At 47.3% G+C, this 69,354-nt stretch overlaps 4 protein-coding genes and 1 long non-coding RNA gene across 5 annotated transcripts in view; 2 read left to right on the top strand and 3 right to left on the bottom strand.

Annotated features, from left to right (window-relative positions):
- LOC129063669 (pepsin B) overlaps positions 1-7,844 on the bottom strand; it is an 8,360-nt gene extending 516 nt beyond the window's left edge. The window contains exons 1-8 of the mRNA XM_054564724.1: positions 7,789-7,844; positions 7,040-7,196; positions 5,816-5,933; positions 5,194-5,312; positions 4,326-4,525; positions 2,878-3,000; positions 908-1,055; positions 1-85 (exon numbers count right to left, since the gene is read on the bottom strand). The exon at positions 1-85 is cut by the window's left edge and continues 14 nt beyond it. Coding sequence (XP_054420699.1) covers positions 1-85; positions 908-1,055; positions 2,878-3,000; positions 4,326-4,525; positions 5,194-5,312; positions 5,816-5,933; positions 7,040-7,196; positions 7,789-7,844 — 1,006 coding nt within the window. The remainder of the gene's footprint in view (positions 86-907; positions 1,056-2,877; positions 3,001-4,325; positions 4,526-5,193; positions 5,313-5,815; positions 5,934-7,039; positions 7,197-7,788) is intronic.
- A 4,701-nt stretch (positions 7,845-12,545) lies between these two features.
- OVGP1 (oviductal glycoprotein 1) lies at positions 12,546-22,274 on the bottom strand. Its single transcript, XM_054564790.1, has 11 exons — positions 22,250-22,274; positions 21,661-21,690; positions 21,036-21,240; positions 19,718-19,774; positions 18,134-18,299; positions 17,516-17,640; positions 16,200-16,308; positions 15,923-16,108; positions 14,406-14,522; positions 13,873-14,008; positions 12,546-12,901 (listed from the first exon to the last, which is right to left on the bottom strand). Exons 1-11 carry the CDS (start codon positions 22,272-22,274, stop codon positions 12,546-12,548), a joined length of 1,512 nt encoding a protein of 503 aa, XP_054420765.1.
- A 5,993-nt stretch (positions 22,275-28,267) lies between these two features.
- Positions 28,268-35,099, bottom strand: WDR77 (WD repeat domain 77). Its single transcript, XM_054564980.1, has 10 exons — positions 34,821-35,099; positions 34,390-34,575; positions 33,261-33,402; positions 33,023-33,072; positions 31,699-31,769; positions 31,507-31,561; positions 30,958-31,029; positions 30,142-30,250; positions 29,602-29,670; positions 28,268-29,034 (listed from the first exon to the last, which is right to left on the bottom strand). The coding sequence occupies exons 1-10, from the start codon at positions 34,933-34,935 to the stop codon at positions 28,878-28,880; spliced, it is 1,026 nt and encodes a 341-aa protein (XP_054420955.1). The 5' UTR covers positions 34,936-35,099; the 3' UTR covers positions 28,268-28,877.
- A 79-nt stretch (positions 35,100-35,178) lies between these two features.
- Positions 35,179-48,101, top strand: ATP5PB (ATP synthase peripheral stalk-membrane subunit b). The gene is made up of 7 exons (XM_054564981.1): positions 35,179-35,335; positions 35,612-35,648; positions 39,527-39,672; positions 41,810-41,973; positions 42,396-42,521; positions 46,227-46,406; positions 47,610-48,101. The coding sequence occupies exons 1-7, from the start codon at positions 35,296-35,298 to the stop codon at positions 47,685-47,687; spliced, it is 771 nt and encodes a 256-aa protein (XP_054420956.1). The 5' UTR covers positions 35,179-35,295; the 3' UTR covers positions 47,688-48,101.
- A 9,259-nt stretch (positions 48,102-57,360) lies between these two features.
- LOC129063690 (uncharacterized) lies at positions 57,361-64,582 on the top strand. Its single transcript, XR_008528400.1, has 6 exons — positions 57,361-57,426; positions 59,771-59,849; positions 60,599-60,659; positions 63,797-63,894; positions 64,184-64,233; positions 64,495-64,582. It is a non-coding gene; the product is annotated as an uncharacterized LOC129063690 (long non-coding RNA).
- The last annotated feature ends 4,772 nt before the right edge of the window (positions 64,583-69,354 follow it).

Below are 69,354 nucleotides of genomic sequence, written 5' to 3'. Positions count from 1 at the left end.
CAGAGGGAGGCAGAGGGAACTGGGACCCGCTGATGACGAAGGTGATGGTGGGCAAGCTCTGCACAGAGTTGCAGTCGACCACAAACTGGGAGACAGAGAGGCAAAGCTGTAGACGCCGGGGGCTGGAGCCCAGACGAAGCGCCCGAGGCCCCTTCCCGGTGAGGCTCTCTTCCTGACCTTCCCGCAGAGGGTTTTGCAGGGCATGAACAGCACGGCCAGACTCCAGGCACAGCGCTGACCATGTCCTCTGCTGCTTGAGCCCTCTCCTTACACACACCTCAGCTTGTAGCTTTTGATTGTATCAATATGGCCTTACGGAGTTAGGCTCATTCCAGAACACAATTTCTAATCTCCGAAAGTACAAGTTACAGAGAAAAGGCACAGATACACACTTATAGACACACACGCATGCACACCCGCCTCCCCCCCCCACGCACCAGGAGAACCAGGATTCAGCCTGGGCCCAGACTCTCTCATGCAGGGAGAAGCAGCTACTGATACGTGAACAAACGGAGGGAGGTGTCAGGGGACAGGGGACTTCTCACAGTAAAACTCAAAGGTGTATTCCTGGCAAAGACGGAAACTCAGGTGGAATGGAAAAAGGCACTGTGCCCGATGGCAGTGCCGTCCCGTGACAGTGGCCAGGCCAAGCTGGCCTGCGTTCCCGGGGCCTGCAGTGCACTGACAGCACCTCCTGACTCACAGGCTGCTCGTCCCCTTACTCTTCCTGGCGTGGAGGGTTCATGCCTGACATTCCATGCTGGGTCCCCACATGACCTGTCCTGCCAGGGGCTTGGGTGCCCACCCACCCCCTCCCCCTCCCCCTCATGAACCCCCCGCCAGAGTCCAGGCTCCCGTGTTGAGGCTGCTGGGTGGACAGAGGAGCCCACGGCGTCCCTTCACTCACATCGCCGTTCTGAGCCTGCTGGGCCCCTGTCGCTTGCAGGAAGGAGCCCATGTACTGCTGGGGAATGGCCAGCAGGAAGGTGCCCGTATCCACGATGGCCTGGCAGCCCTGGGAGCACCAGCCAGTGGCCTGGTTACCAATGACAAACCTGGGGGGGACACCAGAACAGGGAAAGTCAGGACCCTCTGCTGCCAACATGGTCCATGATCACCCTTCATACCCCCCAACCCCGCAGCTCCGACATCCTGACTGTTCCGGGAAGCCAGGCCACCCCTCTATACCCCTGCCCAGCTAATGCTCCCGCATGCTGTCATCGCTGGAGTGATGACTCAGTCCTGGTCTGGCAGGAAAAGAACTTGTCTTCTTTAACCATCTGTAGGTACCTGTATGGAGCGCAACACATGTGCCAAACACAACCAGGGCTTGGAGTCAATGAACAAATCCACTTGAGCACCTACCACGTGCCAGACATGCCTATAGGGATTAAGGTGATATAAAGGGGGGGGGTTAATGATACTCACTGTTTTTAAGGAGTTCATTGTAATATGGATGAGACAATGTAATACACTAAGCTGTGACTAACACCATGAGGGATGAGCGGATGAACTCCATGTTGTGGGACATAAAGTCCCATATGATTTGGTCCCTGGTTCCTTGTCCAGCTTTTTCTGCTGCTCTACCTTTCCTCTTCATTCCACATATATTTGTTTGGTGCTGTCCATGAGCCAAGGGACTTGGAGATACAACAGTGAGCAAGACAGATACCAAGTCTAGTAGAAGGACTAGACACTTAACAAGAACACACAAACGATGCAGCCCTGGGAAGGGCCAAGAAGGAAATGTTATGGGCCTGAGAAGAGGGGGGTTGATCTAGTTGGCGGGGGAGGGTCAGACAAGAATTTTTCTGTGCAAGTGATGCTTTAGAAAGGGTGAGTAAAGGACATCTCTATTCCAAGCACATTAAACTAGTCCCCAGAACTGCTAAACTCTTCTCTCTCTCTCTCTCTCTCTCTCTCTCTCTCTCTGTCTGTCTCTCTCTCACTGGGCCATTTCCCAGAGGCTTACCCAATGATTAGGACACGTGAACCGCGACAGGAACACAGGTCAATACTACAGGAGGGAGAGAGAGACAGGGAGACAGGGACGGGGGAGAGGTCACCAGGCTGGGCCAACTTTTTGGAGGAGATAGGAGTTAATCCAGCCTCTCAAGGATGTGCCCAAAATTCAAGTAGGCGCAGAGGAGAGGAGTCCCATGGCAGGTGGTCGATTCAAAAGAAAAGAAGCAAGGAAGTCACAGTAGAGGCACAAGGACTCTGAGAAGCCGGAGCCTCAGGTCAGGAAGTAGTGAGGTGGCCATGCTGACAGGTAGAGCCTTGCTTTTGTGTGGCCTTGAGCCCAGGTCCAAGGTGTGTTGTCTTTAATTCGCACGTGATGAAGAATTTTTAGGACCTTGACTGTAGGTGTGACTGATTCATGCTTGTGGGCTTTGGTATCAGATACACTTGCGCTCAGATTTTGACATTTGTGAAATGCGTGCCTTGTGGAAGTTACTTAACCTCTGAGCCTTGGATTCTTTATCTATGGAATAAAATATATTTATGCCCTCGTCGTGGCTAGGACATGCAGTCATATGTAAAATACTTAGCACAGCACCTGACACACAGAAAATAGCAGTGACAGCTGTCACTTTTACTGATGACGGCCAGGTTACAGACTGTGCTGACCGGGATAACGAAACTTCCAAAAAGGAAGACAGGGACTCACAGTGCCTGGGAATGGACCAGTCTGCTGGCGTGACAAGGCTCAGCAACCAGTTCAACACATTCACTGAAAAGTTGGACATCAGAGTCCATCTCAGCCTGAGGGTTTGGTGACACTGGTAAAGCCATGGCAGGAACAGGAAATATTGTCATGCTGGAGAAGCACCCTAGGAGTGTCCGTAATCCATAGGAACCGTCCTCTCTACTTACTCCTGAATGCCAATCTGCCAGTACAGCTCCTGGGTGACAGGGGCCCAGACGATCGGACCGGAGTAGAGTCGGGTGTCCACCCCTCCAAGGATGAGCTCCCCACCATACTGATAGGTTGGTTGGCTGAAAGGAAATGTCGACGATCATGAGTTTCCATAATGTGAGTGAGTTTCATTCCTCTAGCTCCTCTCACCCTTCTTCCCTCCCTCCCTCCTTCCCTCCAGCACAAAGTGAGAGCTACTCTCCGAGTTCACCTGACTCAAGACACAATGGAAAGGGGAACCCTCAGAGAAACACGCAAGGTATTAGAAAACTGGAAGCATGGACTGTCCATAGAGAAGATAGAATTGGAAACCAGGCACCTGAAAAGAAACTGTAAAAGGATCCCGGAGAAGCCCTGCCAGGGGCAAAGTGAGAAACCCCACTGAGAGCCCCTCAGAATGGGGCCTGACAGAGATCTCATGGGGCTATGACAGGGACACTTCTGTCACAGGCTGGTTGGTCACTAGATAATGTGAAGAGCATTGACGTCTGTTGGGTTCATTACCCTGCATCTGCCAGTCATAGGAGAGAGACATTTGGACCTCAGGTGCCCTAAGGATCATGTGTTTAGAGAAAAAAAAAGTCAGGGAGTAAAGTATGTCACAAAAGTTCAAGGCCAGATGGAGAAGGAAAAAGCACTGGATTTCAGATCGAGGTGCTTGTGTTTGAGTCTTGGCTTCACACCTACCAGCGGATGACCTTCCTCAACATTCGCCACCTGTTTGAGCTTCTGTTTCCTCATTGGCAAAATGAGGCTACTAACAGACATGTAAGATGTCATTTGAAGCCATTGCTCTAAGAACCCTTTACAAAGCCAGAGACGTCATTATAATCATCATCTCATTATTGCTCTCTTTGCTAGTGAATGTTCACACGACTCATTCTGTAGCTCTAGTGCTTTGCCATTCTCATACAGTGATCTCCAGGTTTACTAAGCAAATATTGAGGGACTACTGCTTATTTTTAAGAAAAGAGTCATCAACCTGGCTGGGTAGCTCAGTTGATTAGTGTCATCCCAATACGCCAAGTTGGCTGGTTAGATCCCTGGTTTGATTCAAGGCACATATAAAAATCAACCAAGGAATTCATAAATACGTGGAACGACAAATCAATGTTTCTCCCTGTCTCTCTTCCTTTCTCTCTCTCTAAAATCAATAAATACAAATTTTTTTAAAAAAAGAGTCATCGTATGGTTTATGGCCATAAGTAAAAATTGTTCCATCGCACTTAAAACTCCCCCCAAAAAATGTGATTATAAATTTTCAGAATTACATAGATTGTATATAGCATGTTATATTCATTGAGTCAGAAAACTTTATAACCCGAGCCCTGCCTGAGACTGGAGTTTCCCCCAAACCCTCACAGAACCTCGTTTGCTGAGCTCTTCCCAGGACATGGCTTCCTACCGAGAGAAGTAGAAGCTGAAGACAGGCTGGGTGAGCTGGCGCTGCTGCAGCATGCCCTGCATGACCGTTGGGGCATTGCCCACCGCCATGTTCGGGTAGGCCATCCCCAGGATCCCATCAAAGTCTGAATAGTAGAAAGGGTTGTTGGGCTCATTCTCGCTCAGGCCAAACTCCTGGTTATTGACGACGATGTTCTGAACCTGGAGCGAGCAGACAGGAGAGCTGAACAATTCACATGGACAAATCCTTCCTGGACGTAGGTGCCCCATGTCTGGAATCTAGAGCCTCTGCTGCGGAGAGAAGTTGGCTTCTTTCATGCTGAGCTCCCTCATGGGTGTGGATGTGGAAAGTGAAAGGGCAACAGCATCACCCAACCGGGCATGTTTTGGAAACAAAGAGCGTGGGTGCTGAGAAAGCAGACGAGGTGGTTTTCTGGAGTTCAAGTTTCCATTTCCACGGTCAGTGACTGGGTTGACACTGAATAATCCATGTGCAAGAATGATAGAGAAACTGTGAATGTTAGACATAAAAGCACAAGAACATAGTGAAAGAACAGGTCTTCAAATATCCACAGTGAAGTTGTGTGGAGGAGGAGGAGGCAGATTCTTCTATGTGGTTCCAGAGGGTAGAGCTAAGACCAGGGGACCAAGTCACAAGAAGACGCAACAGAAGAGGATTCTGCAGCCTGGACTGCTCTGGAAGCAATTCCTGGCTTGGGAGGAAGGTTGAATGAGATGGCCTTTGACGTCTTTCCTGACTCTCAGCTCCTGGGAAGGCTGGACCTAACTACTTATCATGGATTACTCTAAAGGCTCTAGAAATGGGAGCCAACATGCTGACCCTCAGGAACTATGCGAACAGCACTCACCATCACTGTGTCGTAACCGAGGACCACGCTCAGGCTGCCACTCCCATAGGACAGTGTGTAGGTTTGCCCATTGTTTCTGAAGGTGGAGGACAGGCTGGGGTTGAACCTGTGGTGATTGGCTGTGAAAAGACAGGATGAACTACTATCATCATGCACTGCTTCCCAAAATACTTGGAGGCAATTACCCTCCATGGCCTGGGATTCTCAGACCGAGTCTGGGATTGGCTCAGCCTCACATCCTTTGTGATATAGAAAAACCGTGTTAGTCCCAGAAAAGTCTGTCCCCTTGGGTAGCCAGCAGTGCCTGAATTCCTTCCAATCCATCATTCCCTGAGGGATGGGTCCCCTCAAAAGTGTCAGGAATTCTGGCCCACTGGAGAGAGCTGAGGGAAAAGGACAATGTAGAAAGAATTGGAAGTTTTAGTCTATTTCTGCTGTCTCTCTCCAGAATGGTCAGCACTTCTGAAATGTGGCCTGAGGGCCAGGTGGCTAGCTGCTCCTCATTTAAGAAGGACAAGATAATGGAGAGGCACCAAGAACTCTGGACTTGGCATTATAAGGCTGGGCCCAATCCTGACTCCACCCCACACTCCCTCCCTTGGGCAGGTGGTGATGTACTCACAGCAGGCCTGGCTCTGGCAGTAGGTGGAGGGCACCCATAGGTTGGAGGAGCCCGTGTCAAAGAGGACCAGGAAATTTTGGGGTGGCGTCCCAATGCTGATCTCCCCAAAGTAGAAAGCCTGCAAAGAAAGCTTGGTCACCCTCACTAAGCAGCTTAGCCTTGTCCTAAGGATGAGGAAGAAGTTGACCCACTGGAAGTCACATTTTGCCCAAATTATTTCCTTAGAGGAAGACGGGGCTTCTGCCACAACCTTTCCACCTCATGTGGAGCTAGCTCTTCTCAGTATTTTACTTCTTTGTTGCTGATTGCTAGCCTTTGAGTGGCTGAGACAGTCTTGCAAGCCAATATCTTCTAAATGTGTTTTCTCCTTTATAATAAGGTGATACCCCCATACATTTACCACATTATGCCAGAGCACACAACATTGGAAAAGCTATCACTTTGTTCTCCTTTGCTTCTCTCTCTCTCTCTCTCTCTCTCTCTCTCTCTCTCTCTTTCTCTCTCTCTCTCTCGTGCACACACTTCTCCCCTTCTCTTCCAGTGCTGGATACTTCCACCACTGTCCTCCTCCCTCCTGGTCACATACCAGCAAAGGGTGCCAGGATGTCTAGGATGAGAGGTCACATGGAAAGCCAGAAGATAATTTTCACGGAGCGGCAGTGTAAGCTCTAAGTGAATTTCTCATGTCACTTATCTGCCTCTCGTTCCTCCATCTCTAACCTGTGAGATCCCCGCAGTGTCTTCCAGCTCTGATGTCCTATGTGACATGTCGCTAAGAACAGTCCACAGGACACCAGGAAGTTGAGATGCCCTGAGCAGACACTGGACACGAGTGTATCCTTCCAGAGGGGGCGGCACACAGAGCCTGGAGGCACTGGGGAGCCCTCCCGGGGCCTTGCACAGTGTTCTCCTTCTTTCTCCTGCAGCTCATCGCTAGGACTTCCTTGGGATCTCTTGACTAAGTTGAACGTTCCCACTATGACTCTCTTAACCATGGAAGTGTGGCTTTGGAGAGATGGGCCAGTAATGAGAGGAAAGGGGGAAGGACAGGGAGCTACTATCCTCTCAGGAAGTACTAACTGATAATGTATTCAGATGCTTTCCATAGGAAAGTGAGACTTGGGTTTAGTGACTAACCCAAGTCAGAGCTCATGGCGGGTATACATAAGTATTTAAAAATGGTTATCAGCCAAGAGTTATGGACAGTCCTCTCCCTTCACCCACATCCATGTAGTTGGTGATGGGTTCATAAGCAACAGCGTCATTGTTGAAATGATATTTGACAGCGGGATCAGCCTTTGGGTGGCTCTTTAGGAATTCCTCCAGTACACCCTTCTCCTCCATCATCTGGCGGATAGACTTGCCCTTTTTCAGGATGATTCTGCGGAGACAGGGTAAAAAAGAAGAATGAGCTTCGCCGTGCCCCATTCAAGCCACTTCTTCAATGACCTGACCTAGAGTTTTCAAACCTCTCGGGTGCCCGACTCAAGAAGAGCCTGTCACAGGAAATCCTCCTGGATTTTGGCCAGTTCTGACCACTATAGTAATTCCAGGATTCCCAGCACAGAACCCCGAAGTATTATGCCGTGCATTTCTGTGCTGGCCCTAAGAACACAGAAATGCACGGCATAATACTTCGGGGTTCTGTGCTTCTATATTGTTTCCAAAGAGTAAATGTCTGTTTCTTCCCAGTCTGTCCTGTAAGCTTGAGGCAGGGATTGCCCATCCTTCTTAGCTAACAAAACACCCAACCCACCCTTATATGCACATTCCATCCCTCCCTCCCTCCCTCCATCCCTCCATCCCTTCATCCATTTCAAATCTTAGCCCCCAGCAGGCATTCAGTACGTGCCACCAAGAGACAACCTGACCCCTTCTCCACGAGATCTGCAGAGGAAGCCTTTCGTTCTTCCCTGCCTTGTCCTGCCCCCTTAGCGCTGGGACCCACAATGAGACTGAATCCCAACACACACCTTTCCACGCCCTCGGAGAGGTGTAGGAAGACCAAGGCCAAGACCAGGATCTTCATGGTGCTGATTTTCAACTGGCCGCCAACACACTGGACACAGAGACAGACCCGTGTTGGGACACACGGAGCGAGGTCGGGTCCCTCTCTTATACCCTGATCTCCCTGTCCATTTGATCTCGAGGCACGTGGGCTTTTCTGCCTTTGTACCAACCTGTTCCCCTACATATCCCTGGACTGTTTGCTTTTCCTTTTGGCAAGCATGAAGGTCTTTAATACCCACTCTGGTCTATTTAAAAAGCAGTTAATGGCTTTGCTGATGGAATCTGAAGATTAGGGTGTGATAACAAATGTAAAGTGTACGGGGGACAAAAGATCCTGGTGCCTGCGTCTACTGGGAAATGGACGTGGGAACTTCTGCCAGAACAACGGAACAGTTTGCTCTGTCCTCCAAAGGGCGTGCGCCCTTTTGAGATCTGCAGTCTATGCTCTGCTTCCTTCCTGCCTCTTCCTCTGACCAGCCTCACCCACAGCTCTCCATACGTGATCGTCACAGTCCAAAATGGTCTGCGCTCTCACATCAGCATCTCCATTCACGAATTAGCCAACGTTTATTCAATGCCTGCTCCATGCTCACCTCTGTACTAAGCTCTGGACGTGCAAAGGTAACTAAGAAATGGCCCTTGTCTGCAAATAGCTGTGTGCCTGCTAAAATGAGTGGCACATAATCGAACTGTGAGGCAACGTGACCACTCTAGGCATTCAAATGCGTGTTGAATGAAGTCTCCATAAAGCGAGCAGAGAGGGGGCGCGAGCTCCTGGTGGGACGGGGAAGGCCGCACAGAGGGGCCAACGGTTGCATCAGGGCCTTGCAGCCACTGGATGGGAAGTAAGGGAAGTGGAAAAGCCATGGGAGGCAGGAGGGCGACACCAGGGGTGGAACTGTGTGGTGAGTGCAGAGAACGTGGTGACTGCTGTGGCCAGAGGAGCCATTCTCCACACGCATCTGCCCCATTCTCACCCTGCTAATTGTAACTTTGAAAATTATTTTCTGCTCAGGACACCATTTGAAAAGGAAAGGACTGTAACGTTAAAATAGGAATACTCTTGAGTCTGTAATACTCTATGAAAGGAGCGGTATTTAGTATTTTAATGATTATTGCGCCAAATTCCTTACAACAAGCCTCTTAACTGATTACAACACACCACGGTTAGAATCCCTGGACCACAGTGTAACCAGATTGTAAGGCGGGCCCCCTACACGCCAGGCTAAGCAATACCGACTTTATTCTGTAATCAGTAAGGAGCCATTAAAGTTTTTTAAAATCCAGCAAATGACACACTTAATACCTTCCATATACCATTTATACTATGTGGTGTTTCAGAAGCATTAGTGGATGCTTCTAAAGCAAAAGACCAGTTATCAACATGACTCTCGACGTAAAATTGTAGCAACGTAAGAGAAGTTACTGGAACTTTATCATGAACCTACCCTCCAAGCCGCTGAGCTATGCACAGACTGAAAGAAGTTTCCAGTTTCATGTGTATGGTTTAATGTTTCTTTATATAAATTCTAAATGAATTCTTCAAAGGAAACTTAAGAGCTACTGCAGAGATGCTTCTAACAATAGCTCCCACTTACTGAACACGGTCGTTGTCTCAGGCACATATTCCATGCAGCCATGGCTGGTTCAGCTGCCCTGTGGTCACATGATCACGAAGCTACTCAAGGGCAGAGCTGGAACTTGACGTCTGGTTTGTCTGAACTCAACCTCTGCCTGACCACAACCTCCTCTTTTGAGCCCAGTGTGAACAAGTTCTATTTGCTTCAATATGCATGACACTAGATACTTTAACAATAATAAAGATACAGAAATGTATACTTTCCCCCTTTTTTTTTTTTGTAGAAAGGTATTCGAATTGCTTTTTCTGTACTCAGTTCTCATCCATCTGTATTAAAAAAAAATGTTGCCCTGTAGGCTGCTGCCACCTGGTGGCAGCATTCCTAACTTGCAAAACAGTTTGGGAAATTCAAGCGGAAGGTGAGAGGATTAGTCGAGGAACCCGGAGGAAGGACTGGTGGCCGTGGACAATGGGGTGGGGGATGACGGTGAGTGTGGGAGGTGGGCGGGGGGGAGGGGCAGTAATTGGAACAACTGTAAAACATACAATCAATCAATCGATCAACAAAAAGCAAGAAAAGCTCATAACATCTCCTCCACTCACCGCCCCGGATGTAGACAACCAGGCTCACTCACCAGTCACGCCCGCTGGAGCCTGTGCCCTGCCGCATCCCAGCCATGCCACTCAGCCAAACCGCCACCGTGCCGGTGGCCCCCGAGGCTTCTCCCATCCCACAAGTGTGCCTCTGCCTCTTGTTACTGCCTTAACACCCTAGATTCTTACTTCTACATTTATTACCTGATCGTCTGTTGTTAGGAGAAGCTGTCCCTCTTCCCCATTTGTTTATTCAATGATTCTTTGATAGCACATGGACTCATGGTATTTACTTTATTCGGCGGGTTGTAATCTATTATTAGCATTATTTTGTTGCTCAAACTGGTTCAATTTTGGCCATTGGGCGCTCCTTCAAGGTGGCTCTTGTGTCTCTCTGACATGGCCTTATTGTTTTTGAGTACTTCCTTAGTTTCTAGAGCGTAAGACAGTCCAGTCTTTTCCTAGACCTTCCCTGCTCCAGCCCAAGAATCAGTCATCTCTTCAAGGATCCCCAGTCCCTTTTCTTGGGAAACGGCATTTGGAAATCAAGATCTGGGCCTTACGTGGGCTTATTGCTTCCGAGGTGTCACTGGTTCTAGGCCCTCCCAGTGGTCCAAGTGAGGACTAGATTTATCTGCATGCCTGCTGTATTTCCATACCAACTTTTCTGTTGACCTATCTAAATCCTATCAGAACCGTGTTTTCATATTGAAATCTCCGATTCCAACACCACCAGGTTCATCCTAGGCTTTCCTTATCTACCTGACTTGTAAGTCACTACGTTTGGGGGTCGGTTTGTTATGCAGCTTCACTGATTTGTGATCTGTGCTGTAGCAGCATGTGCCTGTGGCCATGAACCCACACACATGTGGGTACATCCTTCGCCTGTCCCAGTCACTTTGCCCGGGGGCCTGGCCTCACAGGCATTTTAATTTGAGACTCTGCTCTTAGAGACTTGGAGGCTGCACTTCCAAAAGACAAGGGAACATCAGCCCTGGCCAGTGTGGCTCAGCTGGTTGGAGCATCATCCCATAGACCAAAGGGTCGCAGGTTTAATTCCCAGTCCAGGCATGTGCCTAAATTTGCGGGTTTGGTCCCTGGTCGGGGTGCAGGCAGGAGGCAACTGATCAATGTTTCTCTCCCTTACTTCTCTTTTGTAAGCATGTTCTCAGGTGAGGATTTAAAAAAGAAAAAAAGAAAACGTAACATCACTGATAGGTATGACAACCACTCCAAGCATCATTGTCTCCTAGAAGGCAAGGGCTAGAAATTGGTCCTGTTTCTACACTAACTTATGAGGGTCCATCATGGCCAGGAAGACCCCCTGTGGGTAGACTGCAGTGTGTATATGTGAGAACTGATGTGTCCAGAGGAGACCTAGGAGAAGCGTGCAGGTAACACACAAAAGGACTGTGTTTTGCTCTCCTCTCAATCACTTCTTATGGGAAGAGTGAGTGGGGAAGTTTTTTCAGAGACAATTAAGATTTTACCAAGCAGGAAATATAATGGGAAGATTCAACTTCTCCCTCCTTCTCCAAGCCTCCCTTGAGGATAATGGAAAATTCTAGAAGAGATCCTGGTTCTGACCAACAGTGACATGAGAGGTTGTTCATGGCAGAGAGAGGAGCACACAGTAGAAACCATCGTGCGGGGCGGACACAACTCTCTCTTCCCAAAATAGTGGTAAAGGAGAGTGGCCTTGAAAAGGAGAAGCTGAGATTGGGTTGTACAGGTCATTTCAAGAAAATAATGTCAGACTTGGGGTGGTGAACACACAACACAATATGCAGGTGATGTTTCATAGAATTGTACCCCCAAAACCTATATAATTTTATTAACCAATGTCACCCCAATCAATGGAAGGGAGGAAGGAAGGAAGGAAGGGAGGAAGGAAGGAAGGAAGGAAGGAAGGAAGGAAGGAAGGAAGGAAGGAAGGAAGGAAGGAAGGAAGGAAGGAAGGAAGAAAGAAAGAAAGAAAGAAAGAAAGAAAGAAAGAAAGAAAGAAAGAAAGAAAAGAAAGAAAGACTTCCGAGAACTCAGATGGATTCTTTGTTTCTAGTTTATTCAACAGAAAGAGATGAGCTCTCTGTGGCTCTGGGACCTGCTTCCCCCATGAATGGTGATGAATGGCTGGGCACAAGTGGCTACTGTCAGGTGACCCAGGAGAAAAGACAAGGGCTTTCCCCAGCATCTTCCACCAAGAGAGCTCAGGTTCCTTGATCCGCAGCAGACTTTTCTAGGTTTTCTTTCTTTAGAGAGAGAGAGGACCTGGAAGGGTCATCAGGTTGACAGAGTGGTTTCTGTCAACAGGAACTAAGAAGTTGTCAAAAGCCAGGGACGTGTGTCCTGGGGGCTGGATGACGGGCTGTAGGATATAATCCTGTTTTCAGCCTCCATCTAAAGACCAGAGTGAACTGCCAGGGGTCAGCGTCCCCCTCAGATGTCAAAGTCCTCCCATCGGGATGACCACCATCTTTGCGCTCCTTCCACGGACCACGACCTTCACTCCATTGGTCTCAGTCAGGAGACGCTCAGAGGCCAGAGTATCTACTCAGGGGTCCCAGGGGCCACGGTCTTCTCCCCAGGGGTCCCAGTCTTCCCTTGTAGAACTACAGGAGGCCTTACAAAGGGCACCGTTCCCCTGGCAGGGCTCACAGTCCCGCCCCTGGGGGGTGTGGTCATATGTTCAGTCTTTCTCTGTGTCTCAGTGGCCACGCCCTCTCCTCCTGGGAGCGAACCCCCCGAATCGGTGGTCAGCGCCTTGGTCACATTCACCCCTCCTGGGAGCAAACCCCCTGCATCAACGATCAGTGCCTTGGTCTCAGTCAGCCTTCCAGGGCCAGTTCTTGAAGAATTCACAGCAGATGAGAGCCAAAATTTTGGTGAATGAGTTGAGCTGGACTCTACAGAAAACCATCAGAACAGGATGAGAGTCCCACCTCTTCCTCCCCATCCCGTAATTCCCGGTGGGGCTGGCACCTCTCCGGCTAAAGTCCCTGCCCTCCAAACCCAGAGCTGGAGGATCGCATAGGGGCGCACTGGAGGGCATAGGTAAAATCCCCACACACAGAGGCCCTACCCCCCCCACCTCATCACGGGCACACGACCCCGGGGAACTGATGGCACCCACGGGCACTCCGTGGGCTTGCTGTGTTCCCAGTGAGTGGCCCCAAGAAGGAGCCCACCAGGTCTCTATCCCCAGGCGCTCGCTTTGGCCTCTCTGACGGCCCCTTCAGCCAGACCGGGCCCCCAGGGCCTAAGTCCTTATTTGTTGGATCCTCATGGAGAAACTGACCGTGTGCCCTGTTGTGGGAGACACTAGGGACAGAGTTGAGGCCGAGGAGGCTGCTCTGGACAGCGTGTCATACAGAATCAGGAGTCCTGTCTCCACCCTGACAGCTGCCTTCCCTTTCTGAGCCCCGTCTCCTCATCCGCACAATAAGCCTCATAAACTGTCGGCTCTCGCGTGCCAGGGTCCCGGTCCCGCCAGGGCAGTCTCTAGTATCCAGGAGCTATCAGAAGAAATCTAATTTCCCTCTCTGGCCCTTGGTCCATCAAGGCAGGAGGAAAAAACCCAGAGAAATACACTAGCATTTCCTGAGTGCTAACTCCGAGCTCGCAGTTTTCATTCCACATCCCTTTTGGTTGTTGTGTCATGTCCGGGGCCTAAGGATTGCTCCCATTTTTGACAGATACAGAAAACCAAGCTCCGAGTGGGCCAGTGGAGCGCACATCCAAACCAAGGCTACAATCGAAGCTTACTCTCTTCTCTCAGAGCCGCGTTGCCTCGCCAAAGCCTTTAGATCTAACAGGAGGGATGCACCCAGGGGCTGCTTAGGCTTCCGACCCCAGCTTCCACGTCACAGCTACTTACCAGCCTGCAGCAGGAGGCGCTTTAACACAGAGACGAGGGGGAAAGGGCCAGTGCCACAGAAAGCGCCCCTGACGTCATCCAGGTCCAAGGTCCACACCATGGCCCCGCCAAGGTGCTCTCTCTTTATGTACAATGCCTGAGGAGGGAGGAGGCAGTCAACCTGCTATACTGGCCATGCTCTAGACGGGACACGTGGCCCAAAACAGAAGACGGACTCCCAGGAGGCAATGCGGCAGGGGGGTCAGGAGGACAGCCTGTATCCGAGTCTAGCCTCTTCCACTGATCAGCTATGGGAGCTTGGCCAACCAAGATTTCTTCTCTTCAGAATAAGAGGATTGGACCAGATGGGATTAGGAGGCCTTATTCAGTTTGGGGATGCCTGAAACTCACACTCACCTTTTCCTCCTCCACTCTGTACACGCGCGCACGCACCTCCCCCGCACCCCCCTCCCCCCCCACCCCCGCACAGACCAGGGCCTCGTGGTAGCCAGAGGGAGACTACATGCTGGATCAAGAAAGAACCCAGGGCTCACCTTGTATCTGAAGCTGGTGGCGTCATCATAGCCAACCCACTCCTCCCCCTTGGAGGCATAAGGGACGTACTGATGATCAATCCACCACTTCTTCGCTCCCTGGAGAAAGGAGCAAATCTGCCGGGAGGATCCTGGGTCAGTTCTGCGAGGGGCCATGGGGACAAGTGGCAGCAGACACACTGTCCCTCGTCCAGGAGTACAGTCCAGAGTCCCTCACGGGGCGGCGAGAAGAAGGGGGACCAAAGCGGGAGAGGGGGAGCCTCTTGCAGAGGGCGTCCCGCTGTTCTGAATACAATCCTCCTATTCTGCACCCCTCCCTCCAATGTCCATGGTGGAAACGGCAAGCAAACCACGGGGCGGGTGGCTTCCTTAATGCCAAGAACGAAGTCCTCGCAGAAGCACACCCAACCCTTGGCCAAACCTGTATCTTTTCCAAAGACTTTTCATGAACAAATCTCTCTTCTGTCCAGCAGCAGTTGGTATAAACTGCCCCATCTAGGTAGTTATCAAGCTAGCTTTTGAATCTAACGAATTTAAAGTTCTCGAAGGCAAAGAAAAGCAGGTCATTGCAATCAATCAAGCACCTGAAGGCAGCGCCTCCCTGCAAACGGAAGCGTTCGAGCTGGGCTGCAGAAGTTAGTGTCTAAGTCTCTTTTTCTTTTTTTCTTTTTTTTTGTTTTTTGATTATTTAAAAGTTTCATCAAAATGTCTGTGACCCATAATGTCCTTCAAGAACATTATTGCGCCTGCTCTCATTCATCACTACGCATCACTGGGTTAGCAGGAAAACATGCCTTCAGGGCAGCACGGAGCAAAGATTGGAGAGGCACTGGCCCCTCCACCTGGCGCGCCCACACACCATGTACCTTGGTACCTACTGTCCTCTACCTGGACGGTCCTTCCCATCTTCTCTTTCCTGCCCATCAGGATTCTACCTGTACTTAAAGGTCTGCTCAAAATCTACCTGCTCCATAAGACCTTTCTAGACATACTCTGGGATTTTTATTGTCTTTTCATGGGTTTTACATTCCCTTGGTTCTTTGAGTCCTTCCTCCACAAAAATAGCAAGCTTCCTCGAGATTAGGATTAAGGAAGTAGAATTGGAGTAGAGGAGAAAGGCTCTGTAGTAGAGGATGTTTTGGAAATTGCTTCACAGTAATCTCGTAGTGGGGACGGAGAGAGTCAGGGAGTAGCGGTGAACCAAGAGGGGTCAGGAGAGGTGAGTGGACGGGGAGGTGAGTGGATGGAGCAGGGTGACGGGTGGCTGTGGCGGGGGGAAGAGGAGGTGATACTATTCTTTTACTCTTGCAAATGTTTAAAATTATATATATAGCAAAGAATAACGATTTTTATTTAGGCCAAATAGTAAGTCAGGATTGACTTATGTGACATTTAAGATTCTTTTAAGGGGTGAATATCTGTACCCCCTTCATTCAGATTCCACCTGGCCCCTCATCCCTTACAAAGGACTCAAATGACTTCCCCTGAAGAAAAAGGTGATATCCTGTTCCTGTCACCTCGTAATAAGCCAAGAAGCCAGGTTGCTTGGTGTACTTCCCCGGAGATGCCGGTCCCACCGCTTCAGCCTGTAGCCAGTTCTTAGAGGCTTGGAGGAGGCGAAACGTGCGTCCGTAGGTGGGGAACCCCAAGAGGAGCTTCTCCGAGGGGGCCCCTTGCCCTCGCCAGTAGTTCATGGCGTTTGCCTGCACATGGGAAGAACAAACCCTTCCTGTCACTGTGGCCTGGGCTTGGGGGCAGGCGTCCGGGCTGCCTCTGAGAGCTTCCTTCTCCTACCGAAGATTTGGGGTCTCCAGCCAGAGAGTACAGGGGGCTGTTGTGTCCTGTGAACTTTTCCCAGCTTCCATGTAAGTCGTAAGTCAGGACGTTGATGAAGTCGAGGAGTCTGTACAGGGCAGGAGGAGGAATATGTAGAAAGCTTGGGCTAGCTGGATTTGTAAGTCAGCTCATCACAGTGCTAATGTGCTGGCTAGCTGGCCAGCACATTAGCACTGTGATGAGCTGACTTACTAACTACCTGTGAACTGCGACCCGGGACCTACGCTATCCCTGAGAGTATCCACAGAAACAAGCAGGAGTCAGACAAGAACACCAAGGCCCTCAGGCCTGATACAAATGCTAACAGAGGTCTGCAAAAGTTGTCATAAGCAAAGCGGCACTGTTCCACAGCAGTCAAAGAGCTTCTGTCCGTCTGCCACTCAAGGGACCATGGAAACCCACATCATCCAGGAAGCTGTCATAGTGACGAAGTGCGCTTGAGCACTTTCCAGGTCGCTGGAACAAGGCCTTCCATGGATTACCCAACCGCATTTCAACCCAGCCAATACCCTAAGTACCCAGGCCGTCTCCATTTTAAAGATGAAGAAACCAAGTCTTAGCCGGGTTAGCGAACTGGCCTAAGCCCCCCACCCCCGCCCCACACTGGGTGAAGGTGGGACTCCCTTAGCCCCGCCCCGCTGGGTCTCTCCCGCCCCTGCTTACACTGAAACCACTCTCCCTGGTGTAGCCACACACAGAAGCGCCCTGTCCTGTCTTTGTTCTGCATCTGCCTCAGTTTCCCCATCTGTAAATACTTGATTCCTGAAATTTGAGCAAATCAGTCCAGAACTGGCCTGTCCAGAAAGAGTTGTGAGCTCTTCCTCGTCTGGCTTTGGAACTTTTGCATGAAGCCCTGTGCCCTGAAAACTGGGCCTGGCTGGGCACTCCTGTGCATGGTTGTGCACCAGCGGTTGGTGGTTCGGCTGCCTCTCGATGCCAGCCACCTGCCACACAGCCAATGTCCACAGGTGTACCCTGGGATGGCAGAGGCCAGGCCTGTGGGATCGCCTCCTGGGAGGCCTAGCAGTGGGCCAAACGGGAGACTCTACCCCGTATGACACTTTGGGGGCCGGTGCTACATCCCCTCCCCCTGACTCCTAAAGAGAGCCTGGGGCCTGAGGGAGCCCGATCTTGTCCCCACCCTCGCTCCTCAGCCCGTCCCCACAAGGTCAGCCACGCAGGAAGCTCAAGGCAGTGTCTGGGCGGCTCTGGGTTCTGAGCTGAAAGGCCTCCCGCCCTGCACGCTCCTGCCCTCCAAGGCAGCCCCCGCTCACCTTCCTAGGCGGGGCACATCATAAGCTGTTTGGATGACGTGTGGGTCCCCAGAGACGGCCGCGGACAGCAGCAGCCTCGGACGCACAGTGAGCTGCGCCTCCTTCTGGAAGGCCGACAGCAGCTCCTGGGGGTGGGGTGGGAGGCGAGAGGCAACCAGACAACACAGTCAGGGGAAGAGGGCGCCCTCCAGGAAACCTTTATTCGTGAGCCCCTTGAGCCAGGCTCTGGAAACGTACAGGTGAGTCAGACTCAGGCCCTGTCCGTGGGCCCTTTAGAAAGGCAGATGTGAGTCAACATGGTCAGCGATTTAATGGGGGTGGGGGGGAGGCAGGCTCGGGAGCACAGGGCACCAACCGCCTGCCTGCGGGTGTCCAGGAAGCTGCCCAGGGACAGCATCACTTAGCCAGAGGACTGGAGCAGGACCTGGATGCAACGGTGAAGAAGCCACCCCAGGACACCTGCTCAGCAGCTCTTTGGCCCAACAGCTCTAGGCCGATGGCCGGAAAAGGACATCATTACCGCTCTCTCCTGCTCTTGCCCTTGGCCTCCTGCCACGAGCTCGCACACAATAAAAGTAGAATCACTTCCAGATCCGGGAGCTGCCAGGCTAGGCTTACTTGAATTAAGAAGAGGAAATTCCACCGGTCATGCATGGGACTGCCTCTCAGTCCCGGGTACAGGAAGCAGAGGTCCAGACCATCGAAGCCGTGTGTCCTCAGGAGGGATATAACTGAGCCGATAAACCTCTCCCGGGTGGCGGCTGTGGCCAGCATGGCGGTGAACCTGCAGGGAGACGGGGGTCAGGCCAGGAGCCCTCCCTGTAGAACCATGACCTCCTGCAAGGTCCTCGGTGCCCGTCCCGTGAAGAGCACAGGGATGTGGCTGGAGGAGAGGAAGGCGGGTCTTTGAAACTCTCAGACCTTAAAATGCCCTCCCGGCACAAGGGGCTGGGCACCCAGGGATGGGGCATCCAGGCAGTAGGGAGGAGGCGCAAACCTCAGCCGGGCCGGGCGCTGGGCAGGAGGCACAGATAGGCACCAGCCTGGGGTGGAAAGCATCTCTGTCTCAATGGCTACAGAACACATGGTGCCTGCTGGCCAGGCGCTCAGCTCACACGGCCCCTTCCCCTTGTCCTGGCACCAATGCTCTGTCCCTGACCGAGCTAAGGGAGGGGACCCCAGCCAGGGGCCAGCATTTCCACAAAGACCTCTGAGTTAACCTGGGCCTCAGTTGCAGGACGTGGTCCTAGAGGCCCAGGGTCTGGTAGGGGACCCGGCCTCTTTGCTCTTTTGTTCATCGACTGTTTGATTTTTTTGTTGTTGTTTTTTCCTACATTATTGGAAAACTACTAATTTATTGGAGGCGAGCGTGAAGCAATTCTGGGCTAGTTCTGGGTGCAGTGATTAGACTCTCCCCCAGATTCAGAGTGAGGCAGGCCTGTGCCCCACGATCTGTCCGCCACCCCCTAGCCGGGTGATGCCTGAGGGACCCCTGCGTGCAACACGGCCAGGTCCTTAATACCTCTCACTCCTGCTCTCTTTTCTGCAAGTGTGGCATACAGACAAGCCCTCTGTGAGCCTCTTCGGCGACCTGGTGTGTGTGTGTGTAAGCCCTCAGGCTCCTATCTGCACAAAGCCCGGGTTCAGGGGCCCTGGAGGGGAGAGGCGGGGCCTGGGGTGGGCGGAGCCAGCTCCCACCCAGGGCCCCGTCTGTCCCTCCTCCCTCCACTGTCCCGCAGGGGTGCAGCGTGACACTCCCAGGCCGCCGTCTCCTGAAGCTCCTTCCTCTAGGGTGAGGTGGATATTTATATAAATACCCATTTATAAAGTAAGGAGACCCAGGACCTGTGAGGCCTGGTGTTTCTTCTTCTTGTCCTAAACAAAACCCCGACCTTCTATGAAGGGTTGAGGGGACAATAATGAGGACCCCATTTTGCCCCTCGTTTTCCCCCACGACTTTTCTCATCCTCCGCTGGAACTCCCCCGTCTCTCTCTCCCTCACCACAGAGGACGGGCCGGGGGCCCTTGAATCCAGGGCCAGGTCGAGAACAGGAAAGTGCCTGCACTAGCTTTGCAGCCCCGCCCCCCGCCCCCCACCAGCCTCCCTGCTCGGTCCTGACTTCCTTCCTGCCTGCCTGCTCCACCCTCCCACCTGCCCTCACCCCCAACCCCAGAGAGAAGGTGGGGACAGCACACTCTCACCTTGATGTGCCAAAGTTCCAGCCTCCGATGGACAGCAGAGTTTTCAGCTCCCGGTTCCTGTGATGTGGGAGAGAGTCTGCCTGCTGGGTCCACATTCCAGTGGGCAGCTGCAGGCACACTGATTGTGTCATTCATTCGGGGAACAATGGGAAGTAGGGGTGGGAGAGGAGGAGGAGAGTGGAGCACAGGAAAGGGGAGCAGAGGCGAACAGAGGAGAGTAATCAACCCACAGGCTTTGCCCCTGGGAAGCCCTAGGCTATCCAAAGTCCGCCCAACTTCCCCACCCCCATGGTGTCCCCATGAGAAGGAAAAGAAAAACATAGCTTGAAATGTTTCTCTTCACTTGTTTTCTTTTTTTTAAGATTTATATATATATTTTTTTAAGATTTATATATATATTATATATATATATATATATTTTTTTTTTTAAGCAAGAGGAAGGAAGGGAGAAAGAGAGGGAGAGAACATCAATGTGTGGCTGTCTCTCAAGCACCCCCTACTGGGAACCTGGCCTGCAACCCAGGCATGTTCCTTGACTGGGAATCGAACCAGAGACCTCTTGTTTCACAGGTCAGCACGCAATCCACTGAGCTACACCAGCCAGGCTCTTCACGTGTTTTCTTAATCAACAGATATTCACAGAGCGATCACTATGTGCCATTGAGAGCTGTAGGTGCTTGAAATAAAACAGTGAGCAAGACAGACAAGCTCCTCCCTGCCCTCAGGGGGCTTGTGGTCTAGTGACAGGGGTTTCTGCCCTGCTCTCCTGTGACCATTCACACAGTGACAGAGAGAGAACCCAGGAGGTGTGGGGAAAGGAATGCTCACACAGCGCTTACTGAGCGCGAGCTCTCAGCCGGGCCCTGGCGTAGCTGCTGGGAGACAAAGATAGAGGAGACACTGCCCATTCCCTTGGGGGTTCACAGCTTGGGGGTTGCAGGTGACAAGTGGCAATACAAAAGCCAGCATTTGTGAGGCATCTGCAATGGGCAGGCCCTCCCTGAAGCACTTTAGCACAATTGATGCGTGGAGTCCTCACCACTGGACTTGGAGGGCGAGCTGGGGGCAGCCAGGCCGAGAAGAGCAAGAAGGACATTCCAGGGAGAAGCAGCAGCAACCACGAAGGGAGGGGGCAAGAAGGAGTTTGGGTGTTTATCAACGGGGCGTTCCCAACTCAGGGGTGCTCCAGAGTCCTGCTTGACGGGAGGCGGGGACTAGCAGAATCAGAGGAACATTGGCAAGTAATGGGAGAAAAGGCTTGATTCTCTTCCATCTGTAAAATCTGCAAATATGACCCCCACGTTCAATATGAACACACCTCTCCTTGAGCCTGTTGAACTCTGGGTAGAGAATTTTCTCATCCTGGAGGTCCTTAGCCACCATCTGATTGTCATTCATTGAAGCAAAGGCAAATATCAGGTGTGTGCAGAGAAAGGGGTCCAGGTCACGGGGCCAGACTGAGGCGGGGCCAGGTCGATTGTGTGCCCAGTTGGTGAAATAACACACCAGTTTGTGGGCAGCACCTGGCAAGGAAGGGCACACGTTAGCTGGCAGAGACCACGGGAAGGGATGGAGCGCAGCTTCCACAGAGCAGTGTGGACATAGCCCAAGAGGCCAGGCCACTGGGACATCCCCTCTCTACACCCCAAAGCTACGCCGAGGTCCTCCACTGCTGAGGTCCCAGAAGGACAAGAACGCCTTAGAACTCCTGGTCAGAATGGGTCCTCAGGCCTGGATCTCAGCACACAGAGCGACACAAACAGCAGGTGACTGAGAATCCTCTGCTGAACTGTATAGGACCAGTGATCCCAGACCCAGGGCCAAGGCAGGGGGAGGATGCCGGGGACACTCGCTGTGGAGCACGGCTCCGCCAGGGGATCAACCAGGCTCGGCGGCGGAGGCGGCGGGGGGCGGGGGGGGCGGGAAGGGCACAGCATCCTTACCAGCGTGGAGCTGCAGCACAAGAACCAGCCCTGCAGGAAACAAAGGAAGCAGTCGTTCGCAGAGTCAGTGCGCGCCCCGAGTGATGCACCCAGAGTGAGTGACACGCCCCAGCACGCCCCCTGGTCCTCTGGGGACCCACCAACCCAACGCCGTAGTGGACAAAGGCACATACACTATTCACTCGTTTCTTCATCTCTAGGCTGCGTCAGTGGAGCGAGACCTATTTCAGCTCCTTTTCAGGCCAGTGAATACCATGCGTATACACAAGTGCTGTGCACAGGGACAACAGTGACTTTTAGAAGTCCCAGCAAAGGCTCTAGGCCAGTGGTCCCCAGCCCTACAAACTGCAAACTGAAACGCACTGATACCCTGGCCCCTCCCCACAAGGACTCTGACTTCATTGGTCCGAGGGGGAAACAGACCTAAGAGTGTTCCACGTGTAGCCAGGTTTGAGGGCCACCCCTCCGATTGCTCCTCCCTGGGCCCCCTGGCCCTTCACCAGGCCCTGTCTGAGCTCGACCTAATCCAGGCCACCTGGGGCCCAGGGAGAGGACAAGCCCTGAAGCCGGGGCTGAGTGACACACTCACCAGCGCACAGCAGCAGTCTCCCCATCGCTGTGGTCGGACGCTGCGAGGCCAGAGCTCGCGGCCCTTTATATGGGCTCCCCGGGTACCACCGTGGGACAGCACCGGGCGGCCCAGTCACACGCGCAAGCAAAACGGGGAACAGTGACTAATGGGCTGCTGCCCCCCCCGACCCGGTCACAGCGACCCCAGCACCTCTGATCCTCCCTTCTCTGGCTCTCAGGGTCAACAGAGCAAAACCGCCATCAGACAGTGGCGTGGAGCAGGTGTTCCCACGGCCAGGCCAGAGCAGGGCGGCGCCGGCCCCTCCTCCTGGTAGTCGACCTGCAGGGACTGAGTAGGAGGGAGAAACAGCACATGGGAGCAGTAACCCTATTGTTACAAGATTGCTGGTTAGGGAAGCATGTAATAGAAAGTTTTAAAGCCCCAGCTTGGGACTCAGGCAGACCGAAGCGTGAATCTTCGTGGTAACCAATGAGACGTGTTATCATCGTGAGCAAGCTCCTCAGCTCTTTGAGCTTCAGCTTCCACACTTGTGAAATGGAAATAGTCGCTCATATTACTCGATAGGATTTTAGAGGGATTAAAAAGATAATGTCTGAGAAGGGTTAGATCAGCGCTTGGCAGCTCAATGAGGGCCCAGCGAATGGCAGCTGTGGGCAGGGGGACCAAACGAGTTGCCCAGCAGAGCGGGGTTCTCACACTCAGATGTCACCAGGCAGGGGATGTCAATGGCTGGAGGGGACACGATCAAGTGCCTCACTCTCCACTTTATTAGAGTAATAACTGTTCAAGCCCAGTGACACTCAGCAGCTGATACGAAGCGTCTCAGGTCAGGGGGGAGCAGAGAGTGTAGGAACAGGGACATTGCTCAGTAGCCACTGAGGACAGCCACACAGTGAAATGGACCCAATGTTGGAAGATTCTTCTATTTCTCAAGAGGCGACAAAACCCTGAATTTCTGTGTGAGTCTACAGTGCCTGAGTCAGTGTATGAGCCCATTGCGAGAATGTGTCATGCACCTAAGGGATATAATGAAGACGACTCTGGATACCTTAGAGCTGGATTTTAAAACTACGACAGAACAACAGGAAAAATAAACAAAATAGGTCTGCAGCCAGATGCTTTTATGGCCCATCAATTTCTTTCTTCTTCTACAGGAAATCTCAGGCCATGGGTAGGTCCCAGATTTCAGGATCTGACTCTCAGGGATGGGGGACCCGACATCATGTGCTCAGTGTATCCAACACACCCGTCCTCAGAGATTTATTTTACACTGTTCACCTAATCCACATGTCACTGAGGCACTAACCAGATGTCAATAGAGAAAATGACACAGAAAAATAACAATGACTAGTAGCTGAACTTGCTTCACTTCCAGTAGAAGAAACCGGGAGAATCAACCTTTTTGTCAGCAGTTTACTTGGGTATCACAGAATAAAAACAAGGAAGGGGATAGAACGTTTAGGGTGAGGACGGCTCCCTGAGACTGGGAAAGCCTCGTGGAATGTCTACCCAACAGAGACTGTGTCTCCGTTTGTTCAGCAAATACTCCTTGAGCAGGTGCCGGGCCCTGCTAGGCACTCCTTAGGGCATCTAATACAATGGTGATCGAGACGCAGTTCCTGCCCTTAAGAGGCTTCCAGTCTAGTGAAGGGTGGACCACACCCCCAAGAGCTAGTATGTGGTTTTCTCTCAGAGACAGGTGTGCCTCTCTCATCCCGCTTGGATGGATGTGACAGGGAAAACAGGAGTCCCACCTGCATACTCAGGGCCCCCTCCGCTCCTTGGCTAATATGCCCCTGAATCAGGAGATGATGAAGCCGCCTGAGAGCAGCAGTGATCAGGCTTGGCAGCAAGTTGCACCGTTGGGTTAGAGTTCCCCTCGTGTAGTTTCTAACTCATAAGGACCTTGTTCTTACTTGTTGCCCAGTTTCTAGCCCATGGGCCCTAATTCTTGCTACTGGGTCTCTGCTTTGATTTCTCTTCCTGTTCTGTGTACTGAACTGTTGTTTCCTAGGGCCTGGGTCCTGACTCAGTCTTGCCAGGCTTCTGGGGCCTTCCTGGTTGTCTTTGAAGACCTCCTTGATGTGGAATACCTGCCTCTCTCTTTTCCGGAGCCTCCCTTCACCCCATCCCTGCCCCCAGATTCCACATGGCTGAGATTTCCCACTAGATCTGTGCCCTTCTACCCAGATTCCTGCCAGGGGCACTGGCCAGTAACGCGGTACCCATCTCAGAGCCAAGTTTGCTTATCTGAACCGCATTCATCTGCGCCTGGCTCAGTCCTCTGGGCTCCTGTTCTGCAGCAGTGGGCAAGGCCGGATCTCAGACCGAACCATTTCATACCTACAAAAGTGACCGATAGTGCTGAGATGGATGCCACGGTATAACAATGGATGCCCAGGAATGACCTCTGCTTCATTCAGGGATGACCGTGCCGAAGACTTGGCAGCTCCGACTCCGTGCGTACGGCAGATGATGAATAGCAAGGTGCTGAAAGAGGGGTGTGTTGAAAATCAGTGTGCCATGTCGCGCTGTTCGTTCTCAATCCTTCTCCCCGAGTTCTTGCGGTGGAAAAGTACGGCCATCGCTTTGTATCTTTACACACCCACACAGATCCTTAGCAACAGTCCTCCCTAGGGCTTAGCCTGTTCCCATGAAATGAGAAAAGACATTTACAAATGTCTTATGGGCAACTTACTGAAGAAACCCCAGTGCGCCCTCTTCCACATTTTACAGCACTTAGCTAGACAAGGCCGTGGTGGTCTCGACCAAACCTTTTGACCAAATCTTCCATGAGTATCATGAAGGAATTGGAGAAGCACGAGGGAACTAAATTAGTTGGTTAAATGATATAAGAACCCAGAGTGTTGACCACCGATCCGTGTGAACTTCCGAGAGCCTTATCATTGCCTTTCAAATAAAGGAAATAGACTAGAGCAGCGTTTTCCAACATTGAACGTAAAAGATGATGTTTGGTTGTGCATGAGGATTTTTAAAAACTTTTTAAATGTATGTGTTTATTTCGATGTGTATTAAAATGTATATTATCCAAACACCCATCATTTCCTAGATACCATTTAAATGTAAAAACTGAGACAATTCAAAAAAGGCTATCTGATGGAACTGTGTCCAAAGAAGCTTCGTTATTTTCCCCAGGTAAGGGAAATATGGAAAAGTTCAGTTTGGAAGTTCCTAACGCTTATAACACGGTGTCTCCTGAAGGGATGTGCTTGACCGGAACCTGGCACCCAACATGGAAAGGGACAGGTGAAATGTCTATATTCACTGAAGGCACTTTCAGCCAAGGGTGCTGACTAGGCACCCACCAGAACACTAAAGGATGTTGTTTGGGGATTAAACTCTTTATGTACAAAGCTTTTGAATTTTACTGTTCTAGTCCGTCTTGAAACTGCAGGACATTATATGAGACAAGAGAGTTTCCAGAATACGTTGAGGACCACGTTCAATCTGACTCCAGGAAACAAAAGCGCATTGCAGGGGCCTGGATTGCGTTGTCTCTTAGCACAAATTAACCCCCCCCTCTCCTCCCCGTCACACCTCTCCGACTCTGGATTGTACTAGTAAGGCGACCATGTCATGAACGACGCGGATGAAAAACTCCATAATTGCCCATTTTTGATGGAGAACTCAAGAGAATGTGTTTTGGGTCCAAGACTGGTTTGCACACTTTACTTTTCTAAAACCTTGCTGTACGGGCTGCCGATGTTGGAGAAATTGAAACTCAAAACTGAGACTGGAGGTAGCTCGCCTTTTTTCTAAACACAATCTGTTTCCCGCACAGGAGAGTCTAACAGTGTCGTGTGACCCAGATTGCAGTAAGAAACCCGCTACAGACAGCCATTGGTCACGAATTCTCAGCTGCTTCCACATGGGCTGGCTTTCCTTAGATGCTCCAAAGCTTCCCCAGAATACATCAAGGCATTCAGTGTGCATCTTACTGCAAGGAATGCTTGTGAGTGTATTTTGGAACAAATCTTGTTTGTAGATACAGTTATTAAGTCAAACAACTACTGAAATACAAAGGTGAAAGGCGCAATATCCTTGCTGTCCAGAGTTAACAAGACTCGCCTTTTAGGGACCCAAGCCTTTACTTCCAGGTCCAGATGTAGCGTATTTTGGAGCCCTCTGAAGATAAATGAAACTACAGGGACGCTCCCAACTGCCCCCACCCAGCCCCCAATTTCCTACTCTAACATGCTGCTCAGAGGAAACACGGCTGGGAGCCCGAAGCAGAGCCTGGGGAACTTTGCAGCTATGATGTGGTGGCGAACCCACAGGCAATGCCTGTGCAGCTGCGTGTCAGAGAGCTGGCCTCCTACGGTCCTGCGGGGCTGGTGAAATACCCCGGGCATCAGCGCAGTGTCTGGTGCCACCTGGACCAGTTCCCTGGCCTTCCTGTGTTTGCTTGTGGATCTGAGCACAAGCCAAGGGCGAGCCTCCTACGCTTTGGACTGGAAATCAGAGGTGGAATTTGGGGGTGGGCAGAAGTAGGTTTAAAGCTGCAGAGTGGACCAGGGCAACGGACTTCAGAGTAAGAACAAGGAAGAAGCAAGGGAAATGCATTTATGCCAGCGTTCAGGCATTTGAACCAGAGAAATTAAATGGAAAAATACATGCTTGTATGTGGCCTTAAACACAAGATGAGTCCAACTCTACCTGTCATCAGCAAGTCTGTGCTCGCTGCTCTGTCAAGGACCTAGTGACCAGCTCTGCGTGTGACGTTTCGGATTCTGTAGTCACCTTCTATTTTAGGCTGTCCCTTTTGCTCACATTCAACCAAAATGGGATGGTCCTTCCTATTGTGCCTTTGATTAGGCTTCCAAGAGTCGTAGTGGCAGTCGTTAATGTCAATAAACAGGAATTACTCTCACCAACAGAGACCTGAACCCAAACTGTGTGTACCAGTAAGAGAAGAGTTCTTCAAAGGCCGTTTCCCTTCTCTGGCATCTTCTAAACCACCTGAGCCCACACCTGCATTTCCTCGGATCCTTAGTCTCCCCCAGGCCTTCCTCTCTGCCACTCGTCCACAAATGTGACTACACGGATTCCATCCCTACCCACCTCGGCCCTGGCCTTATTCTCTTATCAGTCACAAATTTTCTTTTACCTCTAGGAAGAACTTACGTTTCTACCAACTCACTGTATTACCCCCCAAGAAGTTAGGAACAGTGAAGGCTTTATTCCTGCCTCACCCCAAACCTGGCAGATCACATGACCATAATTCCCATGGATTTTTCCTTCTGGGGAACTGGGAAACAGAGGTCGAGCTTGGCAAGGGAAGCTTTACTTACAAAAACTTTGTGTTACTTCCACATGCCCCAGTTCCAAGTGATTTTAGCCAAGCTGAACTTGCAAAGTGTAACAGCACATATCTGGTTATGTTTATGTTATAACTGGTTATGGTTATGATTAGTGGCAATACACTCAGTGATCGATCCATGATTTCTGACTGGTAGTAGCAGCCAGCCCACCAACCTGAGGAACCCAGCGTTTACTTAAAGTTCCAACCAGCTACTTGGCGTGGCTGGGATGCAAAAAAAAAAAAAAAACGGCTATAAGACTGATACCCTAAGAAGTGAAATATGTCTAACTATATAAGACACACTTCAAAGAACAGGTCAACAAAGCCTAAATGTTTTATTTCACCAGCATTTCTGATTTTCTGTCAGGCTGAAATTCAAAATCTTCAGAGTCCACAAAACAGTACTCAGAGGTCCTGTATCCACAGAAGGGGGTCCAGAGGCAGGAGGTGAGGCTCCAGGCTGTTTGCAGGTAAGAGTGGCAGACATTTCTCTGCAAGTCTATGGTGGGTTTTCACTGAACTGCCTTTCAGCCCTCCACCATCCCCTATGGAAACTTTTTCTTATGATTTCTGCATAGGAAGCTCTTTCCTACAGCATCTGAGACAGAATACTCATCTCTCACAGACACAACTTCACGGGAGGTGGGGGGAACACTATACAGGCACTAGTCACATTTTATTCAGCCAGAAAATGGATTTCTGAGTCAGTTTAATGGCAAGAAGATGTGCAGAGCTGCGGTGAGTGACGTGGCTCCCCCTCAAGGTGAGCTGGGCTGGATTTTTGTGAATGGAAACACTGCCCACGTCCAAGGTGAATTAAAGTCTATTAAAAAGCTCCTACGTCTATGAGTAGTATATGAGCTGCTTCCTAGAATCCAGGAATGCCCACATCCCATGTCACCCACGCACAGCAAATTCCTCAAGCACAGCTACGTGGGAAGCACAAAACCCTCTCGTGAACTCTTTTTTGGGGGTTGGGGACGGGTGGGAGCGTGGGCCCCAGGAACGTGGGATGGATTTTTTATTCCCCCCACAACCAAAAACTACACACACACACACACACACACACACAGACACACACACACACACAGACATCCATACCTATCCATTTTCCAGAAAGTTTTTTCCCCTGTGAGTACAGGATCCCAGAACCCAGACACCCCCGGCTGAGACATGCCTGGTGACTGCCCCGACTTGGGCTGCCGGCACCGCGCGGGAGGCTCCACGCTGTTTCACAAATGGAGGGGCAGGGGCAAAGGGCGAGGCCACTCCTGGGGGATTTGCTTTTGTCTTCAGTCCGGCCTACTCAGCAACGCTGTTGGGTCCCGGGGCTGGGGGAGGCTCTGCAAGCACGTGGTGGATGACCTGGTGGTCCCAGCCCACGGTGGTCAGGAGGGAGGGGTTGAGCGGAGACCACGTCACGTCTCTCACAAAGTCTCTGTGAGCTCGGCTTCGGAACCTAGAAAGGGAGAGTTTGAGCGCGGTAGGGGCAGGAGGGAAGCACGACTTGGAGAAGAGGGCCCGCACGTCCACACACGCTCTGCCGCCCATGCGGCCTTGCCAGTGGGGCGGCGGAGCAGCCGCCCCCGGGGATCTCACCCGCCCCCCTTTCCCTGGACGAGGACGTGGTGGTTGGAGCAAGAGCAGGAACGTGGGCGGGCCAGATCAGGTGGCACAGCAAGGCCGAGACGGAGGTGCAGTTCAGCTCTTCTATGCGGTGCCTCTCACCCCTCAACAGGGTGCACTTCACTGCAAGTCTTCCCACGAAAAAGGCAGCGCGCCCTCCAGGAAGACAGAACGCCAGCCCTAGGAATTCCACCTGCCACCGCACTCCTCCTGCACCCGGCACTGAGCTGGCTGTGCCTCGGCCCCAGGAGCAGGGACCCCAGGAGCAGGGGCGGGGCCCACATCAGCCTGCTTCCATCACCCAGCCCCTTGAAGGAGATGTGCACTTTCCTGAAAAGGGAGCTGGCCGCCCGCTGCTCCACCCCGTTCCCCAGCCCCCCAGTGCCCCCCTTGCACTTACACCTCTGAAAGGCCCGAGTCCAGCAGGGCGAGGGAGCAGTCTTCACTGACAGAGGCCAGCAGGGGAGCACTAGGACCACAAGGAGAGGGTCGTGAAACGGGCAGCCCACGGACCCCGGACAAACCCACGGGTGCAGCCGCCAGCCTGATCCCCACGTTGGGTTAAGGTCTGGCTACCACTCGGGTCCACATTACAAGTTGCAAGGAAGGGCGACAGGAATGGAGGACAGCTGGGGCTGACAATCACCCTGGCCCTTAACCGACCCACCCGGCCCCTCCCTGCAGCTCCGGCGATGACCCAGACACACGGGCTTTTCGGCCGCACTGTCCTGGAAGCCGACAATGTGAATCGTTTCAGGCGCCGAGCAAGGTGTTAGTCACTGGCAGACAGGGACTGCGCGGCCCAGAAAAGGCCGGCAGTCCTCAGGGACCTCGGCCGCTCTGAAAGCTCAGGAGAACCACCTAACCGGCCAAGGCTTGGCCAGCGCACCCCGGCGCCTCGCCGGGCCGCTCACACCCAGCGGGTGACAGAGAACGGTACCTGTGTGGGGAGAACACCAGCCCAGTGACGCACTGGGAGTGCACCGCTGAGCTGAGGGCGCAGCCCGCACTCTTGGTGTCCACGAGGGAGATGGTCCCATTCTCATCGCCTGCAGAAAAGGCAGAGGGCGTCAGGTGGAGAAGAGCGGGGACTCTGGGGGCAGTGGGACCTGGACCGGAATGCCCATCCCTCGAGCTGGACAAGTTGGCCGCTCTGAGGACCAGTGTCCTCTCTGGTTAAGTGGGAATAAGTAGTCGCTGGGTGGTTGTGAAAACTAAGTTAATGGACGATGTAGTTATTACTTTAACCACAAACTGGATCACCAGGGTAGCAGTACAACTATGCACGGTATAATGAAACTCCCTACACAGTAAGTCCTCACTTAACGTCACCGATTGGTTCTATGAGTCTAAGTGAAACAACATATGAGGAAACCAATTTTACCACAGGCTAGTTGATACAAGCAAGACTTAAGTTCCTATGGCATCTCATCAACTATACAACGAAAGGATGTCGAATGAAATGACATTATCGAGGACCTACTATATAGTGAGTAATCCATGTGCTTTGTGGCCCTCTGGCTTCTAGTCGTGTCCAGGGTACAACAACCAGAACCAACAATTGGGACTCAAATCCACTAGGAAGAAAAAATCATCATGTTGTCCAAAGCGAAACTGAAACCACTTTGGGGTCATCGCCCCTCCCAGCCCCCCACTAGCAAACCCATCTGCTGCCCAGGGGTGCCGATGACGGAGCTGCCAGAGCTCGTGCGTGTCCCCTTCCCAGGGCCCACACACAGTTTCGGGGGCCCCTTACCAAAGACAAAGACCTCGCTCTGCTGAGGATGCCAAGCCAGGGAGGTGGGAAGGTGGCCAGAGGTGCCGCAGCCTGCAAAGGACGAAGAGGGGTCGGGGCGAGGCTCAGAGCCCAGCTCTGAGAGGACGCTTCTCGGGTGGAGTCACTCTAAGTCCCAGGGGCACTGTGTTCGGTTTCCCAGCCCCACTAAGGCAGCCATGTCCTCCTCCTTAACCCTCATAACTGCCACTGATTCGTCAGCCTCCCGCCCTTTCTGGATACAAGTCACAGGCAAGTTCCAAGCGTAAAGCCTGGGGATATCAACTCTGGCCCTTCTGCTGACCCGTCCAGGAAATGGAAAGTAAGTCACCCATCCAGGACCCAGACCTCCCTCGTGGTACCCGCTGCACAAAGTGGAGTCAGCAGAGCCTCAGTGGCAAAGAAAGCGATTGTGCGGCTTAGATTGCAGCAGCGGAGCACTTGGTAGCCTTCCCTTTGACCCCGGCCAGGGCAAGCCTCTTCTGGGGGCATTTCCAGCACCCCTCGCCCATGGCCCGCCTCCGGACTCACCCATCTGCGATGCCGGCTTGGGACAGCGGGTATCCCAGAGCAAAATCCTACTGTCCTGGAAGCAGAGGAACAGAAAAGGGGCTTCAGAACCCAAAGCAGCAGCTGCAGGTCAGGGGTCTCCACACTATACTTTGGCCTCAAAGGCTGGAGTGCGGATGGGGAGGGGGAAGGGAAGGAGAGGCTCTATCTCACCTCACTGCATGAAAGAAACACAGAGTCCTGGTGGGGAGAGGCAGCGACACAGGTGACCTGCCCCGAGTGAGCTGTGAAGGAGAGAGAAAGAGGAATCTGATGGAGAAGAGGCTGGAGGCACAGCGATCAAACAGCCCAGATCCTCCCGAGGGGGCAGAGGGAGGCTGTGAGAGACAGGCCTAGTCTCGGGATGTAACTGAATACGTTTCATGAGAGACAGTGAATCAGACAAAACCTAAGAGGAAATATTGACAGAGTTATAAAACCTAAAAAGGCTTAGGGGAAAAAACTAATTAGCAAACACAATGAAAGAGAAATTAGGGGCTGGGTAAGAAGAGCGAAAGAATTCACAGTTTGCATCCTGTTGCGGAATCGTAATTTTCATACTGCACAACACATGCCTCAGTGGGGTCTTGGGCACCGAGAGTTCTAAGGGTATCACTTTCTTGAATGTTCTCTTTCCCCAAAGCGAATGAGTCGCTGCGTGCAGTCTCTCAGTGCTCCTTACCCACCTCCACCTCCACAATCACCCTCTGCCCATGTCACAGGAGGAATGCACGACTGTCACCCGTCCCAAATGATGCCATGGTACGACGCTCAGCAGTATAAAAAGCAAAGGTACCACACAAAAGGGGTCCCTCCCTGAGAGCCACAGAGCAAAGCAAAGGGCCTCTGGGTAAAATCTAGTGGACGAGTGGACCATGCTTCATCCGCACCACATACACAACTGTGGTTCTGTGACTTATTTCCATTTCTGTCTGATAACGAGAATTTTGAAAAATATGACCGATTCATAAGCCTGAGGCTCCTACTTGGGGAAGGCGCAGGGTCTGCTGGGATTGGTTCAGCCAACGCACAACGCCTGAAGGGGCAGTGAGAGCAAAAGGGTTTGGAGGCTGTGGTAAGACGACGGGACGTCAATCTGCAAGCCACAAGAAACCAATGACAAAGCGGAAGCTGCAAGTGCAGCGATGAGTGCCGCTGTCTGCGTGAGGAAAGCAAATCGGAGAGTGAGAAATGGAAGGGAAGGTCACTGGCCAAATGGAAAAAGGTGCAAAAGAGCATGGTGACCAAGTGACAGCAGGAGGAATGGAAAGTGACTGCGCGTGTGAGCCTTGGGCGGCCAAGGAGGAGGTGAGGCCGTCAACAGAGGTAGGGAAATTAAGGCACGGGGCACGGGACGGACACTTTGGAAGACAACCGTCAGGCAGGAGGGCACGGACCTGCTGCCCCGAACATCCAAGCAAAGTCCAAAGAGCCCGGTGAGAAAAACAAAAACCAAACAGCGAAGGCCAGGACGAGGAAAGAAAGAATAGGTACTCACCCCGGTATGAGTTCAGTACCATCTGCTGAGGGAGGTCCCAAACCTTGATGCTAAGAAGCAAAGGGAAACAGATGCTTCAGTGGACTGCAAAACCTCTAGGGAAACCTTACAGATGTGCCGTAAGGAGTCACTGGGTCCTTAATGATGAGTCCAAAAACGTCATCTAATAAGGCTAACCGAATAGTAAAGACACCCAAAAGGAGGCCTAGAGACAGGAGTAATGAGGACAAGGACCCACCAGAAGTCCTGGCTACCGCTGACAGCTTGTGTGCCAGAGCTGAGAACGCTGACCGTACACACTATGTCGTCATGCTCGTACTTGCAGAACTTGCTGACAATGAGTGTCTCGTTCTCATCCAGCTCCCACAATTCAACAGCACCTGTCAGGGATAGGATGCAGGGGGAGGGAGACAAGCCTGCGTTATACCAAGACAGCAATTCACTGCTAGGGTCCAAGGAGCCCATTGTCACTAAACTCACAAAGTAAGTTATTTCCACAGAAGCAAAGTTCATGTCGTTAGAGGGTTTAGCTAACTTCCAAGCCATATGCCTTTAAGCTGGCATTACTCTTTTCCTAATAACGGTCCAGACAATTAGGCGGAGAAGGCTTCCAGAAAAAGATGGAATAGCTGGTAAAATCCATTACCCCCCTTCCAGTGAGAAAACACTGGAAAATAAGTCCCCGGGAGAAAAGGACGCCATCTCCACAACTGTCTCTGTAGCATGTGGTCCAGTTTGGTTTAAGCGCCTCAATTATAATAAATATTTGCCGAACAATTTCAATAACATCTTACAGGGTCTTAAAAATATATACTGAATGACTCAATGTCTTGCACAGTGACTGGTTAAGTACTGGAAACACCCCAGAAGTTGTGCTGAATATATGGAGTGTTTAAAGCTCTACTATCTCAATTTTTAATGTCCACATTTACCCTTCCGAGTAATGCCTGCTAACACCCAAATTCTGTTTGTTTTTTTTTTAATAACAAAGTCTTCACTGCTGAATCTGACATTCAAAACAAAGAAAGCAGAGTACAGACATTTATGAAGAAGAAAATGGGAAGATATGGAAAGAGATGGCACAGGTTGGCTTGGTCTGGAGTGGGAGGATATGGGGCAGGTGACATATAAGAAAACATGGATCCAACCAATTTCTTAATTTTGTTATAGATTTTGCTAGAAATTCCCATCAGGCAATTTAGACTCTCGGAAAAGGTATTTCTACCTACATAGGAACTCTCCTTAGGGACCAACACTCTCAAACTATCCCAAGAACTCAGTTTGGGGCATGAAAAATTGAACCTAGCCCGACCTGTATACCCCTTGGCCTCCGCTCCACTTGCGGGGGTGAGGAGAAAGTGACTCACCTGAATCGGAAGCCACCAGGATACCTTTGTCCCCCACCCAGGTGAGGTCAGCCACTCCGGCCTCCGTCTGGACTCCAGCGGAGCAGAAGCCTTCGTTGGGGGCGGCACAAGGGTCCTTGAAAAGCCAGAGGGAGCCAGCCCAGCAGCGGCCACTCAGGCTAGAAGCCCCAAGCAGGAGCGCCCCATCTACGGGAGGTACAAGCTGTCAGCGCGGGAGGCGTGTAAGGGTTCGTCTCCATGGCGACCGCACAGAAAACCACGCGGGCCAGGTCCGGATTTGAGCTCAGGAGTGCGGGGCACGGTTGGGGACAGAGCTCAGCGAGGGAGGGATCAGGGTGGCAGGAGGGGCGGGGCGGGCTAGAAGGATCAGTCTCGGGAAGGGTCCTCCTGAGCCGGGGTGAGGGAGCCCCAGGCCCGGGATGTCGGCTCACCCGACCGGTACCGCGCAGCCTCCAACTGCCGCTCCATGCAGGCGGGCGCATTAGGGGGAAGGTTCCACTCGCGGGCCGCCGGGGGCACTACAGGAGGCGGGGTTTCCTTCCTCATGTCCACGGTTCCAATGCCAACCTAGACCCAAAGTGGACGTCCGCAGGAGATTCAGCAGGATAGTTCCCACGTGGTACCTCTCTGGGTCTCCGCCCCTCTGGACAGACAGGCTTTCTACATCTCGCGAGAATTGCTTCGGTCGTTCCATTCTGCTTTCCGGCGGCCGCCCTCAGCAACAGGTTCTCCACGCTAGGAGCTTCTTATCGCGAGAAAAAACAATTCGACAGGAAGTTGAAGGGAACAAGGGTTCACGTCCTCTTCTCGCGAGACTTGCGAGCGACCATCTTGCTCCTGCCCCTGACAGATTCTCTCGCCCAGGTCACTGGGACGCTAGGAACTCCGAGCGGACCCTCGCTGACCATGCTGTCTCGAGTGGTACTTTCTGCTGCCGCCGTAGCAGGTGAGAGGTGCAGACCGTGGTCCGGCCTGTCAGTGACTGTAAAGAAGCCCGTGTGGGGTTACGTGGAGGGGGTGGAAGGAAAGGCGATGGAAAAAGGCGCGGCGAGACTTGGGTCTGAGTGTGGATTTATTAGAGCCGCTCTGAAGGTGAGCGTGGGGTCTCGGGGCCCAGAATAGAGGGGAGAATGGCCTTAGTGAACGGTCCCCGTGGGGACCGAGGAAAAGGCAAATATAATTTCACCTTGACCTTGCTGACCTGCGCCTTGTGTATTTGCAGCCCCTCCTCTGAAGAACGCAGCCCTCCTCGGTCCAGGGTAAGTGAGAGGAGAGTAATACGCCCCTACCTCCTTGTTTTAGCACCTCTCTTCGCTGCTCGGCGACCTCTTAACTTTGGGCCAGAAATTACCTTTCTTAAGTAATTTTGGAACTCTTAAAGCATCATTCAAGCATTTGGGCTTTTCTAACTGCCTGAAGCAGCTTCGTCGTATCATATAATGGTAAAGATTAAGAGTTTAAATGAGGTGTTCTAACTGAACGGGAAACTGGTTTTGAGTCTTCTAAGCCCCGCCCATCTCGCTGTGACCTTCAGCTAGACACAACTGCCGCAGCCCCAATCAGTTTTAGAGTAAGAATTTTTGCATACCCAAGAACACGTTTCTGTTTTGTTTTTAATTAAATTTATTGGGATGACGTTTCAAGTCCCCAATTTTATAATGCATTCTCTACATTGCATTGTGTGCTGTTTCCATACATTTGACCCCCTTTACCCTCTTCATCCTTCCCCTCTGGTGACCTTCATACTGTTGTCTGTGTGTATGAGTTTATTTGTTTTGTTTGTTAGTTCATTGCCTTCTGTTTCATATCCCACGTATGACTGAACAAGTTTTGTTAAAAAGAACAATGAAGCACATTGTTTTCAGTCTGTCTCCCAGATTCCGACTGTTACTGCCAGATCAAAGAGTTAGAGAAATTCATTGATTCAGTAGGTATTTAGTTGCCTCCCATACAACCAGAAGTAGAAAAATGAATAAGACTAAGGACCTGCCTTTATGGAGCTCACACAGTCTAGAGAGGAGGTGGCTGTAGAGCAGTGGGTTAGAGGGAGGACTCCAGGGCTCGAAGGGCGAGGTACTCCGGCCCTCTCTGCTTACCAGCTGTGTGACCTCAGTTTCTTTATCTGCAAAATGGAGCTAATAGTACATTATGGGTTATGAAAATTACAAGACTTTATTCCTGTGAAACTGTAAAAACAGTGCCTGATACATAGTATATGCTCAGTAAATGTTAGCAGCTTGTTATTGTTAATATTATTTCTTAAAACATGTCAGTTGGGGGGGGGTTCTGTTGATAGCCCTAAATCTTGCCAAATTTGATAACTGTACTATGGCTTGAAAAAGTGGCTTTAATCTACCTGTAAGTATCTTTGGTGTGCAGTACAGTGAGGCTGTAATTGACTGCTTCCAACTTACCAGAGGGAAAAAAAAGACTCCATACAGACAAATGAATAGTCATCATAAAGGTAATAAGTAAAATACACAAGTACATAACGGACAAGGAACAGCCTTGGTTTTGCTTTCTTTCACATTGCATGTCTAATACATCAGCAGGCTCTTCCACCAGCTTGTCTGGGCTCTGACCCCCCTTCTACAGCCACAACTGCTGGGTACGAACCTCCGCCAACTTTCACCTGGGCTTTTCAGGAGGGTCTCCACTGGTTTCCTTGCCTCTCTCTTTCCCAGAGCAGCCCCTTCTCACAGCAGCCACAGGGATTATGTCAGCCCCCCTCACCCCGCCCCCACAAACTCTTGGGAGTTCCTCCTCCCGTTTGAAATACGATCCAAACTTAACATGACCCAGAAGACCCAAAATGAATTGATCCCTTCCTACCTCTTCGGCCCCTCCTGTCTTAGCTCATTCTGTGGTTATATTGGTCTTTTTGCTTTTCCTTTGAAAACTACTAGCTTATTTTTGGCCTCGGGATCTTTGTACTTGCTTTTCTCCCTTCCTCCAAGGTCCCTGGCTCGCATGTCCTTAGGCCTCCCGCCAACAAAGCTTTCCCCCATTCTGTTGCTCGCTGTCCCCTACCTTGCTCTATTTGTCTTCATAGGACTTCACACAGCTCCCTGAAATTGTGCACGGACCTGTACATACGCTCCCCACACCCCCACTAGAAAGTTGAAGGTCAGAACTCAGTCTGCTCGCACCAAGTCGGTGAATGTTGGCCCGCGACTGCAGAGGCCTTAATGAAGGATGTGCTGGAGATGTCCTGAAGGCCAGCGGGGCTTGGCCTACCAGGCAGAAGGAGCAGCGGGGGCGTGTTTTTGTTGTTTTGTTTGTTTTGAGAGCTGTTAAGTCCTTTCCTACGGCTAGAGGGTAGAAGAATGAAGAAAGGTGAGGATGTAAAATTTGACAGGCTGAATCGAGTGCTGTATTAGTTTCTTTTCTGGAGGCAGGAGAGAGAGTGTTAGAGAGTTTTTAAGTCATTTGCATTTTAGAAACATTGGCAGCAGCACGGTGAGGGCTGGGTTTAAGGGGCATTTGACCAGAAGAAGAGAGGAGGTGAGGGCTTGAACGGAGCCAGCTGAGGCAAGGCTTTGTGTCAGCCTAAAGCGGGTTCTCTAGGGCCGTGATCCGTGGTTCTCAGCCTAGGGCCGTTTCGCCCCCCACAGGACATTTGTCAAGGCCTGGAAACGTTTTTGGTTGTCACCCCCAGGCAGGAAGGTGGGGGATGCTACACTAGAGGCCTCTAGGGTATAGAGGCTACAGAGACACTGCCGCGCACCTTGCAGTGCACAGGATGGTCTTCTGCCACAAAGTATTGTCAAAAGTCCAAAATGTCCATAGTGCCGAGCTTGAGAAACCCTGATTTAAATGGAAGAATCTCAAGCATGATTCTCGGATTTCAAAAGTTGGTGGGGTAGCTAATAAGCTGGGAGGCAGAAATAATATTCACACTATGCTGTACACCTGAAACTAATGCAAAATACTATTGAATGTAAACTATAATTGAAAAAAATAAAAACAATAATATTCAAAAGACAAGCAATTAACCAAAATCGAAGAATAACATAAACTCTTACGTTGTAAGGGGATAGAGATACAGAGAGTAGGGAGGGAGGACCAAAACACAGTGGGTATTTGAAGGAGATGAAGCTTGACAGCAGGTAGGACAAAGACTAAGTGGACTTCAATTCATTAGAAACTTAATGAGATACCAGTTTGCTATAATTGCTAACAATGCAATCTCAGGTTACTTTAGTACAGGAATAATTTGCAAATCTAGTGCAGTGATTCAAGCCCAAAAATAGCAATAGCAAGTTCAAAATATATATATTTGTAGAATGAGTGGTTTGGTCATGCTGTATTAGAGAATTCTGTAGTTCTGCATACCTCATTTTTGCAAGCAGAACCACAGAGCTCCTTGTGGTAGACCAAGAAAGTGAGGGGACCGAGATGTTTGACCCAGATACATGAGTGTTATCTTTCTCGCAGAGAAAAATAAAGTTAGAACCAGAGGAGGGAGGTTTCGAGGACATACGTGGCTGTTCAATTCAAAGGTAAAAAAAATTAGATCTACCTAACACTGAAAGATCCTGTTTCACTTAGTGTTGGTCAGCACCCCATCACAGAGAACATTCAAAAAGGTCAAAGTTCTTGCTGTCAGGGAGCTCACAGCACAGTGGATGTGTAATAGTTAACCACCTACATAGACCTTTACCATATACCAAGTACCATTCTAAACACTATGTTACCTCAGTTAATTTTCACAATAGCCCTATAAAGTTGTATTCTTTATTCCCACTTAGAGGAATAGGACAGTACAAAAGTTTAAATCAGTTGCTCAAAGTCAAGTGGCAAGTTTAGGACTTGAACCCAGATGCTATGTGTGCAGTCTGTGTTCGAAAGTATGTCAGTGCTAATCATAGACTTAAAAAGTGCCAGACAGATGACTGATGAGCCTTACAGACGAGATTCTAGTATTCGGTAGGAGATGACGTATGGCTTTGAGTAAGTCGTTTGCGCTTGTCACACATTAGACCCTAACCTTGCTGTTCCTGGTCTGTTCTCTTTCCATCGTGACGATGGGAAACTGCCTCGGTCCCCGTCTCCATTCATTGTTGCTACTACATGTTCACACACGAGTTCTTTTTGTAAAGAACAGGCTTTAAATGTGTACAATTGCTGCCTGCAGGGTGTTGCAGGCAACAAGGATCTTTCACACTGGGCAGCCAAGCCTTGCCCCTGTCCCGCCTCTTCCAGAATATGGAGGAAAAGTTCGGCACGGGCTGATCCCTGAGGAATTCTTCCAGTTCCTTTATCCTAAAACCGGTGTGACAGGTGAGCATTTACCCATTGGATGGTGTGGTGTCTGTGAAGCTGGGGCTCTAGTGGCCGCTTCTCTCTTCAAATATGCCACAGACGTCAAGTCAGCTGTTTTAAAAGTAAATTGTAGAAGTGATTCATTGTCACAGTTACTGTAGTTGCTCTGACTTATCTTTGGAATAAATTTGTTTGGGATTTTAACTTGATTTTTAGCATTGTCTCCACTTGTTGATACACGAGACTCGTTGAATGCCTGCCCTGTGCCAGGCCCGGTCTGGGCCCACAGCGGTGAGCTAAGGCGCCTGCCGCCTTGGGACACATTCTGCTGCGGGAAACACAGTAAAGAAACGCGTAGCTGCATACTGTACTGTCAGATAATAACAGAAAGAGCTGTGGGTGAAAATAAAGCCAGGTAAGGCAGTAGAGATTACTGAATTGTAGATAGATGCATGAAAACAGAAATTGGGTTGTATTTATCAGTTTTCTCCCTTTCAGAAAATCATGAACTCTTCTGAAACCTTGCATTTTTACAATACACTATGCTTTCACTTAACATTATTTAATTCTTACGACAGTCCTATGAAGACATGTTTATTACCCAGAACAACTAAGAGACCAAAAATTTGCCAGGGTTTATTCTCTCTTTCATGAGTTGTACTTGAACCCAGGGGTTCCAGGTAGGTTTAGTGTTCTTTGTGCCACACACACTGCCTTTCTTGCTGTACTCAAGCACTGCTATGACTGAAATATTGGAAACCAAAGGGTTTTTTTAACCCTTCAAGAAGTGGCCTAAAATAGCATTTTCCTAACTGAAATTACAAGAAACATTAGTGTCCTCAGATCCTCACAGGTGACTAAAATGTTACATGTGATAGACCATCTTGCAAATTCACATTTAAAATTTATATATTGAGGGCAAGTTTTTTAAAAAATATTGATGCCATTACATTTGTCCCACATTTTCCCCCTCCGCCCCCCTCCACCCAGCCCGCCTCACCACTTCCATAATCAGTCCCCTCACCATTGTCCGTGTGAAGGCAAATTTCTAAAAAATAACCTGAAACTTTGTGTGAGAAACTCAGGGTAAAATATATTTGAGACTGCAGTTGACCCTTGGCATGAGTCCAGATTGCAGGGGTCCACTTATATGTGGATGTTTTTCAGTAAATACTGTAAGTCTATTTTCCTTGTGATTTTCTTAAGAACATTTTCTTTTGTCTAGCTTTTTCGATTGTAAGAACACAGCCTGTAATACATACAACGTAGAAAATATGAGTTAATGGACTGTTTATGTTATTGGTAAGGCTTCTGTCAACAGTAGGCTCTGAGTGGTTAAGTTTTGAGGGAGTCAGAAGTTACATGTGGATTTGGGACTATGCGGGCGGGGGGTGGGGACCAGCACCCCTAACTTCCCACCCCCACCACATTGTTCAAGGGCCCTCAGCGTAGCCCTTTTATCCTCAGTGTAGCATAACATCCTTTGGGGCCAGCGTTGCTTAGAAGCACTGTAAAATGCTGCCTGAGAGGCCTGCTTTGTCTCTGCTTAGCATTTTGTGAGGCAAGAAAAAGATAGCTACATACATTAGAAACATTATAATTAGATGCTACAGGAATTGAGAATCCTGGTATTTAATTCTTCATTTTATATATGTACTATTTAATAGTTGTGGGGTTTGTTTTTTTTTAATCTTCATTGTCAGGTTCCTATTCAACTAAAATAAGCAGTAGTGGGTAAATTTTATCCAAACCAATGTTCCCATTCAATAAATTACGCATTTTGCTGCACAAATTATTTCTGAAAGTAACCTGACATCTTGTGGAATAATTCCTGTTTGTTGAGCAGTTGTGCTAGGCACTTTACATCCATCATTTCTGTTACATCAACCCTGTGAAGAGGGCCTCTTCTACTTTACAGAGGAGGAAACTAAGCTCAGAGATTATTTATATTGCCAGGTTCTTAGAAGTTGCAGGGTCATGTTTCCCTGAGTCCCGATCCTTGTTCGCTCAGCTGTACCGTAATGCCGCTCAATCCATTGTTCATTACTCAGTCGTTACTTAACTTTGCTCCCACTACTTAAATACAGAAGTTATCTCTCATCTTCTGCCTTTGAACCTAGCATATCCATCATAAAATAACTTTTTCTTCTTTTAGGACCCTATGTGCTCGGAACTGGGCTTATCCTGTATTTCCTGTCCAAGGAAATATATGTGGTTACTCCAGAGACCATTTCTGCCATATCAACAATAGGGCTGCTTGTCTTTATGGTTAAAAAATACGGTGCCTCTATTGGGGAATTTGCTGATAAACTCAATGAGGTAAGAACCGTTAACCTTATTTCCCATTTTAGGCCATAGTGGAAGCATCAAGGTCATCAAGTGATGTCTTTTATAGGAATGTATCTATATATTCAATATAATTAGAAATTAATCTAATAATGAGTACACTTAGAGAAGTGTTAATTAATGTTAGTTACTAATTTGAGATCAGAAAGTCAAGATAAATTTTCGAAAGGCTACCAGACTTTTTCCAGCTTTTCTGTAGTTTTGTTCATTCAACAAGATATTGTGTAGCTATCATGGGCAATTCTTTTTAAGGATTTGTGCATTTCTCCCTATATGTATATGTTTCTTTGTGGGTGTTTTTATAAACATGAGGTATAACTTTGAGGAAGAATAAAATGAGTAGTTTTTATTAACCTTGGTGCTTTCGCTGATCTTTGTTATAAATATAATTGCAGCAAAAAATCGCCCAGCTAGAAGAAGCAAAACAGGCTACCATCAAAAGCATACAGGATGCAATTGACCTGGAGAAGTCCCAGCAGGCACTGGTTCAGAAACGCCATTACCTTTTTGATGTCCAGAGGGTAGGTTTTAGAACTTTCTAAGGAGAATAAAATTACTCATCTGTGTGCATTTAAAACAGAAATTCAGAATCTCTTACATGAAGAATGGCTGAATAGATTGAGTGTATTTTATTTAGAAAAGAGAAGATAATGGGTGGGGTTTGGCAGTTATTGCTGTTTAGACATTGAAGACCTATCGAGTGGATAATTGATTAGAATTATTACTCTAAAATTAGGAAGTAAAAGTTAGAAAAGAATACATTTGGATCCACACAAGAGGAAAATAGTTTTTAATGTACAGCTTATCAAAAAATAGTATTCACTGTGTAAGGCATGTCATGAGGAAACACATTTGCTCTAAGACAGTCTGCTAGCTTACACTCCAAATGCACAGAGCAGACTTCAGACAGCACTGGAACTGTTTACCATGGTCAGAGCCTAATTAGATTCTAAACTACTTAGTTTCTAAGACAAGTTTAGGAACCTGTTCAAGGACTTTGTTGTTACTTATTTTGAGCCCAGCACTTTATGCCTGACGTTTAAGGTGAGGTGCCCGTACGTTGAAGTGTTAGGTTGCAGGAGCACCTGTGACATGAAGAATGAGATGCTGGGGTGAAGGACGCACCTGGAGAGCAAGGCTCTAGTGCGGCACTGCTTGGGGTGGCCTCAGCACCACGTGTGTGTCAGTCGTTGGAGCAGGCTTTTGGACCCTTTCTAAGACTTGTGGAATCAGAACCTCCGCTAGGAGCTATCCAAAAGTCTGTATTTTTAAAAACAGGATCTCTAAAAATTCTTAAGCACATGAATGTTTGAAAACCTCTTTCCATGCATTTTTAGGTTGCAATCAGAGAATGCTTTCTGCCTCATGTATAATATGTTCACACAAATAAAATCTGACTTTTGAGGATGTAGTTTTTTCAAAGGAATCAAATGATAGTCTTTAACGTTTTTACTTATTTAATAGATATTCATTGAGTTCTTCCACTGTGGAGGCGCCAGTCAAGGCAGGGGTCTGGGATTAGAGCAGGGAACAAAACAAGGTCTGCCTCCATGGAGTTTTCTAGCCAAAGTTTGAGAGGACAGAAACAAAAATTGATCAGACATGAGTGTCACGTGGCAATAAGTGCTACGTAGACCAATAAACTAACGTTAAAGGGAAAGAGATGTTACAAGGAGGGAGTTAACTGTTTTAATGGGCAGTCTAGAAAGGCCTCTACTGTGATTTTTGAGTAGAGATCTGAAGAAGTAATGGTGCAAGCTCTGTGGGTTTCTAGGGGAATAGTATTCCAGGTAGAAGGAAGAACAGTTATAAGGTCCCCACACCTGGAAGCTTGCTCAGTACAGTCAAAGAAAAGTAAGAGGCCAGTGTAGCTGCAGTAGAGTTGGTGACAGAAGGGTTTAGAAAAGCAAGGTGGAGGTGTGGCCAGGGCTAGATCACGTGAAGCCTTCGAGGCCCCCGTAGGAGCTGTGAAGTGAGCAGTGAGAGAAAGTCACTGAAGCTTTTAAGCAAAGAAGTGATCGCGTTTCAGTTCTGTTTTGAAGGGTCACGTCGATTGCCTTGTTGCGAGTGGCCTTCGGTCTTTTACACATTGGTTTGAAATGCCTGTGAGTTGGTGAAGGAGAGTTGTTAGGACCATTGGCTGTATGAGTCTGAAACTGATACTCACGGGGAGGATTCCAGGCTGCACATCTGGGAGGCATGAGTTTACAGGCGGCTCTTAAAGCCATAAGATCGGAACACAAAAGGAAACAACTGGTGGAAACAGGACTATTTCAATTTGTAGTCATTCTACTTACGGTAAAGTAATAAAGGGCCTGAGAATTTGCCATAGGATTTAGCAACATGGAGGTTCTTGGTGACCTTGGTAAGGGCTATTTTAGTGAAGTGATTGGAGCAGGTTGAAGAAAAAAAGTGGAAGGAAGGAAATTGGAGTCAGTATAGACAACTGCCAAAACTGTCAAGGAGTTTTACTGTAAGGTGAGCAAAGAACTTAGCAGCTAGGAGGAGAGAATGTAGCAATCAAGAAAGAATTTTTTAAAAGATGGGAAGTGCCATTACATGTGAGCATCTGATAGAAGTTAATAGAGAAAAATGAATGTAAGAAAGGGGATGGAGGAATTTGCTGGGATGATGCCCTTCAGCAGACCAGAGGGCTCGGCATAGAGTGCCCAAGTGGAGGGGTTGGCCTCAAGAGCATTGGTAGTTCAGCTGTAGCCACACAAAGGAAGACAAGTTATACGAGTATATATTCAGGTAGGTTTTTTATGTGGTGGTAGAAATTTGTGGAAAGTCTTTCATTGCTTCCTTTTCTCAGTGAAGTAAGAAGGAAGGTTATTTACTGAGAGTTGAAGGTACTGAAGGAGATAGAAGAGGTTTGAGTGGAAGAGCAGGAGAATGAATTAACTAAAGAATTGTGCTTAGGAATATTGAGGGCCTACTTGAGATTAATATGTCAAGCCTTTATATTCAACAGGCAGACGTGTAAGGAATCTCATCACAAAGTAGAAGGTGAGGATATCCCTATCACCAGTATTAATTTGATACTATTCTGGAGGCAGCAGTTGATATTACTAGAGAAGAGAAAGAAATGAGGTATAAAAATGAAAAAAAGGCAAAGTTATTCTTATATATTACCTGTTTATATATCTAGAAAACCTAAAGGAATCATCCTAACTTTTAAAACAAGAAGCAAATTCAGGAAAAGATGTCTAAGAGTAAACTTAACTAGAAATGAATAGTCTTTATACTTTGTGAAGTGCTTGTAAGATATAAGATTCTAAGATTAGAAGGTGCAGTATTCTAAAGACACCAATTCTCCCTACTTTAATCTCTAAATCTACACTTTCCTAGAAAGAAAATACTAAGGGACCGAGGATAGGGGATGTTGGGAATTGGGCAGATTAATTAATAGAAAAAGTAAAAAGAATACCCAGCAGTATTTTGAAAAAGTGAATTCATGAGGAATAGTCATACCAGATAATAAAATTCATTATAAAACTAGAACTTGAAGTAGTATCATGCAGTATATGAGTAGAAAGATTGGCACAACAGCTGAGGGTTTAGAGGGAGACCTAAACCCATCAGGCAATTTAGATAGGTGGTGTTTTCATCTTAGTGGAGGAAAAACAAATGGGTACCTTTTTCTATAGCATAAAGTTGATTTCTTACCTTCTGCCTCATACTAAAATAAATTTCAAGTGAATTAAAGGGCTTAAGACATGAAACCACCCTGGCTGGTATGGCTCAGTAGATTGAGCACCAGCCTGTGAACCTATGAGTAACTGGTTTATTTCCCAGTCAGGGCACATGCCTGGGCTGTGGGCCAGGTCCCCAGTAGGGGGCGCGCGAGAGGCAACCACACATGGGTGTTTCCCTTCCCCTCTCTAAAAAAATAAATAAAATCTTAAAAAAAAAAAAAAGAAATGAAACTGTAAAGTAGAAAAAGAGAACATGACGAGAAATACAGTACCATTGGCGTTAACAGGGACTTTCTAATAAAAACAATCCAGAAGTTACATGTATGGTGACAAATGTTAACTAGACTCATTGTGGTAATCACTTCATAGTATATACAAATACTGAATCATTATTTGTATATGTGAAATTAATGTATGTCAAACTGCAATAAAAAGAAAATTTGGAAACTATAAGAGGCAGAATGCTCAGAGTGGAAGTGATCCTTCCACTGTGTAAATAGTTTTCATCGTTTCTTAAATTTGCTTCAGAATAACATTGCTATGGCCTTGGAGGTTACGTACCGGGAACGGCTGCACAGAGTGTACAAGGACGTAAAGAGTCGCCTGGACTACCATATCTCGGTGCAGAACATGATGCGTCGGAAGGAGCAAGAGCACATGATAAATTGGGTGGAGAAGCACGTGGTGCAGAGCATCTCTGCACAGCAGGTACATGATATTAGAAGCTTCCGGAGTTGCAGTGGTGTCTCTGACAGGCATCGGCTGAGGGCCCTGTTAGGGTCGGAGCTGCTGGCCGGGAGACCTTACTTAGCCCAGGGACAGGCTCTCGTTGATTTTTCTGGATAGTGGAACCTAGAAAAGGCTGCACATTTGCCACGGTGGCTTCTTCCTTCCTCAAAGTTTGTTTAAGCATCTCTTACCTCACAAGTTAAACCAATAGGTTGTTCAGGACACTGGTTGTTACAGACTTGTGTGCAGGTTGCATCATTTGGGAACCATTAATTTCTCTGTAAAATGCAGCACGACGCTATTTCTGAGCCTCTTCCATGTCCTAATTCCATGATGATTATTCCATTTCCTCTTCCCTGCCACTTGACTTACTGGTCTTGAACAGAAATGTTTTCTATTATTTACCTAGACTTGATTTCTTTTTTTAAATTTATATTTTTTATTTTCTTTTGATGTGACTACTTCCCCAGATATATGGTATATTTAATGAGTTGTTATTTTAAGATACCATCTTTTACATAAAAGTAGTACTATATACTTACTTCAGAAACTTGGAAGAGTCAAAAAAGGACAGAAAAGAAATCAACAATTTTCATTCTTAACATTTTGTACATTACTGTTGTTTGTTAGGTTGGTCTTTTTCAAGGAGCTGGTAGCTAGTTGTACAGGTTAACACCAGTGGCATGTGGTTACAGGAGTATCTGGCTTCGAACTCTAGATAGGATTCACTTACTAAAGCTCTGAGCCAGGGGACTCTAACTACAATGGCTTCTCGATACTTGTCGTTAATCCATTCCGGAACTTGTGACGAGTGCTCAGCCATGAAGCATTTTCTCTTGCGGGGTGGCACCGTGACTCATACAAGCTCTAGCAAGTGGGACGAGTCCCGAGGAAGCACCAAGTGCTGAAACTTTTTTTCTTGTCAAAATGCCACGAGTACCAAGTTTGCCAAGTTCTAAAGCTGACGAGTACAGAGGTATGACTGTCGTCCCTGGATTTGGTTAAAATTGCATCTTCCCTATGTAAATAATTAAGTAATTCCTAGTAGTCTGTCATATCAGGCCAGTAATCCATCTTGAAACTGTGTAGGAACCTCAAGGTCTTATAGGAAGCACCCTTTAGAATTACAGTGTTTATTCTGATTTGGAAAGGTCTAACCAGATTTCTCTTTCCTTATCACAGGAAAAGGAGACAATTGCCAAGTGCATTGCAGATCTAAAGCTGCTCGCAAAGAAGGCCCAAGCACAGCCAGTTATGTAAATAAATCGCTCTAGATTGAGACAGCTAAAAACACTTGACTGACTGAGCGGAAACTAGGCTGTGACAAAAGCTTTCTATATTGCGTCCTACCGGAGTCAGTTTGCCTCACCTCAAAATGAAAAGTGTGAGTTCCATCTAACGACAGAATTAAAACAATCCATTGGCCAGTGAGATGTGTCTTGTCCTTCTTGCTCTGCATTTTGAATTGTTCGATGATTACTTTTAAATAAGCAGTGTGCTTTTAATAATATTTGGTACCTGATTAAAACTACCAAGTTATCGTTGAAATTTGTAAGTAATTCTATCATTTTACAATAAAGTAACAGTTGAACAAAGCATCAAATTGCATAATTTTCTGAAATATCTCAACATTTGTCATGTGGGTAAAAATTAAAGATGTCATTGAATTGATAATCTTGTGTATAAGTGTTATTGGTAAGCTGCTCTGGCTAACTGGTAGATTATGGGAAATTTAAAGCTTTGTAGTATTCTTAAAATAACTAAAGGAAATATTGTGCATCAAATCATATCACTGACTTTATTATCATTTTAGTAGTATGTCTATAGAAAATATTAGGGACTCAATATGTTCTGAAATCACTGTTAAGAATCCAGCAGGTAAATCAGAGAATTCTGCCCTTCCATGGGGTTTTCTGCATTTAATTCTTCCATACTTGTATAAAGATTTAATTGTACACAAATGGACAACTTACATAGTAGGAAATATTTGAAAATATGTATCATATGGGTACTTGATATTTTCTTGACTTCTTAGGATTTTAATTTATGTAACAGTCATCTGGGTCAGTATTTATTGGTGGTTAATGGATTCATCTATAGAAAGCAGATTGACATCTTTATTATTAAAAGAGATTTGACAAGGTCAACAAAGGTGTTCTAAATTATTTAACAATTACAAACACCTAGTTTGTGCTAAGCACCATCTTACACTGATCTTACAGAGATAAAAGTCAGTCCTTAATTCAAAGAATTTAAAATTGACTGGAAAGGCACTAAGAATATGTAATACAATATCAGAGAAACAGATCTAGGATGTGTGTGTGTGTGTGTGTGTGTGTGTGTGTGTAAGGGATTTGACTTTATATGTCATGGGAGCTGGTTAAGCAGCCTCTGTAAGGCTGTTACATTTCTGATGCAGGAGCTTGAGGTTCACAGAACAGGCAGTTAAGCATGGAAGATGGATATAAAGTGGGAGAGAGTAGGAGTGAGTGGAAATCACAAGCACACGCTGAAATTGTCAGTTTTATTACCTCTGATCTTAATGGTAAGATTGTCCTACAAGACCCCAGGCCCTTCGTCACACACCTGGTCCAAAGGTTAGGACTGATGCTGAAGGCTGGTCTGGGGAAAGGTCGGGAAGTTGCAAGCTCAGCTACAGCTGGTGAACCAACATAACACTGTGTGTGGGCTACAAAATAGTGGCTGCCCCGCATCCACCATTTAAAATTGCTCACAATCTCTTGCAGCTCACTCCTAGAATATTCAGGGAATAGAATTCTGGAAAGTATAATTCAGCCTAACCAAGTTGACTTGTTATGAACCACTACAATCATTGTATCAGATGTTAACCTGAATGAGTAATACTTAAAGCAAAATTTCTAGTCCCAAGAAGGCAATGAAAGCATCCAGTAGAACATGAAGAAAGCAGGAAAGCAACCAGTCAGAAATGTCTGACCCGGCATTTGAAAGAGGAAGTTAGCCAGGAAAGAGTCCAGGAAGGTGGAGCAGCAAGCATATGTGAAAGGAAGCGAGCGTGAGAGAGTAACATTTTTTAAGGTCAAGGAGTTAAAGAGGGAATTATAAATAGTAAGGAGTTACATTAGAGTTCCTAAATGCTATGCTTAGAAGTTAGATTTTGTTCAAGGACAGGGAAGCCAATGAAAGAGGTCTTAAGCAGAGGAATGATGACTAAGATTCTTGTTTCAGAACCACTACTAGCAACTAGAGGGAGTTTTGGGGAGAAGATACTGGCTCTGTCTAACTGAAGGGCACGTTCATGAAGATCTCTGATGAACATTCCCACCTTCGTGCAGGCTTTAGACTTGTTTCCTGACCTTGTACCCCTGGCCTTGAGACCCAAGCTTCAGGTCACCAAAAATCGGTAGCTATTTTCAGAGCAAACACCATCTCTGGGTCTCACTCAACTCTTCCTTTCCAAACTTTGAGGACCTCCAACGTTTAGTTCAGCCATGCATCTTTAAATTTTGTTCAAAATGTCTCATCCAGTATTTGTTGAGGTTCTTTAACAAGATTTCTTTAAAGATTTATTCTGCTGTATGGAGTTTGTTTTTGTTTTTTTCTTTGTTTATTTTTTATTTTTAAGTCGGTTATTCTATTACAGTTGTCTCAGTTTTTCCCCCTTTGCCCTCCTCCACCCATTCCACCCTGCCCCCTGCTCCCACAGTCAATTCCCACTCTTGTCCGTGCCCATGGGTCATTCATACTTGGTCTTTGTCTTGCCCCTTCCCCTTCTTTCCACCATTGTCCTCCTTCCCCATCCCCTCTGGTCACTTTTCAGTCTGCTCCATGTTTCCATACCTGTGGTTTATTTTGTTCTTTATTTTGTTGAATAGATTCCACTTAACAGGTGAGATCATATGGTATTTGTCTTTCACCAACTGGCTTATTTCACTTACAATATTCTCCAGTTCCATGCATGTTGTCGCAAAAGGTAGGAATTCTTTCTTTTCTTTTTAAAAGCAGATTGACTTTATTTATTTCTTTCAAATGTCAAAATCCATTATAAAATATTTAAAAAATTAAACCCATTATAAAGTCTCAGCGATAAAAACATGACACCAGCACAGAAGTGATCAAGTAGATCAATGAAATAAAATGAGCATTCTAGAAACAAACATATATATCTAACGATGTAATAATATATGATTAAATTGATATTTCAAATCAATTGGGAAAGGCTTATTCAACAAATAAGGTGCATGAACCACTATTACTTGAAATAAATATAGAGCTCCATTTCACACATTACACAAAAAATAGGTGAGTTAAAATTGGTAAAATCTAAGGAGTTTTAGGAAAAAATACAAAATAACATTTTTCTTACCCTGAAGTAAAATATTCAAACCCAAAGCTATAAAGTAAAAAATTGACAATATGACTATATTAAGCATTTAAGACTATATAGTAATATACATATTAAAAAAGCTAAAGGACAAGTAATAGAATAGGAAAGTACAACACATAACAAAAGGGTTAATAGTTTTTTCCTACAGTCAAAAAATGGATAAAGAATACCAGAAAGTCATTTAAAGCTTTTTAAAAATAAGAAATAGACAAGAAATATACAAAAACAGGTTTAGTTTCAACAAATAATGTAACATTTAAAATAACATTGTCACAATCAGATTAATAAGTATTAAAAACATTGGTAATATCAAGTGTTGGGAGCTGTGAAAGGAACTGGGTATTCATAGACTCTTCATCTTAAAGCAGTCTCTTTAGCATATCTTGCAATGCTGGTTTGGTGGAGGTGTATTTTTTTAGCGGCCTTTTGTCTGGGAAACTCCTTATTTTGTCTTCCATTTTAATTGAGAACCTTGCTGGGTAGAGCAGTCTTGGTGGCAGGCCTTTGCTTTTCTTTACTTGGAATATTTCTTGCCATTCCCTTCTGGCTTGTAGTGTTTCTGCTGAGAAGTCAGCTGCTAGCCGTACCAGGGCTCCCGTATATGTTACTACATCTTTCTCCTTTGCTACCTTTAGGATTCTCTGTCTTTGATATTTGCCATTTTAATTATGTGTCTTGGAGTGGGCCTCATTGGGTTCCTCTTGAAAGGGACCCTCTGTGCTTCCTGGACTTGTGTGACTTTTTCTCTTCTCCAATTAGGAAAGTTTTCCATCATTACTTTTTCAAACAGGTACTCTATCCCTTGCTCCTTCTCTTCTCCTTCTGGTATCCCTATCATACGGATATTATTATATTTCAGATTGTCCTGCATTTCCCTAAAAGCCTTTTCTTTCTTTTTTAGCCTTTTTTCATTTTCTTGCTCTTTCTGGGAGCTTTTTTCTACCTTATCCTCCAGCTCGCTGGTTTGCTGCTCTGCTTCATCTAGCCTGCTTTTGGTTCCTTCTACTGTGTTCTTTAGTGCAGAAATTGTATTCTTCATTTCCTCTTGTCTCTCGTTGACAGATTTGATGTCCTTTTTCATGCTGATAGAGTTTGCAGTAAGTTCCTTGTAGTTTCCGGGTAGTTTCTTGTAATTCTCTCTGAGCTCACTGAGCTCATTGAGCTTCCTTCGGACCGTTGTTTTGAACTCAATATCTGATAATGTACTTGCCTCTATTTCATTTAGTTCTCTTTCTGGGGATTCCTCCTTTCCCTTTGATTGGGGGGTGTTTCTTTGTCTTCCCTTTATTTGTGAGACTCTTCTTTTTTGCTTCTGCCTCTTAAACTGATCTCTTGATTTCCTGACTTTGTGGTATGAATTTCTATGGTAGGAGGCTGCTGTTTTTTCTTTCTGGATCTGCCTCTGATGATGTCAGATGTTGACCCTGTCTGGCCTTAGGCAGTCTGTTTGAGACTTCCCAGGAATCTGCTGTATGTGGCTGTCTCCTTCAGCTGTTAATCTAGTCACTCTGCACTCAGCGGGCTGGCTTAGACACCACAGGGTGGGGCAGAGTCCCTCCTGGGGGTGGGGTTATTGGGTCCTCTCATGCTGCCACTATGGGAGTGGTCTGCCTGAGCCAGATGGCTGCTGCCGAAATGGGGGAGGAATCAGCACTGGGATTCCGCCAGCTACTCTCTCTGTCGTCTCCCCAAAGCCTCCATCCCCAGTTTCTCCTCAAGTGCCTCTAGACCACTCTGCGCCTCCTTTAGCCAAGGATCTACTATCTCTTGATGCCACTCAGTATTCAGTTGTAAGGCTTTAGCACCACCAGGCCAGGGCAGAGTCCCTCCTGGGGGCGGGGCTGGTGTGTCCTCTCATGCTGTTGCTGCTCAGGGGAGTGGTCTCTGCCTGAACAAGATGGCTGCTGCTGCATGGAGGATGAGTCAGCACCAGGATCCCGCCAGCCACTGTCTCAGTTCTCTCCCCAAAGCTTCCTTCCCCAGTCTCTCCTCAGGCGTCTCCAGCCCACTCTGCGCCCGCCTTTGCCGGAGACCAGGGTAAGTGGCTGCAAATAAAAAGTTATGCATTGGCCCTTTAAATGGCTCTTTGAGTCTCCAGCAGCCTGTCTCTGGCAGAGAGCAGCCCTGCCACTTTTTGCAACTAGCTGTTATCTGTGTACTTTTTGGCCTCTGGTGCTGCAGGCTGGAGATCCCTGCTTATGGTTTAGACCGTGCTCTTCTCAGGGGGATCCAACTGGCCATATCAATATCCATCTGGTTCTACCGCCTGTGGGTGTCCCGCCTGCCTCCTCAAGTCTCTACCGCACTCCTTACCAGTTAGGTTGTGTTAAAGCTGATTCTCCTGTCTGTCCAAGGTTATAAGGCTCCTCTCTCATTATTGTTCAGTTGTTTGTTTCAGGCGATTTCTCCGCAACTTAGTTGTAATTCCAGATTGGTCCTGGGAGGAGGTCAGTGTGACTTCCGTTCACTCCTCCGCCATCTTGATTTCTCTCCTGTATGGAGTTTTCGCATTCACTCTTCATCCCCTTGAAGTCTTACTCCCCATCACTACCAAACAAGCTGTTTTAGCAGCAGAGGTTATGATTTTTCCATTTCCAAATCCAATCAGCTCTTCCCAGTCCTTGTCTGCCTGGACCTCCCACAGCAGCCTCTGACAATACTGGCCACAACTTTTCCTTCCTTTCTTTCCTCCCTGGCATCAGATAGCATTTGTTCACTGCAACTGTTCCCTCTCCATTTCCTCAGGTGACTCCTCTTTTGTTTTTTGCCTCCATCTTAAAAGTTGGTGTTCCTCAGAATTCTAGACTGGGGATTTTTATTCTCATTCTACGCATTGTACCTTGATGATTTTGTCCATTCCCTTGGCTTCTACTGTCCTGTGTATGCTGATGACTTTCCAATCTGTGTCTCCAGTTGTATTAAGCAGGATAGGTTAGACAAGTGCCTTAAGAACCTATCCCAAAAATCTCAGCAGAGAAACATGGAGAGAGGTTATTTCTTGCTCATAAAGAATTTACCCCAGGTTCTGGTAACCCTCAAGAGAAGCTGTCCCCTATAAGGTAACTCAGTGACCCAGCTTCAGAGCTTTCAACCTCACCTCTTCATCACAAATCTCCATGCTCACCCTGTGGGGGAAGGGGTCTGAGGGGGTCTTGCTTCAGCAATTAAGTGATTCAACTAGAAGGGATATCGATGACTTTTATTCATAGTCTATTGGGCAAAATTTGTCATGTGGCCCCGCCCAGCCACAAGTGAGGTTCTGTGACAAAAGGAATCCAACAACTGGTAATGGGCAAGCACCAGTGCTGTCTACCACAAAAATCTAGGTCTCTTTCATGAGCTCCAAACCTGTGCAACCAAGTACCCTCACTACATTGCTAGCAGAATGTTTCACAGGCATCCTAAATTCACTGTGTCCAAAAGCAAGCCCATTACATCCCCTTCTTCCATATACTCACTATTAGCCAATGAGACAATGCAGAAAGCTGCGAGGTATCCTGAGTCCTCTCCCTCCCTTGCCTTTCTCTCACAGCTAATAAATGAGTACATTCATCACTCTGCCTGCCTCTTCTTTCCCATGGCCACAGCCTCTGATCACATCACCCCTGCTCTCCTCATCTGCAACTCTGCCATACTGAACAACCCACTGATGGCCCTCACCAGTTCCTCCTACCCAAGGTTGCGTAAGCCCAAATGTGATCATGTTATCCTCTTCAGTAATCTCTCTGTTGCCTCTAAGGTCAAGTTCGTTTAGGGTCTTGCCCTCCTCTCCAGCCTTTTCTTCCTCTTCTATTTCCCATCCCCAACCCAATCTCACACCCCATAGCACCAGCAATGGTGAAATAATATTTCCATTTCCCTGTACATGACAAAGCATATGTTTGCTCATCTTGTTCCTCTGCCTAGAAGGTGTGATTCATCTTTCAAGATACAAATCAAAAGCCATCTTCCTGATGCGTTTTTTGACACCCACTCTCCTCCCCCTTATTGGGTAACCTGCGCTCTTTCTCTTTTGGGTCCCACTCCATCCTGTAGTGACGCCCAACATCGCATCTACAGCATTTCATTACACTGAAATGTACTCCAGCGCGTGACATTGTGCGTGCGTGCACAGTAAATGTCTGATTTATTCATTAATCCTCACTCTAAATCTTGAGCATCTGACATTTCCTTCCCTGGCTCCTCTTCCTCCTTCGGACCTTCGAGGACATCTTTGACCACAGTGACGTTTTTTCCTCCCTTATTTTGCTACCACTCTTCTAAATGTCTCTGAGATGACTTTCTATCCCTTCACCTGCCCACTGCTGGTCCAGGCGCCTCGTATCCCTCAGCTGGATCACGGCGGTAATCCCTCAGCCAGACTTCCGTCGCTACCCTGGCTGTCTTCCAATCTCTTCTCTCCCCCGGTTTTAGTGATCCAGACTGCAAGTTCCATCCTGTCACCCTCGTTTTGGCATAGATAACCCACTTCTCTTCTAAAAAGACAAAATCTCTGAGGGAACTGGCCCCTTCCTCCTCCTTCAGCTTCATGCCCCGACAGCCTGCGTCACCCTCGCGCACTCCTGTACTTGAAAAACTCTCTATCACACTAGTTTGTTTGGACTTTCTGACTCAGGGCTTTGGAGTGTTAATGTTCCGTTCCCTGCGATCATCACCAACCTCCCCCGCTCCCGCCCCCGCCACCCCCCATCACTTTTGGCCTAATGAAACCCCAACTGGCACCTCCGATTTCGGCCTGTGTCCTCCAGGACGCCGACCCTGGCTCCCTGTGTCGCAGACACACACAGACGGGGCCCTCCCCCTTCACAGCCAAGGGAACTGCCACCACCCGCCATTTCTTTGTGTGGCCGCGGCCTCCTTCACTATCCACAGGTTCCACAAAGGAAGGAAAAGGCCATTTTCTACTTACCGTCACATCCTCAGAACTTACACGTGGCACAAAATAGGTGTCCACTGTGGAGTGAGTGAAAAAAGGAATTCTCTCCACCCCTGAGATTAAAAAATATTGATGTGGTGGTTGACTCCTTCCTGCTATTTCCTTCCCTTTACCCAGGTCCCCAGTCCTATGATTTCTAGTCTATGACAGGTTTCCCACGGGTCCCTCCCCGTTCCTTCCGCTCATGCCTTTGTTAAATACCTAAAACACTGCCCTGCTCTCCTGGCCGATTTCTGCACCTCTTTCTCTACCTGTAGTTTCTCTTATGTGACGTGGTATAATCTTCCTTAAAGGCCATGTTTATTAAATCCCAATTCAGAAACCTTTAGTGGTTCCTTATTAACACTTAAAATATATTCCTTGCTTGGATTCAAAGACCTTCAACAACCGGGCTGGAATCCACCTATGGAACTGAGTTTTATCTCCCACCCTTTACTAATGCTCCACCCTGGAACGGTGCTGATATTTCAGAAATACATCACTTGGACATCAGCAGCCAGTCCTGGGCCTGGGGCACTCCTCACACACTTTCTCCTTTCTCCCTCCGTCCGAGCCCCATCCGAGCCCCAGGCCCCAGCGCCCGGGCTGTCTGCACGCAGCCTCCTCTGATGCCGCACCCTCGGCTAGCCCTTCCTGTCCTCTGTCTTCCCCGGGCTCTCTGCCTGGCCAACTCTGTCCTGTGCCCTGGTTGTCGTGTCCATGTCTGCTCCTCGCAGTCCTTCCCCGATGACCTGTTTATCCAAAGACATTCTCCCATTCACTCTCAGGCGTGGATGACGTCCTGCCTCTTTTCTTCATGGCAGTTACAGGACCCGTCACCCGCCTTCGCTTGCTTGCCAGGTCTCTTCTCGGTTAGATGGTAGGCCCCGTGAGGAGCTTCTCAGAATTACCCTCAGCATCCAGCCTGCTGCGTGACCCAGCATGTTTATTTCATGAGCATATTTATTAATACTGTTTTACAAATAAAGGTTTATAAGTGATCGGCCTTCTCTCTGAAAGGCTCTCCATGTTATTAACATCAAGTCTGCACAGCTGTCACTTACATCTTTTTTTTTAATCCTCACCTGAGGACATGCTTATTGGTTGGAGAGAGAGAGGAAGGGGGAGGAGAGAATTGGTTGCCTCCTGTACGTGCCCCGATTGGGGATCGAACCCAAAACCTAGGTATGGGGATGTGCCCTGACTGAGGATCAACCCACCGGCTTTTCGTGTATCGGACGGCGCTCCAGCCAACAGAGCCGCCGGCCAGGGTCGCACTTGACTCTTAGGGCTACTGTTCAGTTTTTTTAATTCACCTTATCTCCGTGGTTAGAATAAGAGACACTGTAAGATGCGTGGTGACAATGATCATGTCATACTGCTGACCACCTCTCCCCCGCACCCCACAGTATCTGGCATGTGATTAAATACTCAACATGTACTTAATTAGAAAGAAGTTTGTCTTATCCCTGGTGCTCTGATGTTCATGTTTCAAAAGATACAAAAGAAGTTCTCTGTTTATGGGATTAAAAAAGTACAGTGTTGGCCTCAAAGAGGAAGTCTACTCTTGAGTTTCATTGATTTGCAACACAGTTTCATGAGGCCATGACAGTGATAGTACTTACTTCGTCATTTTTGACAAATAAGAGTAGCTGCGGAAGCAAGCGCAAGTTCAGCTTTAGACAGTGCCTTCTCATGACTGGACCTTTTCTTAAAAGGTAAATGGATTTACCCCTGCTTTTAATCTAGATGAAATAATCATTCACCCAAAGGGAAATGTCATCTAACTGTTAGTAGTTTCTATCATTTTTTGTCTTTTAAACTTTCTTTGGTGGGGAGAGGGTTGGCTTTGAATGTCTGCATTGAGTTGGTGAATTTAAAAGCAACTGGGAAGATTCTGTGGTGCCGGACAAAACGTGAAAAAGCATATGTAGCGTTGTCTCTATTTTAATTTCTGCTTCTGTCAAATGTGTACAATGTTTTTTTTTTCCCCCAAAGATAATGTGTTTCCTTCTTTTCTCTGCCTGGATTTGTAAGTAGCTATTGCCCTGTGGCATTGGGTAATGGTTTTGCCTTTCAGGGTGCAGTGGCCTGACTTTTTTTAAGGTGGCTGTGGTAACCTTCTTTGGGACAGTTGCAAATGCAGAGCCACTGTTGTGAAGATTAAGATTTTACAGAAACCTATGATCCTCTTTTCCACCTCCCCGGGGTAGGTCTAGTGTAGGTTAATAGGACAAGTTCATACTCTGTTTATTTAGTACGAATACGTATTTCGGTATATTTAAAATGCTATATAAATATTTTATGGTGCCTTACAAAGAGCATTGTTAACTTTTAAATGAAAAAAAGAAACAAAAAGTGCCAGAAAAATCATTACCACTGCTGATTCTGCTACACACGGTGGCTTCCTGTTCTCCTGGGTCAGAGTTCTCACACAGTTTCCCTGTTGGTGCCTTTTTTATTGTCCTGCATGTGTGATCTAAAAAGATTTGGTCGAGTTGGAAGACACTTGATATAAAGTTGCTGTTGCTACTGGTCCATGGCAATGAGGTCCTGCTCCCAACACACCCCATGTCCAAGGACTTGGAAATTGATTCGCTTTTGAGAGCTGGACAGTTAACTAATTGATGGCATTCATTGTCTGAATAAATTACCTGAAAATACAACGATAGAGCAGAGCCAAACATTTTTATCGTGGGTTTACTTAAATATGAAATAAAAGTGTGGTCTCCTAGAGTTGTTTTATTGTATTATAAAGTAATAAAATAGAAATAATAATACAAGTGGAAGCATTTATGAACAGGCAGAGAACTGGCTCAGCAAGCTGTAGTACAGAGCTGTAGCAGAGGGCCTTGTCGCCACGAAAAACTCATACAGGAAATTTTTAGTGGCGGGGGGAGTGCCTGTGACAAAAAGTGTTGTTGTTGTTGTTTTTTAAAGGATGGATGAAGAAATATCTCAACTATTCTTTTAAAAATGCATGGCAGACAAATACTGTCTCACTTATATGTGGAATCTTTACAAATCAGACTCACAGAACAGATGCCAGAGACGGGGGGTAGGGGGGGCGGTATAAAGGAGGTCAGAGGTAAAGGCTTCCCATTGTAAGACCAGGAAGTCCTCAGACGTAACGTGCAATGTGATGATTATAGTTACTGCTGCGCTGCATATTTGAAAATTGCTAGGAAAATAGATCTTAAACGCTCTCATCACAAGAAACAAATTGTAACTAACTTATGGTGGTGATCCTTGTGATATATATGTATATCAAATCATTAATTTGTATACCTTAAACTAACACAATGTGATATGTCAATTATACCTCCATAAAACTGAAAACAAAAAAACAAAAAAATTTAAAATTCATGGACGTACAGCTAAAAGGAAATACTCTAAAATATTAACCATGGGTAGTGGGAGCTTGGATGATTTTACTTTTCTGCTTTTCAGTACTTTATACTTTTTGGTACGAATAAATAAATAAAAAGGGGAAGATATAGGCTAGAACCATAGCCTAGACAAGGACATGGACCTACTCAAAAAGACAGTATGTGAACAGAAGCATCTGATGGAGCCAGAGGTAGGACCTCCAACAGCAAATTTGTCCAAGTTCCCTCGGTCCGACCGGGGAAGAGGGAGGTGGATGCCTCACACCTAGATGACAGTCAATATTGAAAAATGTCCACTCGCCTCCTCCCAGCCTGCCTTCAATTCACTGCTTACCGAGCAAAGTCGTGGTTTTCATTGGCCTTATATGTTCTGATAGAATGCGACTTGTTACACCAACATGTTCCTTACGCCATTTCGGTTTATACATCCGTCTCCTGTGAGTTGGTTGGTGGGAGTGAGTTCTGGATTAATCAGTCAATTCCAGGTTCCTTGATGAGGTCACACATCTAGACCCGCAAAGCCAACGACGGGATGCTGAGCTGTGGCTAGCAGTCCACGTAGCCTGTGATCCATGACCTCGTTAACATGCCTGCCCATGACTTGCTTCTCTCTCATTGTTACTGCTCTTAAACGGAGACCACAGTTGACTCTTCCCTGGCCTCTCCTTTCCAGGCTTTCTCCGAGGTACCTTCTTCATTTTCAAGGGAAGACAGTATGGGAGGAGGTCAATCCAAAACCGGCCCCAGCACCAGTAAGTTCACGACAGAAACCATTAACCGCCTCACCGCTGAGCTAAAATGAGCTGGGGCAACTGGAAAGTAGACTGTGATGAGACATTTCTGAAGTTGGAAGAGTCAGACCTCCGTGATGAAGAGTGAAAAAGGGAATCGGAGGGAACTGATCCTCCAGACTTGAATTAAGGGTGTCTCTGTGCTTGGTATTAGGCCAGCTGGGTGGTTTGGGGAAATCTAGTTCACTTCCCTTCCCATCCACCCCATTTACGGTGCAGGACTGGGAAAGCTCACTGCAGCTGCCTTTTACTTCCCTGCAAACAAATGAACAAATCTAAAAAGCAGCAAGGTCAGATCCCCAAGGATCTTGGGAAACAATAGTTCTGGAATCAACTTTGGGAGCTTGACTCCCTGGCATTGAGATCAATTCTCTGCTTGAAGCCAAGGGAGCATATCTCCCTAGGAGTCCTGTTAAAATCTTTGAGGGAAACACAGATGTTTTTATCAAAGGGACATATGGGGCTATAGAAACACTAGGCTTTTCCTCCATTTGTATAGCTGATGGTTTTGTAAGTCCTGATTCCAATTTCCACGTTAAAGGATTCAGGACGAACGTCTGAGGAACGCCATTCTCTCTGCTTGTCAAGTTCTAGCCCCCAACATTAATCTCCACTGGGGGCTTGGAGCGGAGAAGGCACCTGGGACGCTTAAGCTGGAAAGATGCATGGAAAGTGGCAGATACACTAACCCCCTTCATGTTCTCTCATAGACAAACCAACCACAGTAGCTCCAACAACTACTGCTGCTCCCTGTCTCTGCAACTACCCCAAGTAAGTGACCGTTCTCACACCCATTTCATCTTATACCGCATGGTACATTGGCTCAGTGGATTGAGTGCCAGCCTGAGAACCATGTGGTCCTTGATTTTGTGTTGACAGCTTGGACTTATGGACTTGGTGAGGGACGTCTGGGGAGAAGGGGCCAGAAACAGTGGAAGAACTAAATCAGTTTTTTAACCTTATAGTGTTTTTCTTAGCCTAGAGACCCCCAAATCTCAAGAGATCCATGAGTCTCCTAAGTTTATAAATAAAATCTGCAGTATGCGGCCACTGATGAACATTATTTAAAATTACAGTTGACATACTATATTGTATTAGTTTCAGGCGTACAACACAGTGTTCAACATTTATGTAACTTACAACACATTCTGTCAACCCCCCTCCCCTCTGGCAACCATCCATTTGTTCTCTGTATCTATGAGTTTGTTTCTGTTTTGTTTGTTAATTTATTTTGGGCTTTTTTTATTTTTTTGATTTCACATTTAAGTGAAAACATATGCTATTTTGCTGCCTCTGTCTGACTTACTTTACTTGGCACACTACCCTCTAGGTCCATCCACATTGTTGCAAATGGCAAGATTCCATTCTTTTTTATGACTAATATTCCATTATATAATCACCTGCCCACGGCTGTGTCTCTCTCATTGTTGCGGCTCTTATTTTGAGATCACAGTTGATCCCTCCACTACCCCTCCTTTCCAGGTTTTCTCAGAGGTGTATATATGTCACGTCTTCTTTATCCATTCATCTATTGGCAGACACTTAGGTTGCTTCCGTATCTTGGCTACTGTAAATAATGCTGAACATAGGGGTACATATGTCTCTCCAAATTAGTGTTTTGGGTTTCTTCAAATAAATACCCAGAAATAGAATCACTGGGTCATAAGGCAATTTTATTTTTAGTTTTTTGAGGAACTTCTGTACCCTTTTTCCTAGTGGCTGCACCAATTTACCGTCCCACTGAACGTGTGTGAGGGTTCCCTTTTGTCCACATCCTCCCCAACACTTATTTGTGGATTTATTGATGATGGCCATTCTGACAGGTGTAAGGTGGTATTTCATTGTGGTTTTAATGTGAATTTCCCTGATGTTGAGCATATTTTCATATATCTATTGACTATCTGTATGTCCTCTTTGGAGAAATGTCTATTTAGGTCCTCTGCCCAATTTTCTTCATGTTAAATTGTATGAGTTTCTTATATATTTTGGATATTAACCCTTAATCAGATGTATCATTGGTGAATATAATATGTTCTCCCATTCAGTAGGTTGTCTTTTCATTGTTATTTTTTAATGGATTTCTCTCTGTGCAAAAACTTTTTAGTTTGATGTAGTCCCACTTGTTTTTTTGTTTGTTTCCCTTGCCTGAGGGGACATATGCAAAAAGATATTACTAAGAGCAATGTCAAAGAGTCTACTTCCTATGTTTTCTTCTTGGAATTTTATGGTTTTGAGACTTACATTTAAGTCTTTAATCCATTTTTAGTTTAATCTAGTATATGGTATAAGAAAATAATCCAGTTTCATTCTTTTGCCTGTGTCTGTCCAGTTTTCCAAACATTATTTGTTGAAGAAACTGTCTTTACCCCACTATATAGTCTTTTTTCCTTTGTCATAGATTAATTGACCATATAGGCATGGGATTGTTTCTTGGCTCTCTATTCTGTTCTGTGTTTGTTCTATATGTCTATTTTTATGCTAGGGCCATGCTGTTTAAATTAGTATGGATTTGTAATATAGTTTAATATCAAGTATTGTGATATCTTCAACTTTGCTCTTCTTTCTCAAGGTGGCTTTGGCTATTTAGGGTCTTTTGTGGTTCCATATAAATTTTAGGATTATTTGTTCTCGTTCTGTGAAAAAACACCATTGGTATTTTCATAAGGATTGCATTGAATCTGTAGGTTGTTTTGGATAATGTGGATATTTTAACAATGTTAATTTTTCCTATCCATGAGTATAGTATGGCCTTTCATTTATTTGTGTCTTCTTCAATTTCTTTCTTCAATCAATGTCTTATAGTTTCTGAGTACAGGTCTTTTGCCTCCTTGGTTGAATTTATTCCTAGATATTTCGTTCTCGTTGATGCGATTGTAAATGGGATTTTCTTAATTTCTCTTTCTGATAGTTTGTTAGTGGTGTGTAAAAATACAACCAATTAGTGAATATTAATTTGATATCCTTCTATTTACTGAGTTCATTTATTGTGATAGTTTTTTGGTGAATTTTTTAGAGTTTTTCTCTATATAGTCATCTGCAAATAATGACAGTTTTACTTCTTCCTTTCCAATTTGGATGCCTTTTCTTTCTTTCTTTTCTTTTCTTTTTCTTTCTTTCTTTCTTTTTTTTTTTTTTTGGTCTCATTATTGTGGCTAGGTCTTCCACTACTATGTTAAATAAAAGTGGTGAAAGTGGACATCCTTGTCTTATAGCTGATCTTAGAGAAAAAGTTTTTAGGTTTCTACCATTGATGATGTCATCAGTGGGTTTGTCATATATGGCCTTTATGATGTTAAAGTATGCTTCCTCTATTTCCACTTTGCTGAGAGTTTTTATCATGAATGATGTTGGATTTTGTCCAATGCTTTTTCTGTATCTATTGATATAATCATATGACTTTTTTTTATTTTGTTTCTGTGGTATATCACATTAACTGATTTGCAGATACTGAACCAGCCTTGCATCCCAGGAATAAATCCCACTTGATCATGGTATATAATCTTTTCAACATATTGCTGAAATCTGTTTACTGGTATTTTGTAGAGGATTTTTACATCTATGTTAATGGCCTATAATTTTCTTTTTTCTCTTTCTCTCTATTTTTTTGGAGTGTTTTTGTCTGGCTTTGATACCTTGTATTGCTGGTCTTGTAAAATGAGTTTGGTAGCCTTTCCTCCTCTTCAATTTTTTGGAATAGTTCAAGAACTTCTAGAGGGGAAAGAGAGACCACAGCTTTCACTGAGGCCTCAAACAGATCTGAAACCTGAAACCAAGAAGTTGAAGACCAATGGCAAGTGTGAAGGCTGTTTCAGAGGTTTACCCATAGGAGGGACATGTTACACTCAGGTCTTTAGGAAAAGCCTTCAAAGAGCCCAAAAAGTCACCTGCTCCCTTTCTTTGCCACACAGAAAAGAACTTCATTTGGTCTTAGCCTTTCTTGCTGGGATTCTGCTGACACTGCTATTGGTGGCGGTTGTCTTCCTTGTCATAAAGAGCTACAGGAAATGTAAGTGGCCTCTGGGAGAGGGGGCAACACTTCCTTTTCGCCATTGAGAATGGAGTTAGCCTTGAGTGGAGAATAGAAAGGAGCGGGTAAAGCCTGCTCAGCCCACCTTCTCTGCAGACAGCAGGTTCAAATCCCTCCACTTCTCACCTACCCTCTTGACCCTCCTCCTTTCCCACCTACGACATCTCCTCCCACCCACCCCTTCACCCAAGACTGAGGGGAGAGGCTTCCAATTCCTCCAGACCCCATCAGTGAGACTTGTCCCTTTTCTTCCTGGCACTTGTGACAGGCCACTCAAGTCCCCAGGCTCTGGATTCTCACTCAGATTCTCTTGCCAAGGTAAGATGACCATGCTGTTTCCGTGCCCCTGGAAACTGCTGTCATTGGGATTTCCCTCTATGCTATGCCTTATCCGCTAGACTAGGGATTGCTTTCTGGATGCTGGGCAAGCACTTCACAGGGTTCTTCTGCTGCCTTTGGGTCTTCAAGTCTTTCAAGTTGCTTCTAAAGAGGACCTTGATTCTATAGACACCCTTGCTTCTAAAGACACACATTCCTCCAAACTGAATTAGCTCCTTCCTTCTCCTCTTTCCTCTGTAGTTTTCAACCCCCCGGGAGGATGGAAACTCTGCCAGCATGGATTTCAAAACCTTGAAAGAAACGAGGGACCACTGGAGTGCAAGCAATTCCGCGGACTCAAACTCTGTTGTCTATGCTCAGATTCAAGTGTGACAAGCTCACCCTGAATTTCCAATAAGGCTTGGATCCCATTCCTCTTGCATCAGCTCCATCTTCCTACATCGCTTTCTGTTTTTAGAAATTTTGGACCACAGTCTGGGTGGAACTGCAGATGGAGCTGTCTGGGTATGATCTGGCAATCCTAGTGAGCAGTTTAGTGACCCAGATCAGTCTTTTCTTGGCCCAAGAAAAGATTGCTGGCCTTCCCACTTGGACTGACAGCACATTAGCCCCCCGAAGGCCAAGCCTGCCTCCCTTTGTCCCCTTCCAAAGTGTGCGGTCCAGACTCAGTGCACCGAGAGTGTTCACTTAGTGTCGTCGATCAACTTGGAGTCAACCAAATGAACAATCTAGCAAGAATTACAAATAAAATCAAACCCTGTGCAATGTCGGCTCCTTCTTCATCATGTGTCCCTGTTACCTGCAAATATTGGGGCCAAAATTCCAGAGCTCATCCCCAGCCAGAAGAGACCAGCAGAAGTGATGGTACTCAAGTTCGGGACTGATGTGGCTACCGCTAACTGGCTACATTCATTTAGACAGACCTGAAAACACCTTTTAGTGTGAGAATACATGAGATATAATATACATACACCCTCTAAATATCCCAGAGTTCCACACAAACAGAAGTTTCCTGCAGCATAAAGCACTATTCAGATGTGGATGTTCATCTCCTTCCAATAGCATGAGATATGTGTAACAATACTACATGGGAACTAAAGATTAATCTAACTATCGATCCCCCCCGCAAAATCCCAATGGATAATTCCATACACGATCCCAGTAAAAATACCAATAAGATTATTTTTTTACTCAGCAAGATTACTCTAAAATTCCTATGTTAATAATAACCAAAAAAGCAAATCCAGGAAAATTCATAAAAATAAGCAAACAGGTAAAAGTAATATGGGAAACCTAACCCCAATGGTTAACTGAAAGTACTGTTTTATTAAGCATATTAAGACTAATTAAAATGATGTGTTAATAGTACATGAATAAATAAATCAATGGAATAGAATAAAAAGACCAGAAATAGACCAAATGCATGAGGAAATTCAGAATATGATGAAGATCACATCTCAGATCATTTGGGGGAATGGTTTATTCAACAAATGATATTGAGACAAGCTGGTAGCCATGTAGATGAAAATATAATTGGACCTATTTCTCACTCGCTCCTCATATAAAAATCAATTCCAGATGTGTCAAAATTTTAACTGTAAAAAAATCATTAAAGTACTAGAAGAAAATATGAAAGAATCTAAAAAATAATCTCAGAATGAAGCATGTCTTTTGAATGTATGACACAAAGCCCAGAAACCAGAAAAGATTGATTAACTTGACTTAGGAAATACCATTCAAAGACAAAGGAGACAAAGGAAAAGACTGGGAATATTTGCAAAGCATGTCATTGACAAAGGGCTGATTTTCTTAGTATAGTAAGAGCTCCTCAACGATCAATAAAAAAGAGGGGGGCAAAGGAGAAGTTTTGGGGATTCACAGTACAGGAAATATAAATGGCTGTTACACATACGAAGAGATAGTCAACTAATCATTTCATCGTAAGATAAATAGTGATGAGAACTACAATTAGATATTTTCCAAGATTAGCAAATTTCACAGTGTTTGCTAACGAACTGTGGGCGAGACTGTGGAGGACCCACACACACGCATCACTGAGCAGAGAGCAAGTTGGCACAACCACCACAGAAGGCAACTTGGCACCTACTCACAATGCTTGAAATTCCCCCTCTAGGAATTTATCCCACTGAAACGTGTGGGAAGCCACCTAGGGAGGGGTCCAGAACAGGTGTTCCTAAAGCGTGCCACTTTGGCGTGTGGATTATTTTGAGCTGAAGTCAATGGAGACCCTGCAGGTTCACGAGAAACTTTTACCTCTTCCTTAAAGAATTTAAATTAGAGCTCTTGCTTATAACGAGAGTTATCACCAGAAATAACTTTTTATGACCTACTTCTGTGACAGGGCAGACACCCAATTACCGAATGTCCGCTTTTCTTATCATCCTGCGAGTGACGTGCCCGCCCTCAATGCCCTGTGGAGCCCTTCCTTGTACCTTCTTCGCTCAGGATGCCTTAGATGCCTCATTTCCTCTTCCTGCTTCTGAGCCTCACATGCATGTGGGGTCTCTGACTCTCTCACATACATGGGGTTCCCGTGCGCACAAAATTAAATTTGATTTTCTCCGATAGTCTCCTGTCGAAGGGTAGAGGAAAATTCCTCCCTCCCCAACACCTATGTAATTTTCATTACAGCGGTCATAGAATTGGCTAACCTTAGTGAGGCTTATGATACTCTCAGTGGTATCTAAGTGTTTGGCATGTATTTACAGAATCCTCACAAAACCAGGTTGCAGTTATTATTCTTGTCATTTAGATCCAGGAATGGAGGCACAGAGAAAGTGAAGTAACTTGCCCGAGTCCACCCTGCAAGAATGTAGTGGCACTTGGACTCGAACCAGGTCATCTGGTTCCAGAGCTGGCACTTTTACCCATCATGCTCGACTCTCTGAAACAGGGGCAGGCTCAGGAAACTCTCAGTGTCTATAGAGAAGAGACTGGTTGACAGAGTACAATGTAGCCATTAAAACGGAGGAGGCAGCTCTTTGCTTAGGTTGTAAGAAAAAAAAGACCTCCAAGTGGTATCGTTGAATGAAAGGGGTGTGCTGTTGAACGGAATTCTGCATATTCTCTATTCACGTAGAAAATACCTGTGTGTGTGTGTGTGTGTGCGCGTGCGCGTGCGCGCGTGCATGCACACGCACACTTGTGTTTGTTTACAGTTAGTGTGTCTCCCAAAGGAAACACTGTCAACTGGTCTTAGTGTCCGCCCGCAACCACTTGATAAAGAAGGGACTGAGGGGCAGATGGAAGGACGTAGGGTTTCCCTTAAAAGCGTGTTGTAATGTTAATGCTCTTCCCTTACCTATCGAGGTCTTCAGGGGACTGATTGCCAGTGCTCCCTTTCCCCATCTGAATTCTGAACCAACTGAGAAATAAGAAAGAGGACTCGGCAAACAGAGAGCAACATTTCACCTTTATTATAAACCTAGTCCCCGCTGGAGAAGACAGCGTGCCCTGGAGCTGCTCACACGTGGGCTTCAGATGGATGCACCCCGTGTTGACAGAGCTGCACCGAGCGAGGCAGCCCCCCCACCCCGCCCCTGCCGCACAGCCAAAGCTGTGCTCACCTGCACCCATGAGTTTCCGAAAAGGTCATGTGCTCTTTGCAGGCTGCACCCAAAAGATTAAAAAAGAAAGAAGAAGGGCAGAGGAGGTGCACCCAGCTCCTCCCCCCAGACTCACACCACACAGGTCGCCCCACCTCTGATGGGGTGTGGGTGTCGCTGAGGAATGCCACCCCAAGGGGGCCGGTCCCCAGGGGAGGAAGCGGGTTTGGGGAGCGGGGACCACCCTCCACAAACCCCTTTTCAAAAAATACATTAAATAATGTTTTTAAAAATCAAAGTAAGGGAATTAAAGTTCAAAGGGCTGAAATAATTTACCCAAGACCACAGGCAAACTTGAAACCCAAATGCCCTGACTTCAGGCTCCTGACATCTGGGCTTCGCCCGCCCTCCCCCGCTGCTCCAGAGCCCGCAGAGGGGAAGGGAAGCCAGGCAGGTGAAGGCAGGGCATGAGCACGAAGCGTGTTTTCTCGGAGACAGAGCAGCTGCTCCTGACAGCTGGCTTTTGAGGAGACAGTGGAGTCAGGGGCTTGACCAAGGAGTGGGCCCTCTGTGGGAGCACACAGGTCTAGCAGAAAGCCCGGCAGGGAAATAGTCTTGGGAAGAGGCCAGGGCACCTTTGAGCAGCCGCCCCAGGAGGGCAGCAGAGCCCCTGGAGCGCTCTCCTCCCTCAGGGTGGCTGTGGGAGGAGCTCGCGGCAGGGGCGGGGATGAGGGGGGGGGCGGGTACTTTGCTCACTCTCAGCTCTTCCCAGACTCTGGGCTGACACCCAACAGTTCCACCAACCCCGAGGACAAGGATGGAAGCCACACCAGCTTTCCAGGCAGAACCAGGAAGCTCGGGGAGGGGGTCAGCCTTGTCCCACGGGCATCCACGTGTATGCAAAATAGCAGATGCATTGGTCTTCCCTCCGCTGTCTCGAAGCTTCCCATTTCTAACAGCCAAGCCCTGTGTTTACAAAGTTCTGTTTTTGTCTCCCCATTATGAAGAGTAGTGTGCAACTAGCCTTGCTGGAGAATGAAATGAGTGTCTACAGATTAAAAGGTCTTTGTAGATAAGGGAGGAAGCAAGGCTTATGAACCCTGGATCATAGAGGCCGAACAAGCCAGATAAGGAATCTCCCAAGACGTCTAGCGATGGCTTCGTGTGTCACGGGAGACGGTTGTCTATTCTCTTGCCTGGTGCTGCAGGAGGTCCTAGCCGAGCCCAGATTGGGTTGCTATTGCAGAGCCCGTGGGCTAGTGGTTCCTCCGTGTAAGTTCAGTGCGTGGCCCGCAGGTGAGGGATTGGGGTTGTTTGGTGGCTCTGAGGGATAAGACAGCCCTTTTGACGTTTGATCTGAGGTTCTGGGAGTAAGGGGGACTGGCTGTACCGAAACGCGGAAGATGCAGGAATGGGACGAGGTCCATACTCCCTCCCCTTCCCATCACGCTGTTGACTAGCCGTGAGCTCCCCACCGATGGAGAGAGGGGTTCCTGAGGGTGGACACTGGAGGAGCTGTGCTCACGGAAGGCTT

The sequence above is a fragment of the Pteronotus mesoamericanus genome, unplaced genomic scaffold, assembly GCF_021234165.1.
Source record: "Pteronotus mesoamericanus isolate MK-2021 breed Mesoamerican mustached bat unplaced genomic scaffold, CSHL_Meso_final scaffold_99, whole genome shotgun sequence".
In the NCBI taxonomy this organism is placed as follows: Eukaryota; Metazoa; Chordata; class Mammalia; order Chiroptera; family Mormoopidae; genus Pteronotus; species Pteronotus mesoamericanus.
Note: the sequence above shows the minus strand (reverse complement) of the source record. Positions and strands in the feature narration are given on the sequence as shown.

Bases quoted from the DNA above. Each gene is read 5' to 3' on its own strand.
- OVGP1 (XM_054564790.1), bottom strand. From the start codon at position 22,274: ATGGGGAGACTGCTGCTGTGCGCTG. The intron at 21,691-22,249 runs GTGAGTGTGTCA...TGTTTCCTGCAG, and splicing joins GAGACTGCTGCTGTGCGCTG to GGCTGGTTCTTGTGCTGCAG. The intron at 16,309-17,515 runs GTGAGCGGGGGC...TGCCCTGTACAG, and splicing joins GATGTGCCCCGCCTAGGAAG to ACTCCTCGACTTCATCAACG.
- WDR77 (XM_054564980.1), bottom strand. From the start codon at position 34,935: ATGAGGAAGGAAACCCCGCCTCCTGTAGTGCCCCCGGCGGCCCGCGAG. The intron at 31,030-31,506 runs GTGAGTCCGGAG...CGTCCTTTGCAG, and splicing joins CAAGCCGGCATCGCAGATGG to GCTGCGGCACCTCTGGCCAC. The intron at 29,035-29,601 runs GTAAGTGCAAGG...CTCCCTTTCTAG, and splicing joins GACTCGGGCCTTTCAGAGGT to GTTCCGAAGCCGAGCTCACA.
- ATP5PB (XM_054564981.1), top strand. From the start codon at position 35,296: ATGCTGTCTCGAGTGGTACTTTCTGCTGCCGCCGTAGCAG. The intron at 35,336-35,611 runs GTGAGAGGTGCA...GTGTATTTGCAG, and splicing joins TTCTGCTGCCGCCGTAGCAG to CCCCTCCTCTGAAGAACGCA. The intron at 39,673-41,809 runs GTGAGCATTTAC...TTCTTCTTTTAG, and splicing joins TCCTAAAACCGGTGTGACAG to GACCCTATGTGCTCGGAACT.